Genomic DNA, 70423 nt, shown 5'->3' on the forward strand with positions numbered 1-70423 from the left:
TTGCACTTCTAAGCCATGACTCCATTTCTAGAAAAAGTCTCACACGGGCATGAATAAGACAGGTTTAAGAATTGACTTCAGGACTCAGTGGTCGAGCATTTGCCTAGCATGGGTCTGATCCCCACCTCTGCAAAAGCAAAAACAAAGAACTGACTGTAGAATTGTGTGTCCTATCTTAGGGGAAAACAAAACAAACAAACAAACAAAAAACTGAAGGGCTGGGACTGCGGCTCAGCGGTAAAGCGCTTGTCTAGCATGAGTGGGACCCGGGTTTGATCCTCAGCACCACATAAAAATAAAAGGCATTGTGTTGTGTCCATCTACACCTAAAAAATAAATATATATTTTTTAAAAAAACCTAGAAACAACAAAATGTTCAAGGATAAGTTGTGACATTTTTTGTATACAATAATTCCATGAATTATTATACAGCAATTAAAATAAATGAATCAGAGCTATATGTGTTAACATGCAAAAATCTCAAAATATAACCTAAATTGAGAAAATCCAATTGTGTTTGTTTAAGGATTCTCTAGAGAGGCAGAACTAAATATTTATATGAATAAGTTTCTTATGGGAATTGGCTCACAAGATTGCAGAGGCCAAAAAGTCCCAAAATTTGCTGTCTATACGCTCAAGATGGAAGCAAGTTGGTGGTGTAATTTAGTTCAAGTTCCAGAGCCTTCGAACCAGGAGTTCCAGTGTCCAACGATAGGAGGAGATGTCTCCACTCAAGGAGAGAGAATTTGCCCTTCATCCACACAAACCTACTGGGGCCTTTAATAATTGGATCATGCTCACCCACACTGGTGAGGGTGGATCTTCTTTACTCAGTTTCCTGATTCAAATCTCTTCTGGAAGCATTTTCATGGACACACCCAGAAATAATATTTTACAGCTATATGGACATCCCTTAGCCTGTCAAGTCGACACATAAAATTAACCATCACAATCTGCCATGCTTCATTTCATTCAAAAAAAAAAAAAAAAAAAAAAAAAAAAAAAAAAAAAAAAANGCTGTGGCTGGGGTTGTGGCTCAGTGGTAGAGCGCTCGCCTACCATGTGTGAGGCCCTGGGTTCGATCCTCAGCACCACATAAAAATAAATAAATAAAATAAAGATATTGTGTCCAACTACAACTTAAAAAAGAAAGAAAGAAAGAAAGAAAAGCAGAAAAAATCACATTAAAATGTTATAAACTGGGTGGTTGTGGTGTTCATTATATTAGTCTTTATTATATTTGATATGGTTTGCCGCAGTCTGGCTGGGCATAATCAGGAGCCACTTGTCAAAGGAAACTAACTTTATTTTTAGAACCACACACGCCAAACAAAACAGCTCCTCAGGAAAAACCCTCAGAGCCCCAACTGCCACCACCAGCTTCCCACAAGCCTCTCCACCTCCCACAATCCTCCTGTGTCTTGAGGCCGATTGGCTGGGTCACGGGGGCGGAGCCAAAAAAGTCCCCCAATGAGCAGCTCCGTCATCTGAAAGGGCAGGGAAACAGCCCAATGAGCATCACCACAGAGGAGCCAATCAGCTAGATGTTGCTGGGGGCTGTGAGCCAATCATCAGCTGGCAGTCTGAAAGTTTGCTGGGGCCCCTTCTGCTGTGGCTCTCAACATGGTTCACAATAAAACAACTAGCTATCCTTTCAAATGCCTCGCAATGGGAAGAATTTGGTATGAAAGAAGCTGTGTTTGTGTTATCTTGAAGTAAGAATGCCCTCACATGCATCTGATGATTTTTAAGAAGTTGAAACATTTTGCGGATGTGGTATTGGTTCTCCCAGATTCAAATCTTGAAAGGATCAATCTAAACCCTATTGGGGAGCAAACTCCCCTTGCCAGTGATTGGTTCAGGAGAGCATGGGACCCTCTTTGAGGGGCAGTGTGGTGGGGGAAAAAATGGAGGAGGAGGGATTTTGTGAGATATTTCCTCACTCGCAGGAAAAACACTAGGAGGAAATGGTCTCGTGTTTGAACATGGTTCTGTTAGCCATGAACATGTGATACTGGATGGAATGCCGCCATCTTGCTGCCCTCCTGAGGATGAAGCCACACAAGGGATGGTTGGAGCTTCGTGTGGGAGGAGCTTGGTTCTGAGGCGTGGGAGTTTTGGTTGTATGGTGAGTAATGTGGGTATGGGTATTAGTAACAAACATCGTTTTATTTAATGTGCTTGAGGAAGGTTTATGGATTGAGATTGGAAACATCTTAATTGAGTAAGTAAATAACTTTAAATTAAAAAAGTTAGACGATATATATATATATAATATTCTCATTATAAACACTTAAGAAAACAGAACAAACATGAAAGTTCTTTTATACTGTTCTCATCCCATCTTACACCATTTACACCATGACTTTCTTTATTACATGTATACACACATATATTATGTATATATGTATGCATACATAAGTAATACATATATAATCATATATTTATCACCATATTTTTGTTTTAAGAAAATTTTGGCCATTAATAAGAAAATATATATCACTCTTTAGTTATTGTATATTATATAATTTATAATATATGCATTATATAATGTATATGTATATATTATATATTTATTATATGTATCTAATATGTGTATTATATATGTATATATTATATAATATACATTCACATATACATTTATATATAATATACATTAATATATACATATATGTATATATATTATACATTTTATATATATAGTCTCACTCTTTTCACCTAAAAATAGATTTTGAAGAAACTTCTCAGGTGGGGTCTTAACCTTATGGAATTGCAGTATGGGAACGCTCATGGTTATTTCACTTTCCCATTTCCCTTTAGGGTAGGGCATTTATACATGGCTCTCTGGACACTGGAAATTCTTGCGAGGAGTAAAATGCACTGAAGGAGACCTCCTGGGTGAAAGGGTCAGTGTGTGTCCAGTTTGATAGATGCTGTCTGCCTGCCCAGAGAATGCCTGATCAGGTAGATGCCTATTGCATGGATGGGGTAGTTCTGTAGCCAGGTGCTGGGCGTTCTTCCTACACACTTGTCACCAGCAGCCACCCCTGTCAAGAGCATTTCTCCCAGAGTGAGGTCCTATGTGTCCACAGGAAAAACAGGAGAAAGGAGGGGAGGAGGCTGGCCTTGCCTTCCAGTAACTTTCTTTCTCTACTGGGAAAGGAGCACAGTGATTCACCAGGGATGGTGGAAATAGCCCATGGTAAAGACACACATCAGGATGGAGACCTTGCTTAGTGCCAGGGAGGGAAGCTAGAGGCTCTCTGCTAAGCCAGGCATTGACCCCTTAGTGGCTAGATGAGGTAAAGGCTCAGGATCTCTTGGCAGAGGGTGATGTGTGGATTGTGTAGACAGGGAGGCACAGGGCCGCATTTATGGGCTGGAGGTCTGAGGAAACACAGGATTCTGGGTACATAGTCCTTTGAGAAGGGTCTTGGAGGAAGACCAGTGTGGGCAGGGGGAAACGTGAGCTGGGCAGGGGTTAGCCAGGCCAAAGGCAAGCCCCAAACCTCCTTCATGGGGCCCTTCTGTGGTGCCCCTCCTCTTTTCAGTCTGCCCCTTCAAAACAGACAGATTGATCTGGGAAAATTTATTCAGTTTGAAAAAAGACCAAACTGGTGATTTTTAAAATATGAAAAGACTGCCCATCAAACCCTCTACCCCAAGTTTTCCTATTTTGAGAAGCAGAGAAAGATAAGATATGGAACTGATCCATTTTTCCTCCAAGTGGGGTTGAAGAAAATATAAGCATGGGGTTGAAGTAAGAATGCCCTCACATGCATCTGATGATTTTTAAGAAGTTGAAACATTTTGCGGATGTGGTATTGGTTCTCCCAGATTCAAATCTTGAAAGGATCAATCTAAACCCTATTGGGGAGCAAACTCCCCTTGCCAGTGATTGGTTCAGGAGAGCTGACCTCAGACTGGGAGGACCATCCTCTGGGAGATACATTCAGGGTCTGTTTCTAAAGGACATTTTTAACCCACCAGGACTTCCTGAGCTCCAGGGCAGGCAATTACTATGAGGTCCTAGCCAGCAGCGAGATAGATGATCCATCATTAAGGATTTTCAGATACCCAGTGTCAGCCCCCCCCCAGAATCCTGATGAGAAACTATCACCACCCATAGGCCTGGGGATACTGAGATCAAATAGGTATTCAGGATCAGGGACAAAAGTAACCCAATTTGGAGGGAAAAAGTGGGTCAGTTCAATAGCTTATCTTTTTCTGCTTCTTCAAAATAGGAAAAATGGGGTAGAGGGTTTGATGGGCAGTCTTTTCATATTTTAAATATCACCAGTTTGGTGGGTTTTTGTATTTTTGTTTGTTTTTCCCCAGAAACTGAATAATCCTGCCCAGATCAATGTTGTTTTCCCCTCACGATGTAAAGTGCTATAAGGTGGTCGTCACCTTTGAAGAGTGTGTCAGGAGGCTGCCTCACTCTAGGGAAACCTGCTCCATGGGTGGAGGGATATTTAGGGTCCAGAAGCAGTTTCCCTTCCTGCATTACCTAGAACCCAGGAAGGTTTAGTCCTTTAAAAGGAAAACAAGGAGACTTTCTGAGAAGCTAAAGAGCCGTTAGGAGAACCTACTGGTTCTCAATGCAGGCGGACAGAGGAAGCCTTTCCCTCTGCTTGGGGAAGATTACTGAGGAAGACGCCATCTTTAGTCTCCAGGTCCAGGTGCAAAGGTCATTTGGCACCCAGATTGTGGGCAGAGGCCGTTTGGTTCTTTCCCTTTGCTCTCAGGGTCATCTGTCCCACACCTGCAGGCTCTCTGTGGCCTTTTTGGTCCGATGCGCCTGATGGGTGAAGGAAACACCGAAAGGAACAGGAAAGGAGCAGGAACTGGTGCTTCTCAGATGGGCATGCCTAAAGTCATCTGGGAACAAAGCAGTTATTTATTTTTCCTTTTAGTTCGGAGTACGAAGAGAGAGGGCATTGTCTTCTATAGAAAGACGCTGAAAATTCCTTTTTAAAAAACAGCCCTAAGAGTGTTCAGTACTTTGTGGATGTTGGGATAACGTGAATGCTTGTAAACACCTGTGCTGACCGGGCGCAGGGAGTCCCATCCTCGGCCAGGAGAGAGGTGGTGTGTGTGTGTGTGTGTGTGTGTGTGTGTGTGTCTCCCCAGAGGATTAAGGTCTCATCTCCTCGCTCCCCCCACCCCGCCCCCGAAAACGTTCTCACTGTAATCTGGGAGTCCTGCATACCTGGAGGGCGCCACGCGTCCACGCCCAGAAGGCGCTGCAGACTTGCGCCGGCATAATACCAACTACCGCCCCTTCCGCCCTTCTCCGGGGTAGCACCTCAATACCGGGGCCGACGCGATAGTGGGTGCTTCCCGGACCCCATCAGCCCAGGATCGGCCCAGCCCCAACGCTGGGAACCACAGATTACCCCGGACTGTGGCTTGGAGAGGAAGGCGGGGTTCTGACCCTGCCGGGTGGGAGTTGGGCGGGATCGGACCTTAGGGGGCGGGGACTGTGCGGGGGTGGGGCGCTCCAAGGGGCCTGGCACAGTGGCTCAGGGGCGGGGTTTTAGGGGGTGGGACTGGGGCTGGCCCGGAGACCTGACGGAGCTGGGGGTGGGGGGCTAGTTTTTGCAACGGCTAAAGGCCTGCGGGTTTATTATAAGGCGGAGCTCGGCGGGAGAAGTGAGGGCTAGAGCAGAGCCGAACGCAGAGGAATCGGCTATCTGGAGCGGACTCCGGCCGGTGGACCCTGCAGTCTTCGCCTAGGACACTAGTGCGCTGGGCGGGCGCCCAAGGGAGCAGAGCACAGCGCAATCAGCAGAGCCAGCCCGGATCTCCGCTGAGTCCCAGCCCGGACCCGCGCAGCCCGCCGAGCTCCCGCCGCCGGTCTGGACAGCATGAGGCGCGCGGCGCTCTGGCTCTGGCTCTGGCTCTGCGCGCTGGCGCTGCGCATGCAGCCGGCGCTGCCGGTGAGTGCGGAGCGAGGCCGAGCTGGGAGGCGGTGGGTAGCCGGAGCTCACCACCTAACGCTGCCGGCAGCGGCACGTGGAGGGGGAGGGGAACGGGGACCTGTCTCGCTCTAGCCCGGCGGGTCCTGGGACGGTGAACCCCGAAATCAGGGCTCGCGTCCCAATTCCCTCCGCCGTCCGTTGGCGCCACTCGGATCCCGCCGCTGCGGGTGCCCCGCGTTCAATTATGTAAAATGTCTCCACATGTGTTGGAGTCCCCCTGCCCGCGGCGGCGCCCGGGCCTCCCACTCCCACCACCCCCGTCGCTCTCGGCCCCGCGGCGGCCCGGCCTCCGCCAGTGACCTGGAGGGATGTTGTGACCGCGGCCACAACGTCCCTTCTGAAGATCCTAATTCAAACCAGATCACGGCTTGCGCGCCCGGTGTCGCCGAGCCCAAGCTCAGGGTGGTTTGCGCCGAGGCAAGTTTGGGCTCAGCGAAGCCGAATAGGAAGCTGGACCAGGGTTGCGCCGGGACTCTGGCGGGTAGCCGTGGGGTCCTTGGGCTTTCCCCTGGCTGCCGGAGGTGAGCTCGACAGAGCTGGCAGCGGGAGGTTCCGGGAAGTTGGCCTCGGGACGCTGGAGATCCGAGGAGCATAACTTTTGAGCGGCTGAAGTTGTGTTGCCCATGGAGAGCGCGTTCCTGTGCCCGGCACGGCCGAGGAGCGAGAGAGCCTTCCACGCGAGTGGACCTCGGATCCGTTCTCCCCCTCCCCCGATTCGGCTTTGTGCTGAAGCTGCGCGGAGGGAAGGCGGGTCCCTTGGCCCGCCCAGTAGAGTCGCGGGGAAAGAGGGACAAACGTGGAGCTCGAGGCCGAGGGAGGCCTTTGGTTGGGATGCAGCGTCCACCTTTGGTGGAGGTCTGTCTTCTCTAAAGAGGGACGTGGCCGACGAAGAGCTGCCAAGGGTCCCTAGAAAGTGGCTCTCCCGCCCCAGCCGCCGGCCGCTAGCCCGCCTTCCCCAATGGGGACGCTTTGTTCTCGGCCCCTGTAACCTTTTGCTGGGATCCGCCCCGCAGCGCCGGCTCCTGACGTGGGCTGGGTGCTGGGTCGCCGCCAGGTGTCAGCGCTGGCCGCCGGGTGCCCACTCCCCCAGCCCTGGCACAGGGTGCGGGAGTCCCAGGGGTCTTCTGGGAGGGCTGGCTGGGCCACCCCCTGGGAGGCAGAGGGGTGGGAGTTGCGGTGCCAGTGGTTCTTCCCCTTCCGGAAGTGGTGATCTCTCGACACCACATCTGGACAGCTGGACTTCCCTAGCTCTTGAAAGGGAGGCACGTGGACAGGGAATGAGGGTAGGGCACGGGGTGGGGACCTGGGCCCTGTACTTCCAGTGTGGCATCTGTTCAATATCCTCTCCCAGCATTTCCCTCTATAATGTTAGTAGCCGCCAGTTAATAAGTGCTTCGGGGTTTGGCTCCCCAGGTAATGTAGGCACTGTCGTTTTTTGAGGCTAACATGTAAAGCGTCTTTGTAGCTTCCCAGGTGACTTGTGCTTTTGAGCACTCTGAAGTCCAAGAGAGGTCCAGATGCCCAGAAAATTGCAGATATGAGTTGGACTGTGTTGTGTGGGGTGCTGTGCTGGGGGAACTAGGGAGGGATAATGGTTTCCAAGCTGAGTCTCTAGTGCACTGCTTTCAGGTCCAAGAAGTTGCTCTCGAGGGTTGTGGTTTTGTGGGACTCAGAGTACGCCTGGAATCATAGTTACCACTCCAGAAAAGAAGTGGAGGCGCTTGGTATACTTCCCTGACCCTCCTGGCATTACCTCCTGCTTCTCTCTCCAGGCCCAGGATGGGGCCTAAGTAGGGGCTGCAAAGGTGGGATACTGTGCCAGAATTGTGAGGGGTGGTTCTTTTCCGCCTGCCTTGGGTTGAGGCAGACATTCCTGTGAGCTGGCATCTCAGGGCGCCTGTTACTACTGGGGAGGCAGCTGGAGATGGTGACTCCCTATGGACTGTGTGTCCTGGAGTTTTCTGCTTTCTGAGTAGGGGCAGATGCTGCAGTAGGAGACACTGTTTTCCACCTAGAAACTTCAAAACTGTAGGGAGACACAAGGCCCAGGAGGCGGGAGTCTCAGGGGAAAGGAAGGAGGGAAAGTCCTTAGAACTGCAGTTCTGGGAAGGCCTCTTGGAGGAGGGGTTTGAGCTGAGCCCCAAAGTACTGCCTGAGTTTGGGATCAGACTCCAGCTTGGAGCACAGGTGTTTTTTTTTTTTTTTTTCTTGTTTTATAAAGTTTAGTTTGTTTTCTCTTTCCTAGCCCTGCTGCCCTCTCCCTTTTACAATGAATGTCCATGTTTGGTTAAAAGTGGGTGCGTAAAGTGTCATACCTTCCCATAGGCCCCGCTTTCCCATAGCCCCCTCCTCCTTTTTCCTGAAAGAAATGAGAGAGTTGAGATTTGCTTGAAATGGGATAAGTTGCCTAGACCTGGCCCTCTCCAAAGGAAGGCTCACTTTGGCTCCTGTGGGAAGCAGGTCAGAACCCCCCAGGGGACCAGTGAGGTGGGGAGCGACTGACTTGGGTGTCTTGATTTTGAATGGCCAGGGGAGGCTGTTGGGCTGGCGGTAGCTCATAGCCATTCCCCAGGGACTGAAACAGGTTTGTTTAAAAAGTCTATGTGTGTGTGTGTTTCCCGTGATCTTTTGTTTCTGTCATGTCAGAAAAATGGCTTGTTCTGTAATAGTTATTTGCTATTTTTCTCTTTCTCTCTTCTCCTCTTGAAAGGCATAAAATCCCTTTTGCCTTAATTATGGGGACCAGTAGAGACATTTCCCCACAGCCTGGGAGGGGGCGGGGGAGGCACTGGCTGCCTTGCCTGGGCTCAGCCTTGTAGAGGTGATGTCACCACTGGCTGGCTTCAGCTCCCCCGGGAGGGTGGGGCCAGTTTAAGTTTCTACCTGTGACTCTTGATGGGTTCCCATAAAATCTTATTAACACACATTGGTGAGGCTGGGGGAGAGGAGAGGGGCCTGGAAAGAATGACTGGAAAGCCTGATTTTTGCAGTGTTTTATAGAAGGATCTTTTCAAATGCAACAGAATTTTGGATTCCTGAAAGCCCTTGAGAATGAGGTGCCCTTAAGATCCAGGCTTTTTCGGTGATTTACAAATCTGTATTATCCTACAAATTATTCTTACTTTGGGCAGGACTCTGAAATATTTATAATTCCCTTCCTTTATCAATAGCAACAACAAAATGTTAGACATAATTTAATCTCCTCTGGATGCCAGGGAACCAGGTTGTGGCACAGTCTCCCGGGCCTACTGGTCTCCAGAGGGCACTGTGCCCTGGTACCTGGTGGCCACTAGTTGCTCTCTTTTGAATTCTGATCTGGTCTTTTTCTTTTTCAACCCCTGTGTGATAGCCAGAAGTGACATTGGTATGCCCGAGTACAGCAGCTTTTCTGTTCGATTCTAATTTATTACTTTTTTTCCAGGAGTGCTGGGAAATTTATCAGATTAGTTAGAATTATATCTAAGACAAAGGTTGGAGGCTCTTGAGTAAGGGCCTCACCTGTGAGTGACCTCCATGAATTCAGTGTCCTTCCTGGAACTCAACTGGGATCTCTGTAGAGCAGTGACAGATGGCAGAAAGAAGGTGTTACTTTCCTCCTATAGGACCACCCCCGGCCCCTGCAATCTAGAGCAACAAAGAGATGCTGATTAGGTGAGGTACTTAGGGATCTCTCTTAGAGGAGAGAGATGAATGGATGAATGGTCTCTTGGATCTGCCTCCTCTGATTTAATCAGTTTGTTAAATCAGATATTGTCCGTTTTGTAGTGGGAATTAAATCCAGGGGCATTTTACCACTGAGCTGCATCTTCAGCCCTTTTTTAAAATTTTTTAAAAAATTCTTGAGACAAGGTCTTGCTAAGTTGCCTAGGGCCTCACTAATTTGCTGAGGCTGGCTTTCACTTTACCATCCTCCTGCCTTACTTAGTCTCCTGAGTTGCTGGGATTATAGGGGTGCACCTGGCAGCCTGGTTTATTCTGTAAGTGACTTGTCAGTCCCAGGTAGCCTGGACTGGTGAGGCTAGCTTACTTTATGTCCTGATGAACAAGGGCCTTTGTCTTTTAGCTTTGACTGTGACTCTTAATTTTGATTCTGTCTCCATCTCCTTACGTATGTTTGAGTTTAGTTTGTTTCTATATAATTTGCACCCATACTGTTTTGGCCAGGCCCAAAACAGTTTGGGACCAGGCCGAGCCCCAGGACCCAGTCTCAACTCTGACACTAATTTACTACATAATCTTGGGTGAGTCACTTTCCAAGTCTTGTCCTAATCTCTAACACGGACATCATAATACCTGTTCTCCCTGTCCTCATTCTGTCATTTGTGTGTTCATTTCATAATGGATGTGTGAAAGTGCTTTGTAATAAAAGTGCCCAAGGAAAGTTAGCTGTCGATACAATTAAGGTTGCCTTTTCCTGGGTGCCTATTGGGGAATGCTTGGTTCTTTTCCTATATTCTTATTTCATCTTTCCCAAACCTTTATAATATATGTCATTGCCCCACTTTTTGGATAAGGAAGCAAAGGCCTGTGGTAATGAGACCCTCCAAGGAGCAGAAGAACAGAACTAGGATTTTTATACATGTGGTCTGGAATGGGGTGCTGGACTGGGGTGGGCTGCCAGCACAGCCCCTTTAGGCAACCTTGAGCCTTGGGCAATGTCCTGATGGTTGCTCAGCGACAAGGAAGAGCTCCTCATAGAAAAGCTGAGCAGCAGTGGGACTGAGGAGAGCGGGCTGGGAAATGGGTGCTGGAGCTGGGGCCTACACAGGCTTATGTCATTGGTACCAAGTAGCCTGTTTGGATGGTGCCCTCGTGCCTGTCCCAGGCAGTGCCAGCATCCTGGGTATGGGGAAAGAATTGCAGAATTAGTAGGTCTCCTTTTAAGGCTGGGAAGTGGATACCATGGCACAAGTGGGGTGACCAGAATCCAGGACTGTTGGCCTCTATACCACATTCACCTTTGGTCCCTTCCAATGCCAGCTCCCACTAAGGGAGTAGCCACATGAGGAACTGGTCATGATTTCCTAGTCCTGGAACTGAAGTTTTCTGACTGTCCACTTTTTTCAGCCAATTTTGGAATCTTGGGTTGAAAGTCCTCTGAGGCCCTGCCTTCAATGTGCCCAGGGAGAAGTAGTAAGAGTAAGGGGTCTATGGAAGAAGGGCTTTTGGCACCAGGATCATGAACCCTGGAACAAAGTCAGAACAGTATCAATTCCTGCTCAGCTGTTCCAGTAGAGGTTGGGTTTGGGGTGGGAATGTGCATTCTGGAATCTTCCACAGAGTGTGACATGAATGCCCTGACAGCTGCCAGGAGAGGGCAGGAATATGTATATCCCTCACCACGAGGAGGTATGTTTGGGGTACAGACCATAAAGATGAGGCCCCAGAAGTGAGACCCTGACTCAGGGTCACTTCAGTAACCAAGCAGTCCAGCTGCAGGCGGACTTTGGAAGCCCCTGCACAGCTGCCCTGGAAGGGCTGACTATCTGTGTGATGTGCTGCTTCTGCCTGCCCTCAGGAAGCTTACAGTCAGGTGGGGCAACAGTACAGGGAGGTCGCCAGCATTCCCAGGCCCAACACAGGCACACCAGGTCGTCTCTCAGTGGTCAGTGTGGGGGTGGCCCAGAGGAGGTGTGGGCACTGTCATGCCCTGCCTGGGTGAGGGGTCGGAGGTCTGGCAGGGCCTATGAATGTGGAAGCCAGCTGAACACGTCCCAGGGAGCATGCAGTGCTCACTGTCTTGGGACACTCACTGAATTAGGAGAGGGGCAGGGTGGAGGGTCTGTTCCTCCACGCAGTCGTTTGCCCAGTGATCCTTCCTGTTGACTCGTGAACTCCAAGTCTTCTGGATATGTCCCTCCTACCCCTCTTCACACTGGGAGCCCTTAAGGGTCTCCAACCTCCTGGCATTTATGGCTCTGTGGGCTGCCTAATTATATGTAGAGGATGCGCCTCCAGCCCTGGGAAAACTCCTCTGCCTAGTGACTCACCTGAGGCTGCAGCCCCACCAGGGGCCTTGTGTGCACATGTGTGTGTGGGGGTTGCAGCCATGCTGGCTTCTGCCTGGGCAGTCCTGATGCCCTCTCCCCACTGGGCTTTCCTGCATGTTCAGCTGTGGTCGGAGCTTTGGAGGAATCTGGTCTTCAACTTCTTTCCCAGAAACCAGGACGCCTGCTTCTCTCTTGCTCCCTGCCTGCTGTCTTTCCTCTTTTTAATGGCAGCTCTGACACTCTGTGTCCCTGGCTTAGAAGTCTGTGGAAGTCATTCCAACAGAGAAGGGCAGCTGGGACACCTGTCCTTCCTAGTTCCAACTTTGCCACCGACTCTGTGTGGCTAGGGCCGGTCATTGCTCCTCTAGGCCTGTTTCCCAATGTGCTCAGTGGCTTCTTTCCCTCCTTCAATTCTGAGAGCCACATGGTTGCAGAGAGACCTTGTCCTGGAAAGGATGAAGGTGACACTGAAGAACTTGATAGTTCTCTACCATTATTCCTTCTGGGGACTCAAGAGGGAGAACTAGCTGCCCCAGGTCTCTGTAGCATGGACTGTTCAGTTAGGCTGCTTGGAGGGGTGACTTGGCGCTCAGCGTGGGAACCAGGGTGGACGGCAGCCCCTGAGCAAGGTCAGGCGGGGGCGGGGCGGGAGACGTTCTCTGCACACGCCCAGGCATCCTGGCACCTGCCCTGAGGTCCGCTCATCAGCAGGAATGAAAGCAGTGCCGGGCAGGTTGGGGCAGCGGGCAGGCGGGCGTGTTTATCGTTCCACTCATCAGCTGAGTCATGGTGCCAGGCCCACGGGTCCTCCCTGGAGACTCACCCAACCAGCCTTGACCCACTGGAGCCCACTGTCCTGTGAGGCACAGTTGAGGGCCCCGGGTCTTGGCTTCCAGCCTGGTCCTGCTTCTCCACTGTAGAGTGGCTTTGGACATGGGTCTCTTTGACCCTTTGTGTGAAATGAGGAAAGGAGGCTGAGAGGCAGAGGAGAGGTCACGATGCTGTGTTCATGACCTCTCATGGTTATGACATGTGACTGGTGGCTGTCTGTGGGGGCTACTTCTCCTTCCCCAGGAGGAGTCTGCTCGGTACTGGGAGGTGTTCGTGAGCCCTGCCTGATTGAGCCAGATGTAGAGTCCCACCTGGGCTGGCCACACAGCCCTGTGCAGGGGCAGCTTCACACCTGGCCCAGGGCATGCACGAGGAGAGGGTGCTTATCACTGGAACCCAACTGGACAGTTGGCCTCTGCAGACAGGCCTGAAGGGCATGACAATGAAGGACACTCTCGACTCAGCCTCATCCCGAGTCTCCCTTGCCAGAGGAGGGATTTTGTCCCAGAGTCCCACGAGATAACAGCTTCCACCCAGGAGCGTGGGCTGTAAAGCAGGTTGTTTGTTGAACCTCAAACACAGGCTGCTTTCTGGCCATGGAAATGTTTGGGTAGGGGTCTCCCTGTTAGGGGCAGCAGGAGCTGCAAGGTGGCCAGGTCTACTTGGGACTACTCCTGGACACGACTGACTAATCCTGGGCACCACTGATCTCCATGACAGTAAGAAAACCCTCCCAGCCAGTGATGGCAACTGGAACTCATAGTCTCTTCCACTTGGGGCTACTGGTGCTTCTGTGGCCACAGGGGTCCTTTTTGGGTCCCCCTGTCTTCCCCATTAAGGTAGTTGCCTGGGCTTGGATGCCTGGGTCTGATACCTTTGAAGGCCCAGTCTGGGGTCCCAATGCCTTGGAGCTGGGCAGATCGAGGGGACCTAGAACTGGCAGACTGAGGAGACAGAATTCTGGTTGTAGGTCCAGCGTGAGTGGGTAGGGTGAGGATCACCCCTGCCCCCCAGGGTGGAATGTGAGAAGGAGGGAGGAAACTTCCAGAAGCTGGGGTTCTTGGTGTCCATTTGTGGCATCCAGCATGTGCTGGTACCAGGAGGTCCTGGAAACACCTTTAGGCCTTGGGCTCTGGATTTACTGTTTCCATGCCACCCATACCATTGGTGGCTGCAGATGCTTCAGAGGCCTGACCTGGTTGAGGACTTGATTGTGTTATCCCCATGGCAGAGCCACACAGTGATAGTGGCTCTACCCTCCTCTCCAGCAGCATCTCAGTACTGCTGCCCAGGAAGCTCTCTGGGCCTTGGAGGGTCCATTGCCCAGGAGTGTTCTAGAAGAATATGGAGGTGAGATTCGGGCTTAGGAGGCCCTAGGCTTCTGTCTATCTCAGGAGCTACTAAGACCATGTGGCAGCTGATGTCATTCCAGCTTCCCTGTTGCAAGCTGTGGGGGTGTGGTATGGCTGTCGGGTGACCAGTTTCTTCCAGGATGAGAGTGGGGAGGACCTGGGTCTGCAAACCTTCAGGCTGGCCAGGGCCTGCCAGCTTGGCCGGATGGCCCCCTATTTGGGCTGCACAAGTCCTCAGGCTGTCTCCACCTCCCTACCCTAATCTCTGCAGGCACTCTGTGGGGACCTGGGACTGTGGGGCGAACAGAGGTGATTTTCCCAGGGGCGGGCCTGGGTGTTGTGGAGCCGGGGAAGCTGGCCTCCTAAGTCCCTGTGAGTGAATCTAAGGCAGGACTGGCGTCCTGGCTCAGGGAACTGTGAGGAACAGAGAGCTGTGGGACTGGACACACAGTGGTTGCTTGGGCCACGTGCTTTTCTTGCAAAGAGCAGTCACCTGGGCCTGGCTGCCTATGTCTGCCTATCTTTGGGGATCCCAACCTAGGGATTGGGCAGGTGAGGGGACCAGAACTACCTTGCTAGTTTGCCTTGGTTAGTCCAGACCAGGTTGGGTGGTGAGAGGTGTTGGGTGTAATCTGGCCCTTCTGGGTGTCTTCCAGGCCTCCTTATTTCCCGTGTAGTCTTGGGCATAATTCTTTTCCCTGCTAAGCCTCAGGCCTCAGTTTCCTCATCCGTAAAATGGAGTGAGTTTCTCATATCCTGCCTGAGAGAGGGTTTTAGAAAAGTTTTAAAGAAGTAACACAATATGATGGGCAGCCCCTTCCCTGCCTGGAGCAATGGGGGAGGTTGAGATTCGCCTGCTGTGAGGAGAGCCGCTGTGGCTGGTGGCAGGGGGGCAGTCATTCTGTGTGAATGGCCTGCTGGTCCTGCCCCAGTGGTGCTGATGTAACAAATTCTGCAAACATGGCTTTTGCCCCTTCTCGGAAAACCTGAGCCTGTTTCCAGGACTGGCTCCTGACCTGAGCCATGCAGGCTGGGCTGGCAGATGGGAGGAGGCCAGGTAAACCCAGAAACTGGGGCACCGGGGCGGGAGCTCCAGCCAGCCCAGCAGGGCCCCAGCTCTGGGGCATGGTGGCCTGTACCCACAACTTCGGACTAAAGTCTGCCCTGCAGAAGAGCCAGGTTCTCTGTGGACGCCTTTGTAGCTGGCCAGGCTACCGGCTGGGAGGGCTCCCCTCTGTGCTGCTCCAGTGCTCTCCTCCAGCCCTGTGAGAGAGCGGCTGGTTAACAGCGAGCCTGCCTGAGCAAGCCTGCCTGGCCTCTCTCTGCCTCTGTGGCAGTATGCCCTTGAAGTGACAGTCCCCTTTGCCTTAGCTTCCTCATCTGTAAGATAGGTGTGGTACTAGAGTTGAAAGTGGTTGTGAAGGTAATTTATTCAGGAAAGTGCTTAGACCAGTACCCGGTACATAATACTCAGTAGCCCAGGTTAGACCCTTAGGATCTTCTCCCACCTGCTGATTGACCTGGGGTCCTGGGCAGGGTGTTATTTCTGGGGTCACTGAGCTGCTAAGACCAGGGCTGCCTCCCCACCCCCCCATTTCAGCCATCTCAGCACTGAATGCAGATGCAGGGGGCTGGTGCGGGGGGTGCTGGGAGTTCAGCCTGGCCATGTGAGCAAGTGCAGACCCCTCAGGAGGGCGAGGTGCTGGAGGAAGTGTCCAGGGTGCTTTGCTCCCCTCTGTGCTGTGTCCCCCGCCCCCTACTGCATAGCCTCCACAGAAGATCCTATTCAGTCTCTACTACTCAGGCCAGAAGGTGCCAGCCCCACCCTGCTGTGAGGTCCCTTTGAGGATACTGTGCCCTTCTGTGTCTCTCAGCAGCCTTAGTACCTCCACTCTCTGAAGTGTACTTTATCTGAGAGGCAGAATCCCAGATGAGCCTAGTGTTCTTCTGTACGTGGGAGGAAAAGCCACAGATATGTGGCTCAAAGGGAATTGAGTCTGTCATTCCTGGGTGTAGTGGTGTTGTCATCCACATGCTGATAAAGGTTGAAAAATTTGCTCTTGGCATCTTGTAGCCTCCCTTTTGTTATCCTTTCTGATCTTCCATAGCTCCTACTCAGTCCCAGTGCCCCAGTTCCAGAATCACCCCTCCCCCACAGGGAGCTGATTTATGCTCTAGTGTGAACAACTAGCACCCCTCAGTCTCCCAGAGACACCTTTGTTTTCCAGGGGATACACTGAGAAGACAGATTTTGGTGATCAAGTTGAAACGGCCCCCTACCCCCTGGCACACACACACCTAGAACCCTGCTTGGCTGCAGGTATGTTGAGAACTGCAGTTTCTACCTCTGTGAAACTTGAGAGTACTTTATTTAGCCAGTGCAGGGGAAGAATGTCCCTAGAAGTCCATATGCCACAGGTGTTGGGTCCCTAAGCCCTGTAGAATCTAGGGACTCATCAGGTAGATGGCAGTTCTTGGGGCCTTCCTGGGGGCTGGCTGGTCTTAGTTGGTTCGTTAGGACATCCAGGGCTGGGGAGGGACCGTGCTCTCCAGAGGCCTTGGCAGCCCCCTCTTTCCTTGTAGATTGCCAGTTGCCACCCCCAGAGGCTCCTTTATTTGGGACACCTGCAGTATCCTTCCTAGGCCACAACTCTTTTGGGGAACTGAGAGATAGGATACCGAGTTGGTGTCTCTGTCCTCCACCTGCCCACTGTGCATCTGCCCACCACCGAGCACCATATTTGTGTTTTAATGCCCCTGCGGTGGCTGTTGTGCCGGCCTGGCTGCCCCTGGAGGGTGAGTCTGGACTCCCCATCTGGAGAGCACTGGAAGAGTCAAAGCCACTGGAAACCTCTTGCCACCATTTGACCAACCCCCTCCACCCCCCCATTGTGTAGATGGGCAACCTGAGGCAGCGTTGTTCAAAGGTCACCCACAGGTCAGGACACAGCCCAGACGACAGTCCCATTTTCCCTGTGCTGGTTCTTATTCTTTCCCTGGCTGTCCCCTGGTGGTCAGTGCCAGGGGTCCCTGAGGAAGGATGGCCTGGGGCTCCCTCTCAGGAGCGCAGCAGGCGTTCTGCTGCCTGGGCCTGGGCCTGGGCCAGGCGGCCTTGCTCCCTGCCAAGTGAAATCTCGCCCTGCCCTGCCTGGCCTGGCTGGGTTCTGGCAAGCGGGGAGCAGCCGGGGAACTGGTCTTCCAGGCCCTCAGCTCCACACCCAGCTCTCAGCTGGGCCTGTTCTGAGACTAGTCCTGGCACGTGGGCTGCACGCAAGGCGCCAGCTCCACAGAGGGTGGGACAGGAGGGCTGGGGACAACACTGGCCTGGCATGGGCACCAGGGCTGGCATTGGGCTGCCAGGGTCACCTGCCTCCCCAGACGGCCCTGGCCCCTCAGAGCAGCCGTGCAGTGCAGGGGAAAGGGCCAGGGCCTTGACCTCCCATCTCATCTCACACCAAAGGGCAAATGCTGCCAGCAAGGGGTCTTTAAAATCCAGCACGGAGCTTGTCCCTCCACCCATGGCCCTTCCAGGAATCTTGCAGGACAGTGAGGTATCTGTCTCAGAGTGGCAAGGCAGGGACGGCCGGGTGTGGGGAACTGGGTGTGAGCCCAGGGAGTCCCCAGAAAGGTGGTCCTCCCAGTGAAAGTGCCACTGGGGTGGGGCCTTGTGGGTGCCCCAGTGCCCCACGTTCTTCAGCAAGGCTGTTGACGCCTTCCCTGTACCTGTCGACCTGTTCCCTGGCCCCCGCCCTGGGCCGGGCCCATCACTCCTGCCTGTCATCCTAGGCAGGCTGCAGCTTGACTGTGGTGGAGACAGTGAGTTGATAAATCCCTGTGCCTGTCAGCCGGAAGTGCTGGTGCTGCCTTGAGGCACCCACAGCGTCCTTCCCTCCTGGGTGTGGCTTGGGGGGGGGGGTCTTGAGGCCCAGGTCAGGAGACTGGCCTCAGCAGGCCTCCCTGGCAGGCCTCCCGAGCTCCCAAGTTAGAGACAAGCTTCTCCATGACTCTGGGGCCCTGGGTTGTGGTCCTACCCGGGCAGGTCTGTGGCCTCCTTGTCACCATCCACTGCCCTGCCGGGGCTGTGAGAGCTGGGAAGCAGTTTAGGATTATCCAGCCAAGCCACTTCTGTTCCTCACCTGGACAGGGGGTCCAAAGACGAGGCTGCCCAGGGCACCCAGCCTGGAGCCAGATCTAGCACTTTCTATGAGACCCTTGTTAAAGATGCTTTGGAACCAATTGCTTCAGCCAGGACTAGAGGGTGCAAGTGACCCCCCACAGAGGGAGCATGGTGACCAGCCCCATGCCTCAGGACATCAGAGGCCTGGAGGGCTGCAGTGGGGAGTGGTATTTTGCAACATTCTCTGCCCCCACCTCGCCCATGGCTCTGAAAGGCCACCCCAGGGCCTCGCAGTGGCACTGTCCTTGGGGCATAGCCCTCTCCCTTGGGCCCACCTGGGTCTATTCGCTCAGCAGGGCTTTCTTCCTGGTTCCAGCTGGGTGGCTGTGTCAGGGCAGCAGGAAGGTGGGCTGGACAGACAGCTGCCTGTGAGACCAAGGCTGACCCCGTTTGGTCCCTGGTGGACACGAGTCTCAGCCCAGCTTCAGGACAAAGGTTCTTGCTTTTCTTTGTGGGGGCCTGTGGAAGTGGGTCCCTGCCGCCTTATGGTGAGGGGACTGGGCTGGCACCATGAGTCTGTCAAGAGGGAGGTTATTGGAAGTGCAGAGAGAGTGCTGGGGCCTTCCCAGGTGGCTCGTCTCTGGCACTTGTTTATGGGTCTCTGTCGCTGTTTGTTGCCTTGCCTTTGAACACTGGTCTTGGTCAACAGACCTGAGTGGAGATGGTGCCTCCTCCAGCCCCCAGCCTTGGCCCTCTGGGTGCCACCTTTCCTCTCTAGACTGTTGTTCTCAAAGTGCAGCCCACGGAGCCCCTGAGGGACCTGGGAGATTCTTAAAGTCAGCCTCTGGGGTTGGAGCTCAGGAGACTTCATTTGGCACCGTCTCCTAGAGACTCTTAGGGACCCTGGACACAGGGTGGTTCAGTGTCACCCCCAGCCATTGTTGCTCTTGTGAAGTGTGTGTGAGGGGGGGTGAAACCAGCTCAGACACCCCATGACTGTGAAGTCTGGGGAAAGGGACAGCTGTATCTTAGATTCCCAGATCTAACCAAGAAACTGAGGTGCTAAAAACGACTTCTAAAACACTGAGTCTGTTTGAAGGCTCCTGAGGAGTTTGCTGTGCCGGGCGGAAGTGAGGGCTGCTTATTCTGGGGTGATGCAGGGCCCACTTGCCTTTTGATCCTGAAGCCTGGGTTCCTGGAACAAGCCTAGGGTCCTACGAGCCCCAGAGCTAGTATCACGTCCACAGAATCCAGGCTGCTGGGAATGACTGTAACCGGCTCCTTTGACAAGGGCAGCTCTTTGTCCCTGGAGTTGTGACTAATGGGACTTGTTGAGTCAGTGACTCGGCTCCCACCCACAGAAGCCGGGTTTCATTACTCCACTGGGGCAGTTACAGCCAACCCACGTTCAGCCGTCCTCCTTTTCCACTTAGGATGCACCGGCTCCCAGGACTGCCTACGTGAGTGTCTTGCACTGACGTTATCTTATCCTCTCCTGGGCCTGGTTGGGGGCCCAGGCTCTGCAGCTCCCTCTTCCTGAAGCCTCTGGAGTGGGACTCCTAAGTGTGTGCTCTGCGGGGCTGGGACCTCTGCCAGACTGGGACCAGACGTCTCTTACCCTGTTTGCTCCCCAGAGCCCCTTGGATGATGGTCCTAGGTCTTTGAAGTTGAGGACACTATTTAATGTCAAAATCCCCTTATCTTCTTACATGCCGTTGTAGATTTAGGACACAGGTTGGAAAAGGAGCACAACCCTGTGAAATGAACGGTGCTTTTTAAGGAATTTGTGTTTTATCCATCACTTAAATCAAGTTATAGGTGACATGTTAGTGTTTGAGGATGCCGGCTGGAAACCACAGGCCTTTGGGCCTGGTGGCTGCAGGGTGATAGGGTGGGAGGTGGATGGGCAACCTCTGTAGTTAGCAACTGTGTCCACCATAGTCACTTGAATGTCTTGGAGACACCCACTTGATACACTGGCTTGTGACACAGCTCAGGTGCCTTCATGCCCAAGTTGTTCTGGCAAGTGCTATAGCACAGACTGCCCCTCTGCCCCGGGCACCCAGGGCAAGGTGTTCCCTGTAGTTGGAGATTGCCAAGGAGGGTGGTCCTCTTTCTGGCCAGTGTGGGGGTGGGAGCTGGCAGGAGATGGCTTCAGGCTGCCTTCTTGAAACCTCCTTGCCAGCTCTCTACCCACAGACTCCGGATGTGCCCTTGGGCATGGCTGGCAGCAGGGATGAAGACACTCTCTGTGACCCCAATCTGCTCCCTACCATTCCCTCTGCACCTCTCAGGTGTGGACTGGTACCTGGGTACCTTCAGCCACTGGGTGGGGGACTGGTATTGAGGATTAAACCCAGGAATCCAAGGTGCTCTACCACTAACCTACATCCCCAGCCCTTTTTATTTTTAATTTTGAGATGGCCTTGCTAAGTAGCCCAGGCTGGCCTTGTACTTGGCATCCTCCTGCCTCAGCCTCCTGAATAGCTGGGATTACATAGGTGTACACCACTGTGCCTGGCATGAAATCTTAGCCACATTACCTTAAAACTATTTGGCTCTCCTGGGGAAGATGACCTTTAGGGCCAGAGAGCAAGAAAGATGGCAGTGAGAAGAGCATAAGTAACACCAAAAGTGTGTGGACACTTGCTGGCTGGGTGGCCTTGGGCAGGTCCCTCCTCCTTTCTGAGGCTGTGCTCCATCTCTGTCGGAGATGCTAATCTCAGTCCTGTAGGTGAGTTGTAGAAATCAAAGAGTAATGGGCGGGAAGTGTTTCCAGCCGTAGGCAAGGCCTCCTGCCTTCACACCCTGTCTCCTGCTGGACCTGAGCCCTGCCTGGGCCTCTTGCCAGTGTCCTTCCCACATAGCCCCGGGGTATGGCCAGAGCCTGCCTGGCTAAGGCAGACATGGGCCCACCATTCTCTCACTCCCTGTGGCCCAGGTTCCCTGTGTCTGCCCTAGGATTCCCCAGTTCCCAGGTGATCCACACCTCCTGGCTTTTGGTTTTCAAGCCAGGGGGCTTCTAGGGGCTGTGCTGCGCTTTGAGAGATCAGAATGTGTGGCAGCCCACACTTTCCTCACAGCAGAGTTTGGTCTATGGACAACTGACTTCCTTCCCACAGAGGTGAAATATTAGGCCAGCTTGTCGTTTTGCCTCCCCAAAGAGCAGGAGCCCCAGCTGAGCCCACCTGTCTCCTGGGCAGCCCTGAGCACTGACAAGCAGTCAGGTGAGAGATGACGTGGAGGAGTCCCTGGTGAGGCCTTAGTGGTGGTGGGGGTCTGTTGCAGGCTGGGGATGAAACCAGAAATCACACCTAAAACTCAGAGTTAGCCCCACCTTGGTTGTCCACATTTAAATTCAGCAGTTTCTGCTAATTTCCCTCCCAGGGGGCTGAAATCTCCCCTTTTCCTTAACTGAGATACTGTGGAGAAGGTCCCAGCGGGAGGGGACATGGGTCATTAGGGAGCCCCTTCCCTTAGTGAAAAATGGAGGCCCAGAGAAGAGATCAGCTCCCCGCCAACCCCACCAACCCCACCAACCCCAGGGAGCTGGTTTGCTGGCTTCAGTGGGGAAAAGGTTTGCTTAAGAACTTGTTGTGTAAACAAGATGGAAGAGGGATAAGCCAGTAGAGCCAGAGGAACAAATTGTTGCTAGATCCAGAATCTTATCTAGCCTTAGTCTCTTGGGAAACTGTTAACCTGTTGGGGCTTCTTTGTGTAGGTGAGAGGCTGGCCTCCCTGTGTTCCCCTGGGCCCAGGGCAGTGCCTACAGGGTTGTACTGGGCCCCAGTGTGTGTGTGTCTTCTTGGCCTGCGCTACCTTATCTGCTGAATGGGTCCTGGACCACACGACTCTGGCTTCTACTGGAAACTTTGCCTCTCTTTACAGTCAGGCTCATCTGCTTGGAGCCCTGAACCTCTCCCCAGTCTGGAGCTTTCTCTCTAAAGGAGGGAATCAGGGCATCAGGAGAGGGTGGGGCAGAGGCTTTGGGTGAGGGTGTAGCTGTGATCTCCACATCTGCATCTGCCTGGTGGACGGTCTTGAAACACCTCCTGGGATGGCATAGACTGGATATAGTCTGACGTGGGGTCAGGGGGTTGGACTGTGACTGTTTTTCGTGAATGGGCCACCATGGGCTGTGACTCTACTTGTGGATGGGCCATGACAGACTCCACTGTTTCTTCTTGATGGAACAGAAAGGGCCTTCTAGGGTCAAAACCTTGCTCTTGGGGGAAGGAAGATACAGTTTTGCTTTTGCACTTTCAAAGGAAGTTCAGCATTATTTTTAGCCTCACGGTTTCTACATGTGACTAATGTGTCCCTTGGACCTGAGCTCCTAGATATGGTCCAACTCGGCCCCAGGGCTGCCTCGGGAGGCCACAGGTCTTGTCTGTCCTTCTCTCCTCTCCCCACTGAAGAGTGAGGCCCTTGAGCCTGTGACCAGGACTGATGAGCCTCGTGGTCTGAGGTGACTTTGTACTCTTGGAGCCCACTCTCGGGTGGGCCATTCTGACAAGCTGTGCAGAGGCTGTTGGTGAACTGGCCCCTCCTGCCTGCTTCTCATGAAACCTCATCTACTTCCATCCTGCCCTCTGTCCAGACAGGGCTGTTGACCCTAGAGGCTGCTGTGGCCCCCAGGATCCTTCCTCCTCATGTTGAGTGACTCACTCCCTAGTTAGAGCTTGGCCGAAGTGGGGCACTTACTGTTAGATTCTTTACTTGCATAACCTCACTGAATTTTTGCAACAGTCCTAGACTATAGAAGTTACTATTGGCCCATTTTATAGATGGGGAGACTATAGCCATAAGAGGCTTGATAACATTTAATAAGTGGCAGAACTCCAGGGGTCTCTAAAGCTCTTGTGCTGCACCATGGGGTTCTGCGTCTTTATTCATTCTGTTGGATTTAGTGAGCTGGGTTGTTTGGGTTCAAATCTCGCTGCTGAACTGGACCCTCACAGCTACCCTTTCTGCTCTCTGGTTATTTATCTTGAGCCAGTGTTGGAGGAAGACACGATCCTGACTTTCTGCCTCCTCCAGATGCCCAATCCCCAGTCCTTCAGGTCAGCCCCTGCCTTAGGAGCTTGACACCTACAGCCTTTCCAGGTTGGAGTAGGGCAAGGCAGGCCACTTTCTTGGGGCTGCTGTTGGCAAAGAGGTCTTGTCCCAGGCCCATTGCCCTTCCTGCAGAGCTCCTTCCAGATTATTCTCAGCTGAGCCCAGCCTGAGGGGTACCCTGTCCTTCCTTCCCCAAGAAGGACAATACCCAAGAAGGACAATATCCTGACTTAGAGGGCCAGGACCGGGTCCTTGCTGTAGATAAGAAAAATGGGCTTAATGGCCAGGCCTGGGACTGCCTGTGGGAACAAAGCTCCTCGGTGAGATAGCTCCCTGCTGTGTCCAGCCCTGACAAAGGCCCTCACACCTGCAGGCCTTTGTCCACGCACTGGTGTCCAGCACATCTTCAGGCTGCTTTTCTGGGTCCAAATTGTCTTGGGATTATTCCTGGGGCTCATGAAGCTCCCTAGCTGATAGCCCCCAAGACCTGATTCTTAGTGTGGCGTGGGCCACCATGGGCTGGACTATTCAGTCAGTCCCGATGAGGTCCCATGGGGGCGACGGCTGTGTTTGTGGTACAGCTTTCTGTTCTTCTGAGAGGCGGGATGTGCAGGGAGAAGCAGATGGCTGCTCAGCCGAGGGCCCCGGAGGGACACACCTTCCTACCTGCACAGTCTGTGCTGTGCGGGGTGGCTGAGGCCACTCATCTGTCTAAAACAGGAACCCTGGGACGGCACGACTCCCACCAGGCCTCCTCTCATAACCTCTTATGATCCTTTTCCAGCAAATTGTGGCCACAAATGTACCTCCAGAAGATCAGGACAGCTCTGGGGATGACTCCGACAACTTCTCTGGCTCAGGTGCAGGTGAGCCCTCTCCCTGTTTCCTCCCAGCTGGATCAGGAGGGTGATGTTGAGTGAAAGAATGTCATTTGTGCTTCATGGAGCTCCAGGGAGGCGAAGTGCAGGCCCCAGGGCTGCCCACTGCAAACGGGCACGTCCTCTTTGGAACCACCCTTTGGAAGGCTCGTTGACTCCTCCAAGCCTTTGTGTTTCTGTCTGTGAAATGGGCACAATACCTCGACCACAAGGTTGCTGGGAGCTAAAAGGCAGCTCAGGCCTGCTGGGCAGATCTTTCAGTCTCCTTTCCTGTTTCCCTTCTCCTGGGGGAGAGAAGTCCTGAACTGAAGAAGTCCTCATAGAAGAGGCAGCTCTTTGCGACCTCAGAAGAGGCCTGAAAGCTCAGAAAGGAGGCTGAGGCATGAGTAGGAAAGGGGCCGGGTGGTAACCCGAGAGCTGGGAGCTGGGATACAGGTGTCTGCTCTTGGAGCCCGAACCCTTCTGGGGAGAGGGAGGGGTGTGTGCACTGGAGTAAGGCTCTTGTGCCCCCACCATGGTCATGTCATGGAAAAGCTCCTTCCCAGGAGCTTTCTGGTGGCTCCTGGAGGCCAAGCTGTCCCCAAGGCAGGGGCAGGGAAGGGCGGCTCTCCTCTTCTGTTTTCCAAATTGAGTTTTCCTTCAGCTTTTTCACCCTAAGGACGCAGCCTCTTGAGAGGGAGGATGGCTGTCCTCGCTGGCTGGGGCGTCCAAGCCTGAGTCTTGCCCAGGCACCCACCCTCCTCCCAGCCTTAGTGGGGCTGGGCTATGCGCTCTGGGGCCTCTCCCACCCTGACATGCTCTGCCTTTGGCCCTGCAGGTGCTTTGCCGGATATCACCTTGCCCCGGCAGAGCCCGTCCACCTGGAAGGACATGTGGCTCCTGACAACCACGCCCAGGGCTCTAGAGCCCACTGCCAGGGACGCCACGGCTGCCTCCACCTCCGTCCTGCCGGTTGGAGAGAGGCCCAGAGAGGGAGAGGCCGTGATCCTCGCAGAAGCCCAGCCTGACCTCACTGCCCACGAGGAGGAGACCGCCCCAGAACCCAGGGAGACCACACAGCTCCCAACCACTCAGCGGGCTTCAACAGCCAGAGCCAGCACTGTCCAGGCACCTGCCACCTCTCATCCCCACAGGGACATGCAGCCTGGCCACCATGAAACTTCAGCTCCTACAGCGCCTGACCAGCCAGACTCTCATATTCCCAGTGTGGAGTTTGGAGGTGCTTCTACCACCGAGAGGACTGCTGAGGATCAGCTTCCAGCAGGAGAGGGTTCTGGGGAGCAGGTGAGCAGTCTCTGTGTTCCCAGGACATTGGGTGGCCCCTAGTGCCTGGCACCTGGCAAGCCTAAAACCCTGTGTCCTGTGAGCACATCATGATTCCCATCATGAGGACAAGGTCACAGAGTCCCACGTTCTTCCTGCCCCTCCCCAACCAGGGCCTCACCCAGAGGTGGGCAGACTAATTATAAGACCAGAGACAAAGAGTCCATAAAGGTCACTCCAGATGGGGCCCCCAGACTTACACAGGGGCACAAGTTCTACTGAGTCTTGTTTTTTGTCTTAGAGTGGTGTGGTAATTTTAGACTTTACACTAAAAATGAGCCTATTTATTTTCATACAAAAATGTGTGCTTTGTGTCACTTGAGGTAACAGCGTGCCACAATCCAGCCAGGGCCCAGGGTGATGTGGCAAGGTGGGCTGGGCTTTGGAGTCCTTCAAGTCCAGGATGGGGTGTGTCCCAGTGGGTAGCAGTGGAGATCAGACAGGCAGGAGGTGCTTCTGGGTTTGGAGGCCATTGTGGCAGTGGCCCCAGCTCAGCCAGGTATGTCCCCTCCCTTAGGACTTCATCTTTGAAGCATCTGAGGAGACCACAGCTGTGGTACCTGTACAGCCCGACCACCGGAATCAGCCCCCCATGGATCCAGAGACCACAGGGGCCACAGGGGCCTCACAGGGCCTCCTGGACAGGAAGGAAGTACTGGGAGGTGAGTCTGCCCTGGGGTGAGTGGGAGGGGGCAGACTGTGGCTCTGGGTGGACCTGAGGCCCCTCCTGTGCTTCCTATAATGGGAGGTGTTGCTGCCGAACGCAAGGAGCCGCTGAGCTGAGTTATGCCCTGTCCGCCTTCCCTAGGGGTCATTGCCGGAGGCCTGGTGGGGCTTATCTTTGCTGTGTGCCTGGTGGGTTTCATGCTGTACCGGATGAAGAAGAAGGACGAGGGCAGCTACTCTTTGGAGGAGCCGAAACAAGCCAACGGCGGCGCCTACCAAAAGCCTACCAAACAGGAGGAGTTCTACGCCTGAGAGGAGCATTTGTCCCCATTGCTCCCTGCCACTCACTAGGCCCCCACTTGCCTCTTCCGTGAAGAACTGCAGGCCCTTGCCTCCCCGCCACCGTGCCACCACCCCAGCACCCTGCCCTCGGGCTGCTCCTGCCCATGCAGTCCTTGGGTGTCCTGGGGGGGTTCACTCTGCTTCTTCGTCTTCTGCCTGAAGGTTTGGGCGCAAAGGGTTTCTCGCATCTGACCTTTCCACCACAGCCACATCTGGTGTCCCGCCATTCTGAGTTGGCTTCTCCAAACTGGAGCAGCCCCTCCCAGATCCAGCTCTGGAGAGAAAGGGGCCCCACTGCTTTGGACCTGGATAGCCCACTGTGGCTGGAAAATTCTGGGGATGGGGCTTCGGCTGACATACCATAGCACTTAGTAGGGACAGCAGGCTTGGGCGTGGCCGCCTGGGCTAGGGGGCAGAGTTCAGGGCTCCATGGGAATTCACTTTGCATTGTGGGGAGGTCTGATTTAGATATCGACTTGTTTTTGCACACGTTTCTTCTAGTTTCTCTGTCCATAGCCCCAGTAGACTTCGTTACTTCCGAGGTAAGTCAAGTCAGTTGATTCGGTTGCCCCCATCTTGCTTCCCTAATCTACGTTCAGGAGAGAGCATCAGGGTTAAGAAGACTTTGTGTTTGTTTGTTTGTTTGTTGTTGTTGTTTTTAAAACTAGGAGAACCAAATCTGGAAGCCAGAATGTAGGTCTCGTTTGTGAGTTGTCTCTGAGTTTGTCACTCATGTGTGCGACAGGGTCTGGACTACCTGTTTGGTGGCCCCATTTTTGGTGGTCCATTGCTGGGCTGGCCAGTCCAGGCTGCTGTAGGGCAGCCACCTCTTTTGAGCAATCATGCCTGTATCCATGAACTCAGGGCCATACTTGTGGCCTGGGCCACTGTGATGTTGGAAGAGCCTTCATGAGAATTTAATCCTGGAGCTCAGGCTGGGGATGGAGGGAAAGGACTGGGGCAGGTGGAAGAGTGGGAGGGGGCAGAGACCCTCCTGCCTTTGGCACCATCTCTGGGGGATGCTTTCTCCTGGAAGTTGACAAGAGCCATCTGTGCAGAGATGGCATAGGCCCCTCCATCAAGAACCAAGTTCACCTGAAGCTCCTGCAGCCCCTGCCCTGGGCGGAGTCAGGAATGTTTTCCAGAGAGTGATCGTCTTTTGCTTTTGGCAAAACTCTACTTAATCCAATGGGTTTTCCCTGTACAGTAGATTTTCCAAATGTAATAAACTTTAATATAAAGGAGTCATGTGAACTCTGTGGCCTCTGCTTCTTCTCTGGGCTGGTTGTGTGGATGTGTCCAGCCTTTTCTCTCTGAATGTGGGTGGTTTCGGGAAGCTGGGCCTAGAGGCTGTGTGCCTTCGTGTCTCTGAGGGGAGGGATCCAGGCCCAGAGCCTCTCTGGTTTGTTTTTTTGTTTTGGCTAAAATTCTTTTAGAGGTGGGTAGGCTCAGCCAAGGGTCTCTAAGGCATGATGTAAATCCTTCTGAAGGGCTAACATAGCCAGACAGCACACACAGCTTGACCTCTGAGGCCACTGGCCTCCGGCAGAGGTGTGGATCTAGGGCCTCTTTGAGGACCTCAGGCAGCCCTTCTACTGCACCTCTGCTGGGACTGGGGCTCCCGAAACTCCTGTCCTCGCTTATTTAATTTGATGACTTTCCAATTGCTCTGTGGCCACTCTGGGTTGAGCTACTTTGCACCACCAAACGAAAGGGACCTGTGCTCCAGCCTGGGACTTTCTGCTGGAGTGACTAGACACAGCAGGGGTTGGGGACAGGGGTTTGGGACTGTGCTCAGTTGCTGGTCTATGGGATGGTACACAAGTGACTTGTCATTTCTGGACAGCAGACACTGTAGTGGTAGTAGAATTGCTTCTTAGCCTGTCAATGTCCTATCCTGTCCCCTTTGTTGTAGGAGCCTAGCTCTGGACTGTGTATGGAGTGCTGGTCTCTCCACCTCTGCCCTCCTTGCCCTGCCACACACCCTGTGCAGGTCTCCTCCTCCCAGGGCTCCTGGCCGTGCACCTACCCAGCCCTCCTCTGTCATTAAGACTGACTAGATTGTTCCCTTCCTCAAGGACATGAGAGCCTCCAAATTTTTCCTAGTTGGCTGTTCTACGTGTATGATCCCTGAAAACTCACCAGCAAACTGTCTCCAGTGCCAAAGGCCCAACAGTATTGTCTGCACAGTAGGAGAGACAGATAGTGAAAGATCCGGGAGTTGAAGAAGCACATTGCACCAAAGGGGCCCTCATATTCTGGGGCCTCTAGCCGCCTGCCCTCCGAGTCCAGCTCTGGATTCCATCCAGCCCTGACTTGGCCTACTTTCTGCCCCTCCCCGGGCTGCATAGTGAGGACACAGCTGTAGAATTGACTGCCCAGATATTTATGAGTTTATGAATAATGCTCCTTCCACATAGGACCTGCCAGGTTCCAAGACCCCAGCCCCTTTCCCCCACTCCCACCTCCACTCATGTCCACGTGGATTAAACTACCTCCCCTTACACCTTTGTCATGCTCATCCGTCCCTCTGTCCTCTTGCTCTATGCTCCCACTCTGGGTGACCTCACCCCAGGGCACTCTGAAGACAGTGTTGTGTCCTAAAACAGACTTTATTTACCGAGATGAAAAGAAGCTCAACGGTGGTGTGGTGGTCAGCATCCAGTTCCTGGGACAGCCCAGCCCGTGAAGCTTCTCCTCCCGTCTCCCCACCTCAGCTCGCCCCCTGTGTCCCATGCCTTCACCCCTGCTCTTCCCTCCACCTCCTTCTCAAGACTCCCCCACCCCTCTGAAGGGAGCAGTCCAGCACCCTCTCGTTTCCCCGGCCTCTGGCTCAGGCTGCCGTCAGGCCTGGGTGTGTGCTCTGTATGGGAGTGGGTGCCTCGAATTGCCACCAAGAGCTCTTTCAAGTCATTTTCTAACTAATGAGTGTCTTCTCCTGGTTGCTCGCGCTGCGTTCCTACTTTGCAGCTGGTTTCTGTTTAAACTGCGGGCTTGGCCTTGCTGGCCTTGGGGTTCGCTCCTCATGTCACTTTGCCCTATTCTGAGGGGGAGGGGGAGGGGGAGCCTGCAGCCTCTGCAGGGACTTTGGGAAAGGGGCAGGAGAGCCAGGCCAGTGAGAGGGGAGAGGGAGGGTTAATGATAGGCCTGGGCTTGGAAGCTTAGAGGTGACACTAACAGGAATTGTGAGGTGTGGCCCCAACTCACGGAGTGAGAACTTGTTCCACAGGTACACTGCCCGAGGGGAACCTGAGGGAAGAGGTGTCCACGGTGGGGCGTCCTCTGAGCTGGTGGACAGTATGGAATCTCATGGGAGGAGAAGGGACAGTGGACCCAGAGCTGATCCTTGAGGTGGGTGATCTCACCTCTCAGGTTAGGCACTGATGGTGAATGGGCCCCCAAAACAGCATCTGGAGGGAGGTCTTCTTAAAGTGGGTCTTCAGGTAATCTCCACGCCCAGGAGCCCTGGGATCATGGTTTACCTCTACCCGCATCGAGCCTACTGGTCCCTTTCTCCCCAGCCTGTGGCCACAGCAGGTGGGCTGACCTCTGGAGCTGAATGAGCAGGAACTGAGAGAGGACCCCAGCCAGGCACCTAGAGAGACTTAGAAATTGGGCCCACCAACCCTAATGCTGCAGAGAGTCCGACCTGCCTGGCTTTCTCCCTTCCCCTCACCAACCCCCCAATGCTGCTGCTTCTCCCACCCTGCACCCATTTTGGACTAGGCCCATTGGGACATGAATGCAAGATAAGTGCCCGTGCCAGATTAGGGGCTCCGTGTTAGAGTGGGGAGTCTGTGCACTTGGGAGCCCATTGTGGCTGGCCAAGCTGCTGTCTTGCTCTTAGAAATACATTAATCAAACAAGATCCCCCTTCCCTGAAAAGGACATGGTGTTGGAGGGAGGGGAAGTCACAGAGGACTCCTAGGCTGTTGGAGGGTGTGCCAATCCACACGAGCACTTGGAGGGGCATGTGGTGAATTCATACAGTGGAATAATACTCAGCAATAGAAAGGACGGTGCCGATGCATGCACAACATAGGTGAATGTCCTAGGTAATATATTGGGTACAAGAGTCCGGACACAAAAGAGCCCATGCCACATGATCCATCTCTGAAATTCAGGAGCAGTCAGAGGTGATTGATGATACTAGAAGCCAATGGGCAGAGGGTGTGGTAGTTGACGAGGCCAGGACACAAAGGAACCTTCTGGGTGCCGGAAATATTCTCTGGCTTCATGTGGGTGGTGATTACAAGGGTGAACGTGTATGTAAATAAATCATCAAGCTGTACACTTAGATGAGTGTACTCTGTGTATGTTATTCCGCAAGAGGAAAGTTAAAGGAAAAAAAATGCTTATAAAAGGGCTTCTGAGATTCTAATTAGTTCCTTTAAACCCCACTGTAGCTTTTTCAGCAAAAATGAGGGAGGCCCACATGGCCTACGTTTTCTTTAGACTCCCAGAGGATTCTAATTTATGGGCGGAGAAGCCCAGGGCAAAAGCCTCTCACAGCTGCATGTGGAGCCAGGCGAGCCAGCCGGGCCCCACAGGGTAGGTGGCACAGGCCCCCTCCTCAGACAGCCAGAGGTGGGCACCTCCCATAGGGCAGCCTGAGTGACCACTCCTCCCCGGCGACAGCCAGCCTGAACCTCTCCGGTTCCTGGAACCTGCCCTACCCGACTGCCTTTCCAGCACTTAAGGCCGGGAGCTATGCCGTTCCTCCACTCCAGGAAAATATTTGTTCAGGGACTTGGCACCCGCAGAAGAGGAAATCAAAGCCACCTTGGAGTGCAGCGGCGGCCCGGCTGCTGGCTGCTTTGTCTGCCCCTCCAGTCTCCCTCAGCTCGGGCTGGTGTCGGAGGCCAGGCCCAGGAGTGCCACCCCTTGGACAGGCCCGCAGTAGGGATAAGCCTGAGGTGCCGGCTCTTTGTTAGTTCTCAGTCATCTGCCAGTTCGGCCAACAGATATTTATGAAGCTTACTACGTGCCAGGCTCAGCGCTGGGCTCTGCACAGTGATCCTGGTCTGTCCTTAATATTCCAGGCTATTGAAGGGGAGTGAGGGCTGCTGGCCAGTGGACAGGTCATGACAGCCGAGTAGGGATGTTGGCACAGAGGAGGTGAGGCTGGGGTGCCAGGGATCCAGCTAGCAGGACAACACGGCTCCCGGGGACAAGCACTGGGTGGGCATCTGGAATCAAGCTGAAGGACCAGAAGGTCAAGTTAAGAGGCAGTCTGGGAGCAGGGGAGGTGATCTAGGTGGATGGAACCCCCAAGGGGTTCTGCAGCGTGGAAAGCTGATGTGGGCAGAGCCAGGAGTCCAGAGAGAGGAAATTGGAGGAAGCAGCCCTGGGACTGGCACCTCCCGGGGTGTCCTGGTGGGAGAGTGGACTTTATCCCCAGTGCAGTGAAGGCGTTGAAACCCATCGAATTTGATTCTTTTTCATGTAGAAGAGTATAAAGAAGAAAACCAAATATGTCTCAAGTCCCACCACCCGGATATTTCCTGATGACATTTAAAGCATTAAAATACTCTGTGTGCACATAATTAGAAATCTAAGCAGAACAGGAAAGGATAAGATGAAAGTGAGCTCCTCCCCGCATGTCTCTCGGGCCAAAGGCAACTTCATCTAACAGGTTTTTAGTGCACATTTCCAGAAAGTTGCCCCATCTGTGTACCTGAGAATAAAAACTCCCATCTAGAGGACGATCGTCTATACCTGGAGTTGCAGATCCTTCTTCTGACCTGGTTTCATCTTGGCCCATGCAGACGGTTCTGCCCCACTCTTGTAGGGGCTGCAGATGGACCGTACGTGACCCAGCACTTTCTCCTTGGAGACCCCCTCATTTCCAGGCTTTTGCTCCTGGTGACAGTGCTGGATCAGCTCCTGGGTCCTCGCCTGGCTACCTTTTCTAGCTGCAGGTCCTGGGTGGAAGGAAAAAGTGTTCTTCCAATCGTCCTCCCAAAGCTTCACCAATTCCCCATCCCTGCCCAATATCCAGTCTGAGAGACCACCCTTTACCTGTCTCCACATTTTGCCAAATGCTTCCTTTTTCTTTTTTCCTCTGGTTTGAGGAATGGAGATAGTATTATGTAGTTTTTATTTTCATTTATTTAATAGAAAATTAACTTAGGAATATTTTCTTGGTTTTGCCATTTTTCTTTCTTTTTTTAGTAGGGGAACTGCTTTTTCGTATTTGGGGGCCTGTTTTTCTAGGCTTTTTCCCTTTTCCTTATGAATGGCTGTGTGTTCCTTGTATGCTAATGGTCTTGAGGGGTTGGCGGTCAGGCTTTGGTCTTTGGCCCATCCTGCTAGCTGCAGTGCTAGGGAGTGTGGGGGCTGCTCAGTTGGGAGGTTCAGAGGGGTCCCTGTGACAGGTGCTATGGCCTGGAGCCACACATGGAGTCAGTGGATATTCAAGGAGAAGGACCGACAAGATTGGCCAGCGGATTGATTTTTGCACAACAGCCCAGAGCACTTCGGGTCCAGTGAACGAACACATCACAAACCGCCCTCCCCTGGCTAGGGCAGGTGAGCGACAAGCTTCAACACAAGATTCCTGTTGACCCCTGCCTGGTGATTTGTGCCACTCCCTCCTTCCCCAGTTGGGAGGGACACGAGATGGGGTGGTGTGACAAGGAAGAGGATGATTCCCAGGTCCCCACTTCATATATTATGGTCCATAAGCCATGGAAACATCTCAGAAATTCCAGGATTTCAGCACATAGTAACTAACGAACCCACATTGATCAGTGTTAGGCTGAAGCCATCCAGAGTCCCTAAGAACAGGGACAGTGGTACACTGGCCTGGGCACGGTGTTGGGAGGGTGAGGAGGGCCCTGCACCCCCTGAGTGATGGCAGAGGATGGCTTCTGGTTCCAGCCTCCCTCTCTGGGTAGAGCACAGGACACGTCCCATAGGAAGCACTTAGGAAATACCCACTGGGTGAAGTTCTTTAATCATTCAAATTTAGGCTAAGGTCAAAATGAGTGAGAAAAAGAGAAGAGGAAAAATATTTTTTTTTCTTTTTAAAAAAGAAATTAAAATGTGTTTGACATACCTTTGCCCTTGTTGATATATCATTTATTTACAAATACACACCATCATTTTATCACCTCCAAAATCTTCCCTGTGCCCTTGGTCATCAACCCCTCCCCCATCGCCAGAGCTCTCTGTCCCCACAGTCTCTCCTTTTCCAGGTGTCCTGTGAATGGAACCCCTGGAGCCTTTTGAGTTTGGATCCTTTGCTTAGGAGATGGCATCTGAGCTCATCTAAGCTGTGAACATCAGGAGTTGGTTCCCTGATGTCATTCTTAGTGTTCTGTGGTATGGATGTGGTGACTTTATTTGTAATCACTCAGAGGATGGCCTTACTTCTAGATTCCTGAACCAAAACACTCCCTTTGTTCAAGTGCAAATCCTGATTTGGAATCCAAAAGGCAGGGTGAGAAGAGCAGGAGGGAATAGGCTCCATTATGGAGGGACACCAGGTGTGGTGCAGGACGGGGCTCCTGGCCAGGATAGCATGCTGGTCAGAGGAAGACCCTGGAGTTGGGTACTTGGGTGTCAGATCCTGGTTCTACCATTTATCAGCTATGTGATCTCCCAAGGCGTCATGGGATGGTGACTGGTCTCCTAGACTCAGGAGTTTATGGTTGGACAGCAAGTACAGCAGGGTCAAAAATGATGGACCTTGTTGTTGAACCTGTGACAGCACGAGGACTGGGAGTGGTCAGGAGCCCAGCACGGTCATCCACTTTCTAGGGCTCTCTCCCTCTGGTCCTCAGTGTCCCCCATTTGTAGGATATGGCACTAGATAAATGACTTCTCATAGCTTCCATGATTCTTGCGTAGAAGGTAACCAGACCTACTGAGAACCAGGCCCCGGGGACTTTGATGACATAGACCCACTTTCCTGATACGTTGTCCCTGAAGCATGAGGGCCAGGGAAGAGGATCCACATTGGGCCCTAGGTCCCTGGTGCAGACGTAGCCTGAGCCTCCCCTGTGGGTCCAGCCCAGCGACTTCTGAGCCACGACAAAACAAGTGACGTGAGTGTGTCCAGATTCCAGCTGATGGCTGCCTGGTCAGAGTCTTTGGGAGGAAGAATTTTACCAGCTGCTTTTCTCTGTCCCTCAGGTTCTCGCTGTTCTTTATATAAAACATTCATCCATTTTCCTCTTTTAATGAAGGGGTTTTGCCACTCCACATGTGCTACCACTTGAACCCAATTAGAAACATTCCTCAGGGTGATGGATAAGCCGCTTCCGGGCCTAAGAATCCTGACACAAAGCAGGCCTACCCTCACAGGACCTGGCCATGCTTTGTGCATAAAGTGATGGCGCAGTCACGACTTTCCAGAGGAGAGCTTAGACGTCCTGAGACGTGGCTTTCAACTACAGTCTAACACAAGGCTGGCGACTCAGGGCTCATGGACACCCCTCCGAGAAGGACTTCCACCCCAAGGGCTCAAACTCATTGTATTCTCACAGTCACTCTGGGGCTGTGTAGGGTGGAGGTCTCATTCCCAGGCTACAGAGGAGGAAGCAGGTCTGGAGGGGAAATGTTCTGTTCAAGGTGGCAGGGCTGGATCGTCAGCACCACAGGGTGCACTTACGTGGCTCATGGTGGGGACCAGAGAAGTGACTGGCATGCAGAACTCCCTCCTCAGGCCTGCTTTCCCTCCCCGTCCTCACCTGTGCCCACAGCCAGAGGGCATTTCTCCTGAGCTCAGGGCATCCTCTGTCCAGACCTGGTGTCTGCCCCCTCTAGTTGAGGGACCGCAGCAAAGCCTCCACCCCTTGGGTCTCAGTTTCCTTATTTAACAACCAGGAATGCTGACGCCCACCTTCCGATTCAGATGAGACTTTGAAAGAGATGAAGAAAATACAGTCTCCTGCTAATTGCCACCCAGCAGGATTCTGGATAATTATGAATAAGAGCCATCATTTCTTACATCCCTAGAACATGCCAGACCCTATATTGCACTACCCTCCAATTTTAGGATGCAGAGGGTCATAGTGGTAGGAACAGGAGCTTTGGAATTAGACCCTACGATACTTGCTGTCCAACCATAAACTCCTCAGAATCTGGTTTTCTCATTTGTGAAAGAGGGCTAACAGCTCTGACCTCGTAATTAGAGTGGTGAGGGCATTAAATAAGGTAATGTTTGTAAAGTGCTTAGCATTTTCCTGTGGGCACCTTGCAAATACTCCATATACAGTAGCTGCTACACTTAGGGTCACGTAACCCTAAAATGTGAGTGTTACTGCCCCATTTGCAAGATGAGGAAAGTGAGACACAGCCTGTTACGTCCTAGCTGCTGAGCCAAGGTGCAGACCCAGGTCTTCCCCACTCACTGTGCATAGAGGCTTCCTGGACAGGTGTGGATCTTCCAGGCTGAGACTGCCCCCATGATCCCTAAGGCTATACCAGGCATGGGGAAGGGTAGCCTTCCAAAATGCCTGGTGGTATTGTCAGAAATGACAATGTGCCTGCAGGGAATTGTGGTCACAAGCACACAAGGCCGGGTGGGGGGGGGGCGGTGGCTCACTTCTGCCTTGCCCCAGATAGCTCTGAGGCCCTGTGTGCCAGGGGGCAGGCAGAGGGTGTCATTTGGTATATCTCAGATCCAGAAGGTGGAGGCCTTGCCCACTCCAGTGATGGGGTGAGTATTGGTAGTGTTCTCTGTCCGTCCTGTAGCCTCAAGAAGCTGGCCAAGAATGTGATGCTGGCCTCTGCTGGGAAATTAAAGCGAATGGCCCTGGTTCCTGAGGGAGCTCTTCCCCTGGGGCTCTGCACCCTGAGCATACCCTACCTGAATGCCCCTCCTTCAGCACAGTCACTGAGCCATTTATGGGTTAGGATCTGAAACACAGAGACAAACCAGGGCACATTCTGGCCTTTGACAACCCTGCAGTTGTGTGGCAATGACACGCAGATGTTATTAAACAATACAGAAGTCCAAGGGCAGGATTGTGAGGACACAGATGAAGGGGATCTCATCTAGCTTGGGAAGTTAGAGAAGTCTGCCCGGTGGAGGCAGCTGAAGAGGGGATTCTCCAAGGGGCCGGCTGGCAGAACGAGAGGTGTGCACTTGGCAAGGTCGAGGTGTACTCAGGGAACCCCAGGAACCACCCAGTGTGCAGTGTCTGTACGGGGTGGGAAAGCACGAAGAGTGAGTCTGGAAGGACACCTGAGGCCAGTAAAGGAGGGCTTTGCATTCTAGGTCAAGGGTAAAGGGGAAGAGGTGATGGTATGCTGATACCAGCTCCAGCTGGCCGTGAGAGCTGATGATGGACTTGAGTTCAGTGACCTCCTATTGGTGGCTTGAAATTGCCCGTGGAGGGAGGGAATCTTTACACCATAGAAATTGGCAGTTGCTACAAATCCGAACCCATTGTTAAAAGACAGTGGGAGAGAGTGGGCTGTCTTTGGTGGATTTTAAAGTAAGAGTGGGAGATAATTAACTTTGTTCCTTAGGATGCTCCGGCTCTTGCAGGAGGAAGGGTAGGTGGAAGGCCCTGGTTGACCTCCTGAGAGGGTGCAAAGCTTCCCAGGAAGGGTTTGGGTAGTGGGAGAGGACAGACCCCTGGTGGTAACTTGACTCCTGATGTGTGGGGGCTTATCAAACACCCCTTAAAAGGCTGGGGGTGGGGTGGAGGATTAGGTAATTCTCCCAGCATTCCTCCCCCAGAGCCTGAGAATCTGCAATAAAACAAACCCTTAATGAAAAACACCTGGGCTCTGCCCCAGAGCCAGGCCCTGAGATGGGGATGGGAAGGGGATTAGGGGGTTGGAAATCGGGGTGGAGGGAGACCCTGCACTCCATCTGCTCATTTGTTCAGGCGTTAACTCTTCTCTCCCCCCGGCTCTCTGCTCCTGGTGAGAAGGAGGAATTGAAGAAAGAGGGAGAGGGAAGATACAGCCAGACAGCCCCGGGATCACCTGCCTCGCCTGATGTACACATGCCCATTCTAAGGAAGCTTCCGGTACAGATCACAGTGTGTCAGAGCCACAAGTGGACCAGGTTCCAGGTCTCACAGATGGTCCCCCGTAGTGACATGTGCGTGTGTGTGTGTGTGTGTGTGTGTGAGAGAGAGAGAGAGAGAGAGAGAGAGAGAGAGAGAGAGAGAGATTGGTGAGAAGGCAGGAAGGATAGAGACTGAGACCTCACTCTCCCATGACATTAGGAGAATCAGGGACTGAGATCCCAAGGGGAGACCTGGCTGAGCCCAGAGCGTGCTGGACTTTGGCCTGTTTCAGCCTGACCTCCAGATCACACTGGCCCATGGAGCTTTAAAGCCTGGAGATTCAGGGTGTCTCTGGCGGGGCTGGGCTCCGGGCCACCTTTCCCCTTCTCTGGAGGAAGCCATCCACAGGGATCTGTGGATCAAAGGTCACTGCCCACTCTGGCTTCTCAAGATGGCTCTGTGGGCTCCCATGCACCATGCTGACTGGTCCAGTACTCAGGCTCCTGGCTGGAACTGCCAGTGGTCACCATCCAGGTGGGGTGGTTGGAAAAGGGACGCTCGGGCATGGGGAGGGAATGAGTTTGTGAATTGAGCTCCAGCTGTTATTCTACACCTTCTGAGGCCTTCTGTCCATGCAGTTCTGCCTAGGAGTGGAGACCCCCTAGGCAGTCTCAGGACCTGCAGGGGCACCTGAGTATCTATGTGCGTGTTAGAAACAGTGCCTCTCCTGGAAGATCCAGACCTGCAGAGGCATGGTCTTCATTGCAACTAGAAAAGAGGACTCTCCTTCAGGCCAACAGCCCTGATGTGGAAACCGATCTGCACAGACGCACTCAGTAACCTGAGCGTGTCCCCCAGTGGCCAGCGGAGAGGGCTCCATTTGCTCCCACGCCTCTCCGCCCTCCCCCCATGCTCTCCATTTCCTATTCCCAGTTATCAAACACCCCTTAAAAGGCTGTGAGGGGTATAGAAGGTGGGGGGGGGAGCTGTGACAACTGACATCTTCAAGTTTCAAGGGCTCTGGGAGGCGAAGTCCCCCGCGGTCAGTACTGTGGTGAGCTTCCAGCAGGGGAAGCCCCCCATGCCTTCTGGGCACCATGTGGGGAGGGAGGCCTAGGCATCTGGAGATGAAAGGCACAAGACCAGCTGCAGCCCCAGCCGCCACCCAGGGCTTCCCTCTGGGGCCATGTGGTTGCAGCCTGCAACCCTCCTGAAGACACATGTATCTGCAGCACATCCACACATCCCCCTGGGCAGAGGAACTGGCCTCCTAGGCAGGTCGAAGTGAGGCATGGCAGCTTGCATTTCAGCCCTTGAGAGGGGAACATTCTTTCCAGTGCTTTGGCCCCTCTTCTGACCATTGACCCTTCAGGGCAAGTCCTTTGGGGAGCGGGGCGGGGGCACAGAGTTGTGAGACAGAAGGCCCAGGCCTCCGCCCAGACCTCAGCTGCTCTCCTTTCCTTCTGAGGCCTTAGGTCTTCTTACTTGTAAAACAATCATCAGGAAGTTGCACAATGTACTATAGGAGTCAAAGGACCTGCCTGACTTCAAAGCTTTATCTCAGCACTTCAGGGTCCCTCCGGGAGCCGGGGAGAGAGATGCTTGCTGGAATGTGCCCCTCAGTGGGATCTTAGGACAATGCTACTCCTCAGGACTCCTCGGAGCACGTGGGCTTCTGCAGGTCATAAAGCTGTGAAGATTCTTGGGTGCACACTCTTGAAATTGAGGTTCAGAGAAGAGGAATGATTTGTCAGTGGTGTTGAGAGGGTTGGTCATGCAAAGCCCAGACTCACTGGGTCTCTTTGCCCCAGGTGGGGGAGTTCAGACAGGACGGCCAGCGCGTCCCAGTCCAGTGTTCTTTCTGCTGCACAGGGTGGCTGTCTGGAAACCCATCCAGGCTACACTCCGCTGATGTGGAGGAGCCCACACTGTGACTGGCGGCCTCCCTCCCTGGGGAGAAAAATGTTCCCCTGAAGGAGAAGTAGAACACACATCTTCCCATTCATGACTGTGGCCATCACATGAGGTCACCCCTTTTCTTTGTCCCAAGTTGCTGACTCTGAACAGAAGTTGGTTCCTGAGGGTAAAGGAGCAGCAGCCAGTAACTGGCAGGAAGAAGTCACGGGCACCCCCTTGTTGGATCAGTGGCTAAATCAGCCCCGAGGCTGGCGCCACACTCCAGGAAGCCTGGTGCCTGTGAAGCCCGGTGTGGGGCTGAGTCCTAGACAGGAATTCTGGGGGCTCCTAGCTGGGCCACCTCCCTGAAGCACCAGGTCACAGGGAGTAGGAGCCAGCGTGGAGGGACAGAAGGGACTAAAGAGTCAGTCCGTTGCTGAGATCCTGCTGAGCACCAATGGGATGCCAGGCGCCTGGTTCTCCTGATGGGTACTCAGCCCTTAGTGATCTCAGGATCCTGCTTCAAAAATGCACTTTAGATCTCGGGGCTGTGGCACCTGTGAGCTGGAGTCCATGGGTACCAGGGAGCAAACTGTCAGGGAGGAGTTCTCGGCTGGTCTAGGAAGATGGGTAGGATGCCCTCTTGGGAAAAAATGGCAGAACTGGAAAAATAGGAAACCAAGGTCAGGAAGGGGTGTGAGTTGGCGGGAAGAGGTGGGGGCTGGGCCTCCCTGGGTGTGGGTGGTGGATGTTGGCTCCCCAGGGACAGCTTTCCCCCAGCAGATGCCATATTGGCTAAAGCAGCCACCCTCGAGGGGCACCATGGGCCTGAGGGTCTGTGATGACGTGGGCTCCTATGAGTCAGGACAGTGCTGGGAAGCACCATTGGCCCTTGGTTCCCAGCCCGTCTTGCTGCCATCCCTCCCTGCTCAAGGGCAACTTCCTAGAAAGGTTAGTCATTCTGCAGGGTTCCCTGGGTGAGGGAGTTCAGACAGGACAGCTAGTGTGTCCCCCACCCACTCAGTGCCACCTCTTTGGGGAGTCATCTGTCTTGGTCCTTTTTCCTGTTCAGGGAGCCTTCCCTCTTACCTGCCACCTCACCCCACAGCTCCAGGGATGAACTCCCCTGGCAAAGGGCATCCTCAAGAGCTGGGCTCCTGGCTGAGCCCCAAAGGCAGGCCACGTGGCTCTTCCTCTCTCTCTCCCTCTTAGCAGGTGCAGTCCTAGCTTCTGTTTTTCCCAGCTACTTTCTCAGCAGTTGCCCTTTGATTCTAAGACCATCTGCACTCCCAGGGAGGGCTTCCAGGAGGACAGGGCTACTGAGCTGGACCCCGGAATGCTAGGAGAACTTGTCTGTGACTCCAGAAACCTCCAGGAGTCAGGGGACCTGGGAGGAGGCAGTCCTGGGAGTTGTGAATGAAGCAACTCTGGGCCTCTCCTTCCCACCTGGCTCCACTCAGGCCCTCAGAGTCTCTTCAGGCACAGGTGGGAGTAGCTTGAGGATGACAGGGGGAAGGTGAGACTACACTAAGGAGTCCTCACCTGGGAGACAAAGAATTCCTGCTGCCGGGGGGATGGGGGCAGGTGGAGCAAGCTGCCTGGGGACCACCAGAGGGAGAGGCAGGAATGTGTACAGAGAGAAGGCGGAGGACCCCATCCCCTCAACGCTTCCACCAGCCTGAACGCAGGTGCCTTGCTGGCTCTCACACCTGCCTCCTGGGGTCTCCTGCCAGAGGAGCCCACCTCAGCTGTTCCCTGGAGCCCCTGGTGATTCGGGGACAGTTTCTCCCTGTGCTGGGCTATCAGGGGATTGCTGGGGGGAATCCACCCCTCGATAGTCAGTGCATACAGTTGGAGCTTTAGCCAAGTGCACTGAGCAGAGACCACTGGACGCCTCAGACTTGTGACAATTACACTACCAGACCCCTCCCCCACTCTTCCAGTGAGACTGATGACTTCCTGGAAAGGGGTTAAATGGAGGATTTGTGACATGGAACATTTGATGTGACCTGAGAACTTCCTGTTCAAATGACCCTTAGGGCTCTTGACCTCTTCCCTAAAAGTGTTCTGTGCAAGGTCAGAAGGCCTCTAAGTCAGATTCCTCTGAGCAGAGCTGCTGACCTGTGAACCCAGCCCAGGCCCCGGGATCCAGGTCCCCCTACTCTCCTGGGCTCTTACTTATTATTATTATTTATAATAATAATATAAGCAGCCAGAAAAGCTGCTTGGTGGCCTTGTGGAAGTTAACAGGGGAATCCCAACAGGAAGTGGGTCTTCCTATCAAAGGCTCTGGCACCTCCCCCCCCCAGGGTGCTTAGGGAAAGGAAGACAGGACAGAGCTCTGAGAGCCCAGGGCTCAACCCTGAGGCCTTCAGGGCCCCCATGGGTGAAGCTGCTCTGAGCTTCTGCTCAGGGCTTGGTGGGGACTCAGGAGATTCCTTGAGAAGGGCTGAGCAAAGCCACTTTATAAGGACCTCTTCTATGAAGGGGGCCATGGTGGACAGCATGAGCTCAGTTCAGGCTCTCCTCCCTCCCCCTCCACAACAAGGAGCCTTGGAAAGGCCTTCATCAGGTGGCTGATTCTTAGCCCCAATGTTCTCATTCATTACCTTCTTCTCTGTGGCAGACATCCATGCTTTGTTTTAAAAAAGAGTCTCTACTGAGTTGGGTGCAGTGGCACACACCTGTAATTCCAGTGACTGGGGAGACTGAGGCAGGAGGATCTCAAGTTTGAGGCCAGCCTTGGCAACTTAGCAAGAAGACCATCTTGATATTAAAAATTACTAAAAAGGGCTGGGGATGTAGTGCAGCAGGAGAGTGCTCACCTAGCACGTGCAACTGCAAAGCCCCAGGTTCATTCCCTAGGACAAAAAAGAAAAAAGGGAAAAGAGATGAGGGGAAGGAAAGAAGGAAAAGACAGAAAGAGAGAGAGTCTTTACCTGCTGGTTTCCATGGAGACTTCCCCCCTTCCATTTCTGCACTACCCTGGCTGCTCTGATATAATCTGAGCCCCTGGATGCAGTCCGCAGGGCTCATGTCCTACCTCCATGTTAATGGGGAATTTTGTGGTGGGAAGACCTGCTTCCTGCAAGGAAGAAGGTTTTGACCCAAACACAGATACCTAGCCTCTTTATAGCATCATTAAGTCCCCCTTTCTGGGTGGAGAGGAGAGACCCAGATGACGGCTCCACGCTCTGCACAGTGTTTGCAGGGGTCGTTGCTGGGGTGTGCAAAGGTGAGGTCTTGGCCTGACGGCGGAGCCAGGCGACTCTCTGGGAAGAAAGGCCTTCCAGGCACAGGTGGGAGTAGCGTGAGGATGACAGAGGGAAGGTGAGACTACACTAAGGAGTCCTCACCTGGGAGACAAAGAATTTCCGATGCCGGGGAGGATGGGGGCAGGTGGAGCAAGCTGCCTGGGGACCACCAGAGGGAGAGGCAGGAATGTGTACAGAGAGAAGGCGGAGGACCCCATCCCCTCAACGCTTCCACCAGCCTGAACGCAGGTGCCTTGCTGGCTCTCACACCTGCCTCCTGGGGTCTGCTGCCAGAGGAGCACCACTGGTCTCCGTATCACCTGGTGAGTCAGGGCACATCAGGGGACTCGGCCGTGGGTCCTGCTGCAGTTTCGGCTTACTGAGGCTGAAGTCCACCCAGCGGTTCCTGTTAGAGGCATGGCCATCTGACTTGACCAACCAGTCAGTCAGGCCTGGGTCACCCGGGGCATTAGCTGTCTGCCTGCTGGGCTGTCTGGGAAGCAACATGGCTGAATCAGATCTTGACCAGACAGTAATGAATACCAGCCCTGTAGACTGGGGCTCGAGGGGGTGGGACGGAGGCTTGATGGTGGGCCAAGCTCTCAGGAGAAGGAGATGTGGCAATCTTGTGGGCAAATGGAGAGATGCACTCTGCAAACTCCCACCCCCTCAAAGGCAGCGAATGTGAGATAAGCGAAGGCCACGCCCGGCCCAGCCCTCTGGGGACTAACTGCACAGTATTCTTGTGGGTGAGAAACAGCCGAGGCTTGAAAGTCCCTCCCAGAAGAGGGTAATGCATGACTGTGGCCAGAATGATAAAGAGGCAAAGCCAGAGTGTGTTTGATTTCCTGGGAGCCGGCAAACTGAACAGTGACTCAATGGAGAAATAGCCTATCAAGTGTTTGTTTTTGGAAGAACAATGTAAGGTAGCCCAGTTACAAAGGAGATTTCGGTCTGGAGGGGCCTGAAGGGTTTGACCCTCACAGTCTGATATGTGCTCTTGCTCCAGCACCTGGATCCCCTCTGGAGGAAAGCCTAGACCTGACTCCCTGTGTAAATCACTAGGGATCTAAGTTCCAGATAGCTCCTCAATGGAGGTGTGACGTCATGTTCCGCTTCCCTGGATGATGGTGGTCTCTTGGCAGGGCAATGGCTGGCTGCTCTGGATTATTTAATCGATATCGTCTCTGGGATTAGAGTCCTCCCAATTCTGCTTTGGGAGCCCCAAGATACCCCTGTCACTCCTAAATTCATGCATCTGAGAACCTTTTCCTTGCATTTGAAGGGGAAGAGAATGGCTACCAATCTGTTATTCACTGACCCTCTCCAAGGCTACTCTTAACATGGTGGCTCACTGGAAGAACTGGGTGGGTCATGGCTAAATGTCTCATAAGGAAACTGGGGCTCCAGGAATAATGGGGTGCAGTTCAGCACTTACCTACCTGGATGTCTTGCACACTGTTCCTTCTGTTGCCCCTATCTGACCAACTCCCATCACACCTCCAGCCTGGCCCTGCCACCTGGCCCTGCCTTCCTCAAACTCCAAAGGTTGTACGTCTTTGGGTGAGTTGTTGAACTTCTCCATGCCTTTATTTTCCCCTCATCTCTAAATTGGCAGTCATGAACCAATCTGCTTTGCAGTCGTCCTGTGGAGCCTGCGACAAAATAAGTGAATATATGCAAATGCTTAGAACAAGTCCTGTTCAAAAAGGTGCCTTTCAGGACTCATCCTCACTGCCTCTGAGGTCTGCTCCGGTGTCTGGCTCTCCACCAGGAGACAGGACCAGAGGACAGCCAGCATATCCTATTCTCTGTATCCCAGGACTTAGCCCAGAGAGGTGCTCGGTGAGCCCAGGAAGGTACTGTGGGAGGCAGGTATAAGGGTCCAGGGCTGCCTGTGCCTCACAGGTCCTTGGTGGGGAAGACTCCATTGAGCTGGAACACTGAGGTCTCCCTCGTCTGGGCTTTGAGGGAATAAACAGGATATGGAGCCCCAAGTATATGGCCCAGAACTTGGGTACGAGAGGCTGAATGGGTGAATCTAGGACAAAAGTAGGGTATACTTTCTCAGGTAGGAGAGGCCTGCTCCTTTTTAATTGTTGAAAAGTTCTCGCAGAGCCTTGGGGTGACATGTCCCTAGGCTGTGAGGAGGGGCCTGTCAGCCTATTCAGGTCAGGCCTTGGCACCCAGACCCCTGGCCTCTTGGAAGGAGACCAGAAAGGGGATGATCCTTCAGATGGGCTATTAGCCCTCATCAGTCCAGGAGAGATCAGTCTTTATGGACTGTTGAGGAATGGGCCCTCGAGTGAGAGGGACGAAGCCTGTGTGTGGTGCCCCCACCCCTCCACCTTCACAGAAAATTTCATCTTTACAACCCTGGCTCCATGACACCAACTTTTCTGCACGTTTCAGCTTCTGAAATCATGAAGCCAGACCTGAAATGGCACAGAGCTTATTCAGGACAAAGGACTTCAGTGCTCCATTCAACAAACAAGAGGCTGAGCCTCGGAGAGGCAGAGTGGGCAGTGTGCAGACACAGCGATGAGTCTGGGGGCCGCCTTGGTGCAGTCTGAGCTCTAAGTTCATCACCACTAAGAGGCTTGGCCCCCAACAACTGGGATCTCCCAGGGCATGGCCCTGGGGGGCTGGGGTGTGGGGTACACCCTCCTAGAAGGAAGCTCAGCAAGGCTTGGGAGTTTAGGGGAGTGGGGTGCTATGGGCCTAAAGCACAGGGGAGCCCAAGACAGCTCCTGCCTCCTCCAGTCTAGTCTGGAGGCTGATGCTCTGTGGCTGGGGCAGTAGGAGTGGGCTCAGGTGACCCTGTCTGAGGGACATCTCCAGTGAGCCTGGTCCCACCATAGCACTGAGGCCTTATAAGATGGGGTTGGGGGACAGCGCAGAGGTGTCTATATGGGCTGTCCTTTATTTCCTCCCAGCCCCACTTCCCCTCACTTCTGGGAGCCTGCCTGGCCCTGCCCCACTGGATTGGCCCCGAGCTGGGCAGGCGGGCGCGGCAGCCATTGTGTAAGGCGTGAGCTCACCCACCATGCCCGCCCTGGCCTGCACCAGCCTGCCCGCTGCTGGTTAATCATTGTTCAAACACAGCGTGCGGGCTGTGGAGGAAGATGGGATAGGCAGGGCCGCCTCTCCCAGGTCTCAGCAAACCTCCAACAGCAGGCCTGGGGGTGCTCCATTCCCCAGGAGCCCCCTGGAGAGCATCCTGCTGTGGGCTGAGACCACCTTTCCTAATTTCTTAGAGTGCAGTAAATAATTTTGACTGAATCAAACAATGTCCTTTTGTAGGTTTCTTAGGATGAAGTCAAAGCAGTGGAGCGACGTAGCCAGGAGGGGAGGCACCGATGCCCACGTACTGTGGTTCAAACCACAGCTCTGTCACTAACTGGCTGTGTGACTTTGGCCAAGTTTCGGAATCTCTCTGTGCCTCAGTTTCCTGGTCTACAAAAAAGTGCTATTGCTGCTGCTGCTAATGGTGTCCTCACAGGCTGTCCTTTAGTCATGAGGATTAGGGCTGTTCAAAGTACTTACGGTGCCAATAACCTGAAACTCCAGTGCCTGGAACCAACACTGAAACACGCGTCACTGGGCTCAGTTAATGCCAGAAAGGAACACGAGTGGCCACCGGGTGTGGGCTGGGCTGTTTATAGTGTTAAGCATCTCTACAGGTTCTCTTGCGAGTTAGGTACAACTCTCCCCATTTCCCAGATGAGGAACTCAGGCTCCCCGCCCAAGGTCACATGGTGTCAGTGACAAGGGTGAGTTTCAAGCCCTGTCCCTTTGTGCGTGAATCTCACATTCTCTCTACCACCCAGTCCTGCCGGGTTTGCAGATCAAAGATGCAAATCTGAACTTGCCGGGCAATTAAATTCTGCCTACACTCCCTGACTCCTCTGCAGTGGGAGCAGGGCTGAGGGGATCGTGGGCTGAGTCTGCTGTGAGAAAGCAGAGGCCAGCAAGGCCCCTCAACCACTCTTTGCTGAAGAGGACACAGGAAGAGCTGTGCACCTGCCTGGCAGAAGCCCAGTGTCACTGGGACCCAGGGGCTTGAGGACCCCAAGGCAGGCAGGGCCCTGAGGCAGCATGCTTTGTTCACTTGTTTTTCTCAGCATTTGCTTATTTGACTTGGCTTGGGGGGGGCGGGCAGCAGAGATTATGGAGGCCTAGAATCTTCTCCCTTGCACCCAATATTCCCCATGATGCTGCTGCTAACTTGGAGGCAGGATGGTGCCAGTGACTCCAGTTAAGAGCCGGAAGTGGGAGCTCGTCTCTCGGGAGGTATTCTGGTCCCTCCAGAGGCTCTGCGGTCTACTGCAGAGAATGCCCTTGGGCCTATGTGGGCATTTGTGGGGCCCCATGGGAGTCAGCACTATGGGGTTAGTAGACAAAATACCCAGTCAGATGTGAAGTCTGAGACCTTGGGAGAGAAAGGGCTTTGAGGCCAGGTAATGCAGCACAGGAGACTGTGTGTGCGTGTGTTTGTGTGTGTGTGCACGTATGTAGCATGCGTGCATGTGTGTATATGTGTGCATGTGCCTGTGAACATGCCAGCTAGGGTAGCGACACTTCTCAGAGCAAGGAAGTTAGTGAAACTTATCTCATGACAGCTCCATAAACCTCTGGCTCTTCACGCCTTCCATGGCCTGCCCATGCCCACACTGCTGGGCTCAATCCCTAACCCAAATGGGCTCTCAGGATGTGCTGTGAGAAGCTTGCTCCCCTAAGCTGTTGGAGCCTGAAAACAAAGGCTCTTGGGAACCTTCGTGGCCACACCCTCTGTTCACTGACTGTCCTCCTGTCCCTAATTGCATGACCTCTGAACAGAGAGTGCAGGAAAGGGGCACGGCGTGGACAGTGGACACGCCTGCTTTCTAGGACACGAGGCACCTGTTCCTGGCTGACTGCATCTGGAGACGGAAGAGAGGCCTGGCTGTGGAATAAGGGAAGCTGAGTGCCAGTCTTGGCCATCTTGATGAATTCTAGCCCCTGAGGCCAGACCAAGGCCACAGAATGCTCCTACATGCTTGAGGACATACCTTGGAGACTTTGGGTGCAAAGAGATACTTCCTGGACATGACTGAAGATACACTGTATCAGAACCCACAGGGCAGGAAGAGGTGTGCGTGTGTGATACATGGTGTTGGTGTCAGCAAGGCATGTGGAAAGTACTAGAAAAATCCTGAAGAAAGTTAAGAAATAGGTTTAATCTCCTTTGTAATCTACTCTCCATGCACATCGCCCACATTATCTTCCAGATCTCAGCCAATTCGGCTCTTTAATGACACATGGTAGTGGGGCCTGGGAGGTATGTGGCAGGCCTGGAAGATATAAGAAAGATAGATAATCTTGAAGAAGCAGTGGTTTCTAATCTCGTATTAAATTTGTTCTTCTCTCTCTCCCTCCCCTCCCTCTCTCCCCCCTACCCTTATGATTTCCTTCACTGATCTCAGCCAACTTATCAAGTTCCTAGGTAAATATTCTTGTCCCCAGGAATAGGTGGGAATTGACTTCAGGCCTCACCCTTGCTACAAGGGGGCACATTACAATAAAAGCAAGTGCAGACCGGATTCTTCTACAACAACATATTTTTAATAGCAAGTAGATCCAAAACAGCCATTTGATCCTCTCCACCAAACTTGGAGGGGTCCTTTTTCTCTGTCCCTAAGTATGTCAACAGTCACTTGTGTGATAAGGCTAGAGTTCCAAAGAGGTGGCTGTGTTCTATCAGCAGGAGCAGCCAACCTTCAAGTTGGACCAGGAGACAGAACCTTCTAGCAGAGTTGGGGTGTGCAGAAGGGATGCTCAGAAAGGGGCCCAGAACCAACTTGGACCAGATCCAAATCACTCATCCATGGCTGTTAGGCTTCTAGGTTTGCTGGATTCTTCGGTCTTGCTCAAGCAAAGACATAGGTGTCTATGCCATCTTTTCAGACAAACATATTTCTTGACAATCACTTCACCAAAGACAAATGACCTAGCATAACTTTTATGCTAGTTAGTGAGTTTGGGGGAGTAGATGAGGATAAGTGTTTTTGAAGCCCTTGTCGGCTACTTCTAGATTGCCAGTTACTTTGTCAGTGTAAGTTGCACTGATTCCACACCCAGGCCCATCCCTCCTCCTGTTCATGCAGCAGAGCTCTGAAGTAAGTCAGAGGCCATTCCACTGGCCCAGGGCTCCTCAGCTTCAGCACTGTTGGCCAGAGAGCTCTTTGTCCTGGGGGCTACCCTGTGTACTATGACCATTAGCAGCATCCTTGGACTGGGCCCACTAGAAACAGTAGTGTACTGTCCTGCTCCCAAATTGTGACAACCAAAGAAGTTTCCAGACCTTGTCCAGAATTGTCCCTGGGGCCAAAATCTTTCCTGGTTGAGAATCATTGAATTGCCGTGACTCTATTTATTGTCTACTTTGAGATTCTTTTTTTTTTTCATATACCAGAAAAATATAAACAAATATAATAAACCCTTGACAGATCCACCAGCAAACTTCAGTGAATTGTCCACTTGGCCAATTGTATTTCATCTCTACTCCCACTCACTCCCTGCCACCACCCCATGGAGCTAGGTTATTTGGAAACAAAGCTCAGGTACCTTGCAGCTTTCATAAGTATACACCTCTTTAGAACTCTTAAAACATAAAACTGCAACACGATCATATCTTGAAAAATTAAAAACAAATCTTAATATAAAAAAATTCCAATAATACCAAATACTCTTTGAGAGTGTCACTAAGGGGGTCTGGGGACTGTCCAGAAACCCCAAGACCAAGCCAGGCACAGGAACATTTGTTCCCCTAACCTTAACCCTGCCAAGTGCCCTAATCTCAAAGGTCATTCTCCTGCACAGAACCTCCAAAGTGCTCCCAGAGCTTAACACCAAGCCCCAACTCAACAACCTTTCGGGTACCTCTGTGATGTGACCCCGACTCCTGCTGCTTTTGCCTCCCATAATCCTCCTCCTGCTGCTGCTGGGCTGACATCTAGCTACTGCATCACCCAGGACACCAGTCACCACTTCCTGCTGTTCAGAGGAAGTGTGGGTGCTAGCACAGGCAATGTTTGTGGGAGGCACCAGGGCCACCTGGATGTGGCCTTTTGGTTACCTTACATTTTAGCTGTCCCTCCTAGGCACTTGAATGTTTGCAGAAGTAGGATATTTAATGCTTATTGTTAAAAAAAAAATAAGTTCTGGGTTAGAAGTGTCTCAACCTGGATTTTTAAAAATATCTTTCCCTCCCCTCATCTTTCAAACATATATCCAAGGCTTATGCTACCCTCCAGGGACTAAAACAACTTGCTTCTTCCAAGTACTGGGGCACCAGTCCATTCACAGTCGTGCCCATGGAAGGGTGCAGAGCTGGGACTCAGCCATGGTGCGCAGAAGGAGCTGCTGAGAGCAGAAGTGCCAGAGCTGCCCTTGCCCCCAGACAGACAGACAGACAGACACGCACACATAGGGCTCAGCTGTTTGAGGAGAATGAGCTCTGCTGGTGCCCAGTGGGGTTTCCGAGCGCCCAGGGATCCCGCTATAGAACTGCCCCTTCTCCTGGAAGATGCAGAGTGAGTCTCTTTCCTCTTTACCATCAAAGCTCCACGTGTCTCTACAAAGCTCTTGAAGTTTGACCCGGGGGGAGGGGGCTTCTGGGAAAGCACAATTATGAAGTATGAAAGAAAGCCACACTGCTTGAGAGGACACTCACAGTCTTCCAGACCCTGCATGGACCTAAAACGCTGAGCTCTTCCTCAGCCCATGTGCCCAGGACAGGCTGAAAACTGGCCTGCAGATCTTGGTCATCCCCCCCAGCCCCACCCCAGGGTCCCTCTGGACAAACCTTACCCTGGCATTGCCAGAGCCCTGTCCTTGGCTTCTTCCCACACAGCTGGCTCTCTGCTCACCTACCCAGCAGGGAAGTCTTGTTTGTCCAGGTCCACCCCAGTGCCCATGATTGCTAGTGCCCTGACTGCTCTTGTGTTGGGCTCCTGCTTGCCCCTGTCTCCTGGTGGCTACTCTTTGGGGCTTTCATTTATTCACTAAACAAATATTTCTTTGAGGAGCTACTATGTGCCAGGCACAGGAGTAGGTGCCGGGACACACATTAACACTACAAAGCCCCTGCCTCGTGGGGCCTGCATTTCAGTGAGCAGTGCACTCAGGCCACCAGGATGAGTTTTCTGACAAGGATTGGGTCTTCTTTCTTCCTAGAAATCCTGGGATCCTTATGCCAATTATTCCCCTTTTCCCAAAGGACCAGGTTCGCAGACCAAAGGGCCTCAAGAGATTTCTTCCCCATCTGGCCACAGAAACCATACCCAGACCATGTCTCCAGCCCCTACATCTACACAGAGGTGGATCTGTCAAGTGGCCTTTCTCCAAGGAAAGGAGGCCTCGTTTGAGGTGACTTGCTATTTTCCCCTAGAGGGGACGGAGTGTGTTTGGGGGGAGGGGGCAGCAGGGATTTAGGTCTCCATGAGCAACGTGGTGAATTCTGTGATAATTTTCTGTGGCTTCTAAAAGGATTCTATGAAGCTTCTACTTGGATTCCACTAAGATCACATACGGATTTTGTGTTCATCTGCAAGAAGTATATGTGGATTCTATAAAGATTCTAGGAGATTTTAAAGTGTGAGGAGCTGAGCCTTGAAGTGTGGGTGGATGGTGAGCTCTTTGCTCTCAGCTGCCCCCGCCCTGCAGAAATGAGCCCCCACCTCTCCCCTATAAACCAGGCGGCATTGATTTTCCTCTGGGTTCTTTCTTGTGCTCGGCACAGAACCAGTTTAATGAGATGAATAAAAATAGCGAATAAAAGGAAAACCCCAGAGCAAACAGCACGTGGGGTGCTTGGCAGAGGACATCTCTGACATGAAAGACTCTAAGGAGCATCAAAGGTGCCGAGAGGCAGACACAGGGCCTGCCCCTCCCGAGGCCCTGCATAATGCTGAAGACAGGTGATTTCTGAGATGCAGCAGATATCACTTCCAGCCTGGCTGCTTCCTCGGTGCCTGGCCTTCCTGAGAGGCAGCCTTCTGCTGTCAAGTTGTCTTTGGGAGATCACCTTTGGATGTGGGCAGGTGCTCGGTAGGTTCCACCCCAGCTGGGCCAGTCACTGGCTGCCCCAAGGAGGATCAGCTGCTGCTCCCAAGACTGCTGGCTCTTGGTCAGCTCCCGGCAGGTCCCCACAAGCCCCATCCTCCGCCCTTGAGTGGTGGCAGACAATTGCAGACAGGCCTCAGGTCCGGCAGCTGGAAGAAATGAGAAAAAGCAAGAAATCCTGCTGGGCCTGGGGCTGGGAGGGGGAAGGAAAGAAGCCCTGAGGTGGGCAGGGCTCCTGGGATTTGGGCCTTCACCGCTTCTCCAACCAGGAGCCACTCCTGGGCATCTGGCTGCAGGCCAGCTGGTCAGAGCCTGGTTTTCCATCCTATCTCACTTCCTTCTGGGCCCAGAGCTGTCCACTTGAGTTTTCTGCCATGATGGCCAGGCTCTGGGCCTGTGCTCCATAGCACAATGTGGCGACTGAGCACTTGAAATGGGGCTATCATGGACCCAAGAATGAAATTTTACTAAATCTCACTTAATTTTAACGAATTTACTTTAAAAAAGATTTTTTGGGGTAATACTTGGAGTTGAATCTAGGGCCTCATGCATGTTAGAAAGTGCTCAACCACCAAGCTACATCCCCAGCCCCTTTTATTTTATTCTGAGACAGGGTCTCACTAAGTTGCCCAGGCTGACTTCAAATTTTACAGTGCCACTGTACATAGCTGATTTTAATGAATTTAAATATAAGTAGTAAAATGTGGCTAGAGGCAACCGTGTGGCCCAGTGGGCTTAGGACTGCTGTGTGGTACATCATACATCCTCTTTAAAACTAGAGCATCCTACAAGAGGGCCCCACACAGGCCTGGGCAATAGCAGGCCTCGGGCATGGTTTCTGGTATCTGTGTGTCTTTTAGGACTTCTTTCCAGTTCACATCTCTGTCTGCAGTAGTGACTCCTTTTGGCTGGTCCCCACTGGGCACAGGTCACCAGGGCTGGACATGATTGAGAAGACCTAGGCTCTAGTCTGGACACAATCCCAGACTTCCCAGATGAGCCTGAGTAGGTCTCTGCTCTTCAGAGAGTGGATCATGCTTGACTATGGACACTCTTAGTGAATTCAGTAAAAAAGTCATTCGTGCCATTTAAGACTCTTCAGTGTCCTGGGCAGTGGAGCCCGGTGAGGAATTCGGAGTCTGCTCCTTGCAACTCCATCCCCTACCAAGCCTACCCAAGGAAGTAGGCCAAGGAAAAACACTGGAGCTAATTATCCAAATAAATGATAGTGGCTAAGAACTTTCTTTGGGGTCAGACCAGTTTCAAATCTCAACTCCACCTCTTGTTGCTGGGGACCTCTCACACCTTTGTCAATGTTGAGTGGGGGCTGGGAAGACGAGCTGTGGGGTTAGAGGTCCTGGTTTTAAGTCAGTAGTGTGCTGCCCACTTCTACACACTGGTGAGAATAGATTATTGAATTCTCAGGGATTCTGTGAGCTGGCTGATAAACACACCATAATTAACAATTAAATTATAGTTAATTAAACTCTATTAAAGCAAGGGTAATAAGTGTTCAAAATTCACCACTCCCTAAGTATTTTACTATTGTCTATGCTCTTGAGGTTATTGGCTTCTACTGATGTCTGCAGATAGAAATATTAAACAGTGGTGTGCTACTGCACATCTGTCCCATCTCTGTGTTCATTGATATCATGCTGGTGGCCTGAAATCAGTTAAAGCAGGAATATTTACACTACGAAAATTGGCAAACACTAAACATCACAGCTTACTTTTTGTTTTATTGATTGTTGAGATATAAGAAAATGATGAAGAAAATGCAAATAACACACATAAAATTTAAGTGTGTCCTGTCCTTAGTTATTACATTGTTTAACTTTTTAAAAATGGAGGAAATGTTTACGTACTTAGAAACTCTTAGCAAATTCAGTTAAAAAGTCATTAGTGATATTGATGAAAGAGTAGAATTCTAACATGTCCATGTTGTTTCACTTTCACTCATTAACAAAAATATTAACTGACATCTTGGAACTACAGGTGGAGAACTAATTTTTAAACATCTTCCTGTGCCCTCTGTGAGCCCATAGGCAAGAAGTCTGGCTATCCTAGACCTGTTGTGCTAGAGGGACAGGGAGGTACATCTATAGGGAGAAAAAGTGTGCAGGGAGCCCCAGCTTCTCTGGATCCCACATATAGGGTCTTCCAGGCATGTGAGTGGCTCCAGATAATGACTTATCTGAGGTTTTCCTTTCCAGTTTCAGTTACCCAGAGCTGACCATTTTCCAAGTAGTAAATAGAAAATTCCAGAAATGTTTTAAATTGCATGCTGCTCTGAGTAGTGTGATAAAATCTGTTATACCCCTCATGTATTGTGAATCATTCCTTTGTCCAGAGTATCCACACTGTATATGCTACCTGTCTGTTAGTCACCTAGTAGCTACCTTGGTTATCAGATCAGCTGCCTCAGGACCACAGTGTTTGTGATCAAGTAGCCCAAACTTTACTTACTAGTGGTTCCAAAGCATAACTTTCATTACAGTATATGTTATGGTTATTTTACCTTATTATTAATTATTGTCAATCTTTTACTGTTCCTTATATATAAACCAAACTTTCTCATAGGGAGTGTATATGTAGGAAAAAACAAGGGTTTGCCACTACCTGTGGTTTCAGACATTCATAGGTGTCCTGGGGCTACTTTATAGCCTCCAGTTTCTGAGATCTTCAGATAGCCAAGTAGAATGGAGACAAGTAGCCCCATCCATCCCTGTCCATCTTCATGGGCTAAATAAATGTTGTTGTTGTTTTAAGCCACTAAATTTTGGGGGTGTTTGTAACACAGCATTAGACAATGACTGAACACTTTTCCTGCCTTTAAGAAAATACATGCCACCTGAAAACTAGGTCCACTCGAGCAACTGTTGGTCCTGAAACAGAGTAGCCTGGTCACTACCTGAAGGAGTTGTGCTCAGCTAAACTCAGTCACTCTGGGCTTTCTGGAGGTGAAGACGGTTAGCCACCCCAGCTCAGCCTTCCTGGAGAGCAGTGCATCCCAGATGGGAGCCAGGCCCTGTGGGTGGAATGGGAAGGGAGGTGCTCTTTTTCCTGCTGGCTTTGCTCAAGGAGTGGGATAGTGAGGAGGGCCTGGGAACAGAGGGCCAAGGCTGGGCTGGGCCCACGTTGGACCAAGATCACACATTCTACTTGCTACTCCTGCTGCCTCTCACACCAGGGGCAGCTGCAGGAAAGGGGCTGCATCTCATTTATTTTGTACCCTCAGAATTTAACACAGTCTGGTGACATTAGGGGTCCAATAAGTGTTTGCAAGTCTGAGCATCTCACCCGTTGCCAGAGTGCCTGGGTCACGGGGGGTGGCTGTGAAATGAAGTAATGCCAGCAAAGGTTGCTGTGCTGTTGGCTGAGGGACTAGGGTGGGAGCCCCTTCTCCACCCACCCTTGGGGAAGTCTTGAGGGGCAGCTCTCTCACCTCACTTCTGCTTGGTGCCCATATTCCATGACCTAAGTCCCCATGGCAATGCCTGCCCAGTGCTGCCAGTCCTGTGCAGCCGACTCCTGTGTCTGGGGCCCTGCTCCTCACTACTGGCTCCCCAACCGACATGGGCCTCTCTCTGCCGCCTGTTTGGGCAGCCTCCTTGACCCTCTGCCCCATCACGGCTGGCTGGCTGGGTCCCCGTCTTCCTGCTGGGCTGTCTATACAAACCACAGTGTGATATCGGCTCTGACCACACGCTCTACCCACTCACCACTGTTCCCAGAGGAGGCTTGCCCAGACCTGGAACTCAGAAGCCACATGGAGGGGCCTCAGAAGAAGGAGAAGAATAAGGGGAAAAAAAAAAAAAAAGGCCAAGGCGTCTGAGGTCTTAGCCCATAAAGGAAGCAGCTCTGGCTGCCCGCGCCCCACACGCCAGCCTGGATTTCCTATTAGACAGAGCTTTACGGCAGGAAGGCCTGCCCGCCAGAGCCCTGGGGCCCGCCGCCCCGTCCGCCTGCCCTGGGCCTGGATGTCTGCCCGAGCAGATGCAATTTAACTTAATACAGGAGAAATATGTACAAAAAGTTAATATCATCATAAAAGCAGCCCATCAGACCCAGGGCTGGGCTGCGGCAGGAATGCCCAGTCACTAAGCCAGTCCTCATTTTGGAGGCCACCACGGTGACCCTTAAATGCCTCTCTTTCTTTCCCTGCCCAACTCTTATCACAAGAAAGTTTTGTCCCCTGACATCACAGACCTACCCTGTGCTGCGTGCCATGCCATTCCTCAGAGCCATCCGCTCCACACAGGGAGGGACCTGAAGTCACATGCCCTAGAGACAGGGACACATGGTCAGGGCACAGGCTGTGGTCCACAATGCATGACGTATGATGGACGGTGCAGCAGAGGTGCCGGTTGAGCTGCCTGGTTAGGGTGTTCTCTCTGGAAGCCCAGGAGTGAGGAGGGGGAGGTCCACTGCCTAAGGACAGGCAGACAGTTGTCCTAGGGCCTCCCCTCAGATGAGTGTGCCCAGAGATTTGAGAGCCAGAGCTGTCTGTGGGCACTTCCTGGGGTGTGGACTTTATGGTGGGCAAGGATGGGTGTTCAGGGGAGCAGCAACCTTGCAGGAAGCATTTTTTGGGGGGAGGCTCCAGGGGAGGCAGTAGAGGCCGGGAGGGGCTTTACCTCTCATTCAGTCACTGCCCTTCTCTCTTTCCTGAGCAGAGCTTGGAGCATCCGCCCTAGGTTGGAAAAGATAAAGGATGCTCCACAAGGTGGACAGGGGCAAGTCAGAGGTCCCCCTGTGGCCCATCTGCATGTTTTGGGTTGTGTTTTTTCTTTCTCCCACATCCTCCTTTCTGGGCCTGGCAAATACCTATGACCTTGGCACATGGCAATGCCAACATCCTGGGCACTGGGCTCCAGGGGAAGAGAAGGTCAGCAGAATCCCATACTGGCTCTGTGTCCTGGGGGGCTCATCTTGGCACTGGGAGTGGCCAGTTTAAACCAGAGAGCTTTCACCCGTGGGATCTGAAGGCCAGCGTCTTCCTCCTGGGCCTACCAAGAGCAAGGAGGGACAGGGAACAGCTGGCGCATCCGAAGGAAAAGGAGGCTGAGCTGCTGTGAGAGAAGACAGAGGAGGGCTGATGGGAGGTTTTGTCTCCTGTGAGGGCCTCTGGGAACAAGGGGATGAGCAGAACGGGGGCAGGGAGCCACAGGGGACCTCCTTCCCACAGAGGGGTGCTGCCTGCAGTGGAGGACTGTTTGCGTTGGCCCCAGGGCTCCACGTGTGCCTGAAGGACCGAGAGCAAGGCGTGCGCCGGTCCCACCACCCGTCCCACAGGTGTGTGCTGAAGGGTCTGCACACACAACGGCACACCTCTTCATGAGGTCTGCTGGAGGACAGAAGCTCCAAGCAGGGCAGGCGGCCACCCACGGGCTCCTGTGGGTTCTCCACGGGGCCAGAGAGGAAGGCGAGGTCTCTGCCCTAGCAGGGCTTCCGTCTCTCCCGGGAAGGACACCCACACCAGACTCCCAGGCACACGGCAGAGCGTGAGTAAGCACTAGACAGTGTCTGTGTCACCCGCTCTGTGGATGTGTCACCCTGCTCTCTGGATGTGAGTGATGGGGCTGTACCATGCATGGGACAGAAAGAAGACACCCTGGGCTCACCAGTCTCTTTCTCCTGGGCCAGGGGGGGGGGGTATGAATCACAGCCTCTGTCTTCCAGACACCAGCAGCCAGGATTGTTGAGACCTTTCTCCCTGGACACCGAGTCGTGCACTTAAATCCTGCTCTCCCAGTGCAGGGCCACAGGGCCGTCCCAGGAGATCCTGAGGGTGAAGGGGTGTCTGCCATGAAGCAGGCAGAGGGAGACGTTAGGCACACCTGTGGACCACCATGATGCCTTCCTACCTGGCCTGGATTCTGCACAGGTGTGGTCCCTCCCATGTCACAACCAGATGGAGGGTGGGAAGCAGGAAGCTGGAGAGTCCCAGTTTGGTGCCGGGGAACCAGGGTAGTGCCAGGGCTGGGGCTGCTCCTGGGTGTGTGTCCCTGGCTTCCCCAGAGCTTCCACTTCCCTCCTGTCAGCTCCTCCATAGAGGATGGGCAGCCCCAAGACACCCCAGTGTCTCCAAGCCATATCCCAGCTCTCCCTCACTCCAGGGGAAGCGGGCAACGTGGTTTCCAGATAAAACACAGGTTGCTGCACTCAACTTGAATTTGAGATAAGCAATGAACAATCTTTTTAGTGTAAGTATGTCTCATGCAGTATTTGAAAAACACCATTGTTTAGCTGAGAATCTTGATAGAACTGGGAGTGCTCGATTCTGTTGGCTGGATCTGCCGACCTGGAATGACAGTTACCGCTGTGAGTCATCGAGAAAAGCCTTTCCACGTTCCAGGCCCTGGGCTGAGCCCTGGAGTGTGCTATTTCCATTGAAGCCTTGCTGCACCCCTCCCTAGCATCCCACACTTGGCTCATTTGTTTACCACCTTTAAGATTTCTGTCTTCTCTTTTGCCTACCACCTCTGCATTTTTTATAAAGAATACAGAAACCTAAATCCACTTATTTTATCTGATGCTGGGGTTTTACCCAGGGCCTTGGGTATGCTGAGCATGCATTCTACCACTGAGCTCTGCCCCCAGCCCAACTTTGAAAGGACACTTTGTACTCACCATTAATTGTCATAAGCAGCTACAACATCAAATGCCAGGCCATCCTATCAAGTGTTGGATGCTCTTTTGCGACTGAGGTACTTTAACAACTATCAGAGAGGAGTAGTTCAAGATCCACTGTGGCAGACACCAGTGATCTCAACAGGCCTCGGATACCCTCTCCCTCAATGGATGAGCCCTCTTTCTCCAGGAGCTGAAAGTGCTACGGTCCCTTTCCTAGCCTCTATTCTGCCAGGGCATGGGTTTGTGGTCCAGCATACCACTGAGATCTGAGTGAGGTCAGCTGGAAGATCCTGAGAAGAGCTACTTCTGGCTTAAAAACCAAACAAACCCTGGAAACCACTTAAATGTCCACCAGTGAAGACAATGTAGAAGGCACATACAATGGAATATTATTCAGCTTTGAAAAATAAAGAAATCCTATCATATGTTTATTTCTCTTAAGCAAACCACAAAGAGACAAATGTTGTAGGATTTCACTATCTAGAGTATTCAGATTCACAGAAAGAGAAAGTAGAATGTGGTTAGCAGGGGCTGGAGGAGAAAGAGGGAAGAGTTATTTTGAGGGTAGAGTTTTAGTTTTGCAGGATGAAAGGTTCTCAGCATACCTAAGTGTGCATAAAGTTAACTCTGCCCTGTATACCCACGAATGATTAAGATGTGAATTTTTTGTTATGTGCTATTTATCGCAACTTTAAAAACGTTTTGGAACTTTGGTTGTACAATATTGTGAACCTCTGAATGATTCCCGTTAAAAGGGTCATTTTGTGTGAATTTTATCTCAATAATTTTTTCAAGTCTTAAACTGTGATTTAAGGTTTTTAAAAATGTTTTTAGAGAGGGATATATATATATCATATGTATATGATATACATATGACCACATATATGGTCATATATATATGATTCCCAGTGCTGGAGCAGGTAATTTGTAACCATGAGGGAACATCCCTAAGGGCCAAGCCAATAGGCCAAAGATGATAAAGAACAGGGGAAAGAACCTGGGTCTCTAATGAGTCTTCACTGAACTTCTGAATTTCCCCAGAACTGTGACCCCTGGGTTGATTATGTGAGATGATACATTTTCCTCATTGTCTCACTTGCTTTTCTTCCGTGTTGGGGATGGAACCCAGGGCTTCGTGCATGGTAGACAAGTGCTCCACCACTGAGTTACACCTCTAACCCTTTATTCACTTTTAATTTGGATGTTTTATTACTTGAACCCACAGCATCCTACTTTCAACAATACCAGAGACTTTCTCCTTATGTAATCACTGGGGACAAAAAGAAAAAGGAAGACATTTTTCACCAAGTGGTTTATCATTGCTTAAAGGTACGTACACATGCTACATAAATAATCTATCATACCACCCAGGGGTGAGCAACCTACAGTTGGAGGACTGTGGAATTTATTACTATTTTGTAGATGAGAAAATAACAATAGTCATAAAGTCAAGAGGCTGAAAACCTTCCATGGGTACCAACCCTGAACTGACAGGAGTGACAGACCTGAGTATTTCAACTGGGAAGAGTAGGTGCGATTCCAGCCCCGAGTCTCCCTTCCCTCTGAGGGACTCTCGCTTTATGCTCCCCACTGACACCTCTGTAGGATACTGGCCCTAGGATACAGACCCTGCATGCCTTATGGTGCACTGTCCCTTGGCCTCCTGACCCAGCTGAGATAGAACCCTTCGGGGCACCATGATGAATCGTGAGAGGGATAAACATGGTCAATAGTCAGAGAAGCCAGGATCAGCCCACGATGAAGCCCCTCTGCCCACTTCAGAGTCACCAGAGTGGACCAACAGCTCTCTCGCTTCTCAGGCTCCCAGGCCACCCCAGCCCACACCCTATCTATCTTATGTGGTGGCTACTCCACAAACCAGCGGCTAGGCCTTGCAATTCCTGCTGCCTGGCCTGGTGCCCGTACAGATGGCGTCCTTCACCGTGATGCCTGAGTTCTGGTCTCCTTCACTCCAATCCCTCTTTGCTGCCCACCAGGCTCCTCCATATGCTCCTCTCACCTTGTCCTCGGTGGCCTGGCCCCCACTATTGACCCCCTGGCTCAATGACCCTTTAACCTTTTCACGACGCCATAGCATGCACTTTGGAGGTTGGACTTTTGGGTTCATGTATGGCAGGCCATGTTCCCAGGGCCAGGTAGAGGCCACCAGAGGGCAAAGCAGACCCAGCCTGTGAGGTATGGCGGCAAAGCATTCGGGAGCTGGGCTGCAGCAGAGGAGGCCTCTCGGGACCTCAGAGGGAGGCCACGGACTGTCTGCTGGGGCCCCACACAAGTCAAAGGGAGACCCCCACAGCTCTACCGATGCTGTCCCCACACATTCCAGAACCTTCCCTGGAGCAGAAGAGTTCTGTGATGTAATGGGCTGTGCCCAGCACTGGGAGCCCAGAGGACTACTTTTGGGTGGGTCCAGGCTTATCTCTCTGAGTTTCATCTCTTCTTTATCAATATTTTAAAATATTGTTTGCCACAGAGGGTTGCTATGAGGACACCATGGGAATACCCATGAGAAAAGGCGAGGTGACAGTGACCAATTTGAAAACATGTGAGAAACGATCCTCTTTTCCCCACAATTAAAACTCAAGAAATATTTAGGGGCAGTCCTAAATAAAAGTATGAGAGACATATAAAAAAACCCATAACATTTAATAATGGACATAAAAGAAGATTGAAATAAAGGGAGGTGTGTACCATAATGAGAAATTATTTGATATTATAAAGATATCCATGATGAATTTATTCATAAACTCAGTGCAATATCAATAACTGTGGCAACCAGGGTTTTTAATTAAAATCGACAAGGTGATTATTTGTATTGACATGAAAGAAAAAATACATAAGATTGTTTTTAAAAGGCAGAACAGTGAAGAGGAAGTTATCCTGCCAGATCGCAAAAGTGGTAAAAAAGTCACCAGAGGCACAACAAATTCTAAAGTGATCCGTGAATTGGCAGCTCCAACTCCAAAGTGGTTGCATAGCTCCCCTGGGGGGAACCCAAGAGAGAGACTTAGGATGATCACGGAAGTGAAGCAAAGAAAATGCTCAATTGGCTGATCACACAGTTGCCTTATGTGGTCGATTTCCTATTTGAAAGGTCCCTAGTTACACAGGTTTGTGGATGTTTCTGATTGATTAAACTCATGTTCCATTTTTTTAAAAAATGGGCGTTGACAAGAAATGGCTCAAGTCAAGTTTTGCTTATGTTTGCAAATCAAGCAAAAGTCACTTATGAGTGCAATTGGTTCTGTCTGTTCAGGGATTCTTTGAACCAGGTCTCTATTTTCGTTTGCTTTAACAAAACATATGATAGAGTTATAAAATGAAAAGCCATAGATAAATAATTGAGAAATAAACCAAGGGAACAGAATCTTGAATGCAGAAACAAACCCTTGACTATATAGAAGTTTAATGTATGATAAAACTGGTATTTCAAAAGAGTAAGAAAATATTCAATTAAAAATGTTGGGAGAGGGCTGGGGTTGTGGCTAAGTGGTAGAGTGTTTGTTTATCCCTGTGTTTTATCCCCAGCACTGAAAAAAAAAAAAAAGGATAAATAATTGTACAAAAACTAAGTTTAATTCCTATTTTATGCCATTTATAAGAATAAACCCCAGATTACTAAAACACTAAACATTTTTTAAACTGTAAAATAATTAGGAGAAAATATAGGAAGTTTTCTTTTTTTACAATTTTATCACAGAAAGTAAATAAAATATTTAATAGATACAGATAAAATGATTCTAAAATCTACATGGAAATGTGAAGGATCTAGGACAAAAAAAATTTGGAACAGAATTAAGTGTGGATTAGTCTATATAATTTCAAGATATTGTACAGCTATGATACTTAGGGCAGTGCAGTATTGGAAAAGGAGGAAAAACATAAATCAATGGGACAGAAAAGAGACCCAGAAACAGATGCAAACATTTTTGACAATGTGCAAGGGCAATCCTCTAGATGAAGAACGAAGTCTTTTAAACAAATGGTGCTAGTACTATTGGACCCCATCCACAGGCAAAAAACAAAACAAAGAAAATAACCTTGACCTAGACCCTACACCCTGTAAAGAAATCAACTCAGAATGAACCACAGACTTCAACGTGAAGCATAAAATGTCAAAACTTTCAGTGGCATAAACATGGGAGAAAAATGTCTGTAATCTTGGGCTAGGCAGAGAGTTCTTAGCTTTAATACCAAATGTATTTTCCACAAAGGGAAACATTGATAAATTGGGCTTCATTGAAATTTAAAGCTTTTGCTTTGGGGTTTTGCCTTGGGAAAAACCCTACCAAGAGAATTAAAAGATAAGCTACAGAGGGGATAAGATATTTGCAAAACATGTGTCTCACAAAGGACCGGGACTCTATGAAGACCTCAAAATTGAGTAGTTAAGAAGACAGCCAAATGTGAAACTGATCAAAAGACATGAACAGACATTTCACCAAAGATAGTATAGTTATGGCTGTAAGCACACGAAAAGATGTCCAATATCCCCAGCCACTAGGGAAATGGCAATTTAAACCACATGAGTTATCAACTATGCATCTACTAAAATGGCTAAATTAAAAAAAATAGTGACACTATTAAATGCTGAGCAGAGGGTAAAGAAATTATTATACTTTGCAGATGGTAATATAAACTATTGTAGACATTGGGAAACAGTTGGGGAGTTTATTTAAAAAAATTAACATGCAACGATCATTGAACCTAACAATTATGCTTTTGAACATTTCTCCCAGGGAAATGAAAACTTATGTTCACACAAAAACCTGGGAACCACCCAGATGTCTCTCAATAGATGAAGGCTTAACCACACAGGGAAATATTCATACCATGGATTACTTCTCAGCAATAAGAAACAACAATTGATAAACAAACAAACAAACAAACAAACAAAAAAACTTGAATGAATCTCCAAGGAATTAGGTTGAGTCAGGGGGAAAAAAAAAAAACTCAAAACAACACCCCAAAGACCACATACAGTTAATTTTAATTATATAACATTTTTGAGGTGATGAAATTTTAGAAATAGGAAACAGTTTAGTGATTGGTAGAGCTAAGGAGGGTGGGGTACTAGGGTGGGGATAGGGGAGAGAACTGGGCGTGTCTCTAAAGGGACAACATAAAGTTTCTGTGGTGGGGGAATTGTTCTACATTGTGACCATAGTGATGTCAATACCCTGGTTGTGATACTGGATGGTGCTACCATTGGGGGACATTGAGTAAAGGGTCCATGGAATTTCTCTGCATTATTTCTTAAAAAGGCATGAAAATCTAGAGTTATCTCAAAATTAAAAGTTTAATTAGGAATTAGTGATGGGGAAATCTTGTGAAATAAGGAACTTAATATGAAAGCCTTTAAAAAAGGTCACACCTACAATGTCAAAAGACACCATAAATAAAATCTAAAACTTAGCAACCAACTAAGAAAAGTGTTTGTAATAATTATAATATCCAAATAAATAACAGTCAAAAATATGAATATCTGTTATAAATAATATGAAAAAGTAAACAATACACAAGAAACAGGGCAAAGGATATGAAAGGATAATTCATAAAAGGAGAAATTAAAATAATCAAAAACCTACGAAAATATGTAATATCCCCAATAATAAAGGAAATGTATGTTAAAACCTTTTATTCTACTTGACAAGCAAAACAGAGAGTTTGCTTGAATCCATGGCTGATGAAGATGTGCACAGCATTCTCATAGTCTCTTTGTGGGAGAATAAATTGGTAGAGTTACTTTGGAGAGCAATTTGATAGAATCTATTAAAAATAAAAATGCACTCACCTGATAACCCGGCCAATCTATTTCTTGGTAAGTGCTGGAGAAACACTTGTGTGTGGACGAGGCAGCAGGTAATGTACCCTTCCTGAAGTTTTCTTTATCCAAATAATAAAACTGGAAACGACCTAGCTGTCCTCACAGGGCACTGGTTAAATAAACTGGTGCATCCATTCTGTGGAATACTGTACGTACAGCACATCGGAAGGAGACAAAGCAAGTTGCTAAATTACACATGGAGAATGACAGACATCATTAATGTAAACACACACATAATTTCTGGAGGTAATTTTCATTTAAATTCATGACCACAAACCTCAAATGATCATGCACCACAGCCTGGCAATCCCAAAATGTTTCCCTGCTAAGTTCATTTCTCTTTCTAAAATGATTATTTTGTGCATTCCATCTCTTCACATCTCCCATCCATGTCCCTGCATCGCATCTAGCTCATGACCTTGCTTAACATTTTGACCAAAAAAAAAAGAAAAGAAACCCTGAGGCAGGGATAGTCCTAATGCTCACTTTGAAATCTCCACTCCTCCTTGTGTCTGTGCCAATGTTAATTTCGCCTCACCTGCCCACATCCTCCCTATTCCCTTCAAAGGACCATCATCTCCTGTCACCTTGCTGAGGACTTTGTTCCTGAAATTATCCCCTCTCTCCTGCATCATTAGATTCTCCCTGTCTATGAAAACTTGCTCATCAGTGCACAAAGGTGCTCCTGTATTTCCCACATTACAATATTAATGATGATGCGTACCTTTCTCAGGTGACCACCCTGTCTTTGCTCACAGTGGCAGGCAGACAGTTGTCTACCAAAAACCCACGGCTCCCTTGCATAGAGTAGTGCTACCGCGGGCAAGTGGCTGCCAGCCAGGGGCCACACTTTCCATCTCGTCTCGCATGTGACTGAGGCCTGGATAACAGAACGTGGGCACAAATGACACGCAAGCTCCCAGTCTGGCCTGTAGAATCCTCCCCCATGATCCTCCACTTTCTCTTCCCGCCTCTGCCAATGTGATGTTGACACCTAGGGCAACTGAGGATGCCATGTGCTGGAGATGACTCCTGGGTTGCAAGGCAAGTGCTTGGGACCCTGAGTGACTGTATGGAGCAGAGTCCCATCCTCACTCTTCCTACTCCTCTCTCTGATTGGACTTTAGATGAGAAAACCGTAAACTTCTATTTTATTCAACGACTTAGAGTTTGGGTGTTTATCATAGTATCTGGTTTTATCTTAATATACTCTCCATTTATAATTAGAGTTGTCGCTACTATTTGTCTGCGTTCAAAGACTAGTTTTTGTCATTTCCTAAATGTGTGGCCTCAGGCAAGTTACTTAAAAGGTCGTTCCTTATCTGCAAAATAGTGTAATAATGGTTCTTACCTCACGGGGCTGTTGCAGATTGATATATGGGAAAAACTTAGATCAATGTCTGACCCAAAGTAAATTTTACTTAAGTTCTAGTTATTGTTATAATTTTCATCCACTCACCCATTCCAATATCCCTTCTGTCCTTAATACCCCATGAAACTGGTCTTGTCACGATGGCCATTATGTCACAAAATCCAAATGTACATTTCTCCTGCCTCTCTTGACTCTCAACAGCAACTGGGGCAGGTGTCCACTGCCTCATTTTAAAAAATTCTTTGTTGTCATGCATGATTGCAGATGACGCTCCACACACTTGTTTGACATCTTTAACAGACATCTCCAACTTAACAAGTCCAAAAGAGAACCCAGTGTTACAGCCCTGACCGTCCCACCCACCCCTGACCTACCTGGACGGAGGAACGGTATTGCTCTTCTCAGTTGCTCACGTCAAAACCACCAACCATCATCCTCAATTCCTTTATTTCCTTCACTGACCCAACCCAACCATCACTAGACTCCAAAATTCATTTTGAAACCCTTTGCTTCTCCCATTCCCTCTGCTCTAGTCCAAGCTTTCATCAGCCCTGCTTGGGATACCTTCAACCTTCTCCTAATCTGTGTCTAGACAGCAAGCTGAGCAATATTATAAAGATACAAGTCATTCCCTCCCTGGCTTAAAATCCCTGTGATTTCACTTAAGATGGAGCCCAGTGCCTCCCCTGGTCTCCAGTACTCTCCATGAACCCACCCTGCCCACGTCTCAGTCTCACACTCATTCTCATCCTGAGGTCACCGCAGGCCGTCCACTCCAGACTCTTCTTCCTCTGCCTGCATGCTCTTCCCGCAGGTCTGCCCGCAGATGAGCTGCTTCGGGTCTCAGTTCACCTCCTCCTCCTCAGCATGGCTCCCTCTCCCCTCCCCACACAGTCTCTCCTTCACGGCCTCCTGTTTATTTCCTTCACAGTACTTCTCACAGTCCAGATTTCCTTGTTTATGGTTGTTCCCCCACACCTAGGATGCGAATCCCAACAGGGTAAGGACCCGTGTGCATTGCTGCCACTGTGTCCCCAGAACAGTGTTGACAGCATAGCAGACATTCAAGAAATACTTGGTGGATGAATGAATGAAATTACATTCAGATGCATGGAAAATGATTTGGGCTAATAAAAGCAAACTGCTAAGGTTTTGTCTCTTGGGAGCAAGCTGGGATTTGGGAATAAAGCCTAATGTTGACTTTAGTTTAACTGTATTGCTTGAGAGAAAAAAAAATCCAGGGGGCTGGGATTGTGGCTCAGTGATAGAGCGCTTGCCTCACATGTGTGAGGCACTGGTTTCAGCACCACATTAAAAAGTAAATAAATCAAATAAAGGTATTGTGTCCATAAAAAAAAAAAACAATTTTAAATCAGGAGACAATATTCATATGTTGCTCATGAAACTAAAAATAAAGAAAATACTTTAGTGTTTGTAAGCTGTGGTGTATTATACACAGGAACAAGGGAATTACATCAAAGGATACTATTAAGAGTAAAAAGACAGGCTATCAAATAGAGGCAAACACTTTCAAATCATATGTCTTATAGGAATTAATATTCAGGATGTATAAGGAACTCCTACAACTCAACAACAAAAACACCCCAACTCAAAAATGGTTAAAGAATTTGTGTAGACATTTCTCCAAAGAAGATATACAAAGGCCCATAAGCACATGAAAAGATGTTCAACAGTATAAGACATTAGGGACACGCAAATCAGACCCACACAGGATATCACTTTACTTCCTTAGGGTCGCTATTATTCAGAGGAAACCAAATCACAAGTGTTGGTGAGGATGTGGAGAAACCAGAACTCCGTGCATTTCCCACAGCCACTGTGGGAAACAGGTTGGCAGTTCCTTAAAAAGTTCAACACAGAATTGCCCCGTGATCCAGCGATTCCACTCCTAGGTATATACCCCCAACAAACTGAAAGAGTGATTCAAACACATACGTACACATACATCCGTGTACATCCGTGCTCACCGCAGCCTTATTAGCAATAGCAGAAAGGTGTCCAGCAGGATGAGTGGATAAACCCAAAGCGGTTCCCATGTACATTGGGATGCTGTTCAGACTTAGAAAAAGAAGCAAATTCTGACACTTGCTACAACAAGGGTGACCTTTGTAGGGATATGCTAACTGAAATAAGCCACGGCACAAAGGGACAGATAGTCAAATTCAGAGAGAGAAAACAGAATAGAGCTACTGTTGGCTGGGGGTGGCTATTGCTTAATGGGTATAGAGTTTCTGTTTGGGATAATAAAAAGCTCTGGAAATGGATAGTGGTGGTGGTTATATGACCTTTGAATTTGCTTAATGTCATTGACTTCTATATTTAAAAGGATCAAAATGGCAAATTTTAGATTATGTCTATTTTACCTCCCGTTATGGTTTGGGTAGATTTGAGTGTGTCCCCGAGGACCCCATGTGTTGGAAGCTTGAAGCCCAGTGTGTCAGAGTTAAAAAGTGTTGGGAACTTTAAGAGATGTGGGTTGGTGCAAGGAAATTAGGTCTTTGTGGACACTGTCCCTGGAAGGAATGAATGTAGTTCTCATGGAACTCTCATCAATTCTCAGGAAAGAGGATTGTTATAAGAGAGCAAGACTGGCCCCACCCCTTCTCTGCTGTTCCCTCTCACCATGTGATCTCTCCCTCTTGCACGTACACTTCCACTGTGATGCCATCTGCCACAGGGTGCCCCAGTCATAGGGGTCTTCACCAGAGGCTGAATCAGAAACTCTGCCCAATCTTGGACTTCCAACCTCCGAAACAGTGAGAGAAATAAACCTCTCTTATTTATAAAGTACACTGCTTCCGGCATTTTGTTATAACAAGAAATACAGACTAACACGTGACTCTAACCATATGAAGAGTGAGAAGATTTGTTATTAGTCTTTCTCCCTTGTATACAACAAACTCTACCTAGTTTCTGAGGGCAGGTAAAAGAAAAACACCTTGGTTTCAAAGACACCCTATCACTGAGTTAACCTAAAAATAGAACTCCTACATACTGGATTCTTTGTGGTCTGTGCTCTAGGGAGTACACTTCCTAGACCTCTCTAGGATTGGGAGCTTCAGAAGACCCAAGCTGTCTTCCATGTCCAGGATCAAGATAGCTCTTGTTGGGCACAGATGGCAAAACTTTTGCCAGCAAATAGGAAGTGGCAGGGTGGTCTATGGGGAATTCATTTGCTAATTAGTGGCTTGCCCCAGCCTAGTCTCTGGCCTCCACATGTCCAGGGAGTAAGTCTGCCCATGTGGCTGAGGGTTGCATCAGGATCTGCCAGGCAGCCCCTGCAAACCAAGCCAGGAACACTAAACCATCTTTGGCTCCTGAGAAGATTTTACATGTCCCTGAAGATTTCGCAGCCCACATCGACTGCCTGTCACCATATGCTTCAGGAAATGCATGAGCAATAAAGCAAATTAACCTCATGGGGTGTCCCTCACTTAACGGAGCATGTGTCTTCCATCAGAAATGGCTACAAGGCAGTGGTCTTTCAAGCGTGTCTCATTTCTCCACTGATTTTCAGTCTAAAATGGGGAATATATATATATATATATATATATTTTTTTTTTTTTCTGGAGTAAAAAACAATGGGTCACCCAGACATGACTTGAACATATAGAAAACTTTAACATATCATATATAGAGAAAAATATAAATATTGGAAGAAACCTCAATAAGATCTGCATATTTGTGATTCTACCCTATAAAGTAGAAGAAGATAAGTCATGAGATGCCATATTGATGTAAGTCTCCTCCATGTAACCAGAAGAAGGGAAGTGGGGTTGCAGCTTAGCACCAGGAGCCTGGGTGTGGCACCACTATCTTCTCTTCATCCCCAGAGTAAATTCCAGAAGCTCTGAAATATCAGGAATGTGGCTAACGTGCTGCTATGACTTGCCCCCAGTGGTCCATGTGCTGGAATTATGGCTTCTGGTTTGGCAGTATTGAGGTGGTGGGACTTTTAAAAGGTAGAGCATAATGGGAGGTAACTAGGTCATGGGGACTCCACCCTCATAAATGCATTAATGCTGTCTTGAGGGCTGGATCAGGCCTCATGGGACTGAATTAGTGAGAATGAGTTATGATGAATCAAATTTGTCTGTGTCAGTCTGCTCTCTTACACCTTAGTGCCTTCTGCATGCAACTTGTTCCCTTTCCGTTTGTCCATCATGTTGTGAGGAAGTCAGGAAGTCCTCAAAGGGTGCTGGTACCATGCTATTTGGACCCTCTAGCCACCAGAATTTTGAGCAAAATAAGCCCATTAAATATATAAATTTACCCAGCCTCAGGTAATATGTTACAGCTCACAAAACAGGCCAAAATAATACCTACTGCCTTAAGTGCCTTTCTCATAAATTGATTCCTGACCACCACCCCACCCCCTTTTTTATAAAAAAATCTCCCTGAGTACTTTATGATAAAAATAGTTCAGAATAGGGCTGGGGCTATAGCTCAATGGCAAAGCGATTGCCTTCCATGTGTGAGGTACTGGGTTCGATCATTAGCACCACATAAAAATAAAATAAAAGCATATTGTCCATCTATAACTACAAAAAATAAAAATAAAAACAATGAGAATAACTGGGCCTCTCTAAACTTTGGCCATTAATTCATTTAACATACATTTATTGAACACTAGAATAAGGTCACCACTAGGAACCTCAGGGTGAGTAGAATGGTAATATTTCTTGTCTTTGTGGAGCTTATCATTTTGTGTCAGACCTGAGATAAGTTACTAGACTAGTGTATTACATATTATCATATTTACAGGTACACCTCAGAGATG

The 70423-nt window shown here is 50.8% G+C and overlaps 1 protein-coding gene and 2 long non-coding RNA genes across 3 annotated transcripts; 1 reads left to right on the plus strand and 2 right to left on the minus strand.

Moving 5' to 3' along the window:
- Positions 1-5585: 5585 nt before the first annotated feature.
- On the plus strand, positions 5586-27795 carry Sdc1 (syndecan 1). The gene is made up of 5 exons (XM_015479944.2): positions 5586-5942; positions 24117-24198; positions 25028-25494; positions 26051-26195; positions 26342-27795. The coding sequence occupies exons 1-5, from the start codon at positions 5871-5873 to the stop codon at positions 26509-26511; spliced, it is 936 nt and encodes a 311-aa protein (XP_015335430.1). The 5' UTR covers positions 5586-5870; the 3' UTR covers positions 26512-27795.
- LOC125617245 lies at positions 10724-25138 on the minus strand. Its single transcript, XR_007348175.1, has 4 exons — positions 25005-25138; positions 19879-19885; positions 19348-19349; positions 10724-10737 (listed from the first exon to the last, which is right to left on the minus strand). It is a non-coding gene; the product is annotated as an uncharacterized LOC125617245 (long non-coding RNA).
- A 5813-nt stretch (positions 27796-33608) lies between the features above and the next one.
- Positions 33609-43601, minus strand: LOC125617246. The gene is made up of 3 exons (XR_007348176.1): positions 42767-43601; positions 42020-42271; positions 33609-40052 (listed from the first exon to the last, which is right to left on the minus strand). It is a non-coding gene; the product is annotated as an uncharacterized LOC125617246 (long non-coding RNA).
- Between the last annotated feature and the right edge of the window lie 26822 nt (positions 43602-70423).

Source organism: Marmota marmota, unplaced genomic scaffold (assembly GCF_001458135.2).
Source record: "Marmota marmota marmota unplaced genomic scaffold, marMar, whole genome shotgun sequence".
Taxonomy (NCBI): domain Eukaryota; kingdom Metazoa; phylum Chordata; class Mammalia; order Rodentia; family Sciuridae; genus Marmota; species Marmota marmota.

Coding starts and splice junctions, on each gene's coding strand:
- Sdc1 (XM_015479944.2), top strand. CDS start 5,871: ATGAGGCGCGCGGCGCTCTGGCTCTGGCTCTGGCTCTGCGCGCTGGCG. Junction 5,943..24,116: donor GCATGCAGCCGGCGCTGCCG/GTGAGTGCGGAG, acceptor ATCCTTTTCCAG/CAAATTGTGGCCACAAATGT. Junction 26,196..26,341: donor CAGGAAGGAAGTACTGGGAG/GTGAGTCTGCCC, acceptor CGCCTTCCCTAG/GGGTCATTGCCGGAGGCCTG.